The sequence below is a fragment of the Pipra filicauda genome, unplaced genomic scaffold (assembly GCF_003945595.2).
Source record: "Pipra filicauda isolate LSUMZ 115617 unplaced genomic scaffold, ASM394559v2 scaffold595_size249610_pilon, whole genome shotgun sequence".
In the NCBI taxonomy this organism is placed as follows: Eukaryota; Metazoa; Chordata; class Aves; order Passeriformes; family Pipridae; genus Pipra; species Pipra filicauda.
Genome location: NW_024104748.1, coordinates 152,321 through 219,351, shown reverse-complemented (window position 1 = coordinate 219,351; position 67,031 = coordinate 152,321). Strand labels below are relative to the sequence as shown.

Genomic DNA, 67,031 nt, shown 5'->3' with positions numbered 1-67,031 from the left:
CGACTCGCTGGAATTCAAACAAGGGCCTCGCTGTGCACAGGGTTTGACCTGCTCAGGTAAAACACGGTGTTTTCTCCCACCTTTGCTCCCCTCCCTGGTTGGTGCATCAGCCCCTCGTCCCAGACCACCCCGTGGAGCTCGGGCTCGTCACAGCCAAGGTCCAGCAGTGCCTGACCCTTGCCCACACGCAGACATGTGGAAGATGAAGCAACACACCTTTCCACCTCAGCTGTGCTCCCACCAAGATCACTGAGATGCCACTGTCATTTTGGGAGATGACACCAGGAGGCAAAGGTCAGCTCAGCATTTTAAGTTCCCCTCCACGACTCTGCAAAACCCCAGAGTCACCCCGGGCTGGTGAGAAGGGACCTCCCATGGCCAGTGAGACCAGGGTGTCCCTTGGGGTGGACTAGGTCAGGGTGGGCCCCTGGCTCAGAATTCTTGCACAAAAGCACTCTGCTAACGATGCTTGAATGTCTTCCCCCCAGGTAAATAGTATTAGGTGAAGAAAAATAAAATTTGGATTCACAATTTGGGTTGAGACAAGAGACCAGGCCGGCTGGAAGAGCACCTGGGTGCAAAACCACGTGGCAGCATCAGGCACCAAGCACCAGAATCCCTGTGGCTGTTCCTCTGTGACATCTCCAGGGCAAGCTCTCAGTCCTGCAGACAGCACAGCAGAGCAGGTCCCCACGGTGCCCAGGTCACCAGGGCTGAGCCACGGGGCCATGTCCCACCCCACACACTGACCTGCCTGCCCTCTGTGCCCGTCACAGCCCGTGGGGAGGCTCCTCTCTGCCCACACACCAAGCAAGCACACAGTGCTTCAGTACAGTGGGAACTGCCAGGGCAAGGAAACCAAAATTTTGTTATTTTATTCATTTTTAATAAGGACAGATCCTTAATCGGGCTTGCTGGGCTTTGGGGTTTCCTTTTTCTTTTTATATCCCTCTTTCTCTCTCAAGTGTTTCAGGGTGGCAACGCCTACAGCACATTTGTGCCTGGGGGTGTCAACCACCCTACAGATCCCTTGGAGCTTCATATGGGGATGTTCTGGCAGCAGGGGCTGGTCCTTTTCCCTTCTAGCCCCTCCCAGCCCCTCTCCTGGCAGATCTCCTGCCCTCTGAGCCCCCAGCACGCACCCGCGGCGTGCCCGGCGCCTGCCGTGCCCCTGCCCTGCACTGGCAGCTGCTCGTGGCCACAGCGCCAGCACAGAGCTCTCTGACAGCCAAGGGACACTGTCCTGTGTCCCTGAAACAGGAGCTGAGCCACCTGAAACCTCTCCAGAGCTGGGAATGCTCTCTGCTCCTCTCCTCCTGCACGTCCACCCCCAGCCAGGGCAGAGCTGTCGGTGCTCCCGTTCCCCAGGAGCATCACCGAGATTATCCCAGTGAGAAACGAGCCATGCCAGGAGGGGACTTAAATTTGGGCTGCTGCAGGGAGAGACACCCAGATGACACAGCACAGCATCACCTGCACCCTCCAGAGCAATTCCAAAGCAGCTTTTCCCGGGCTGGTGGCTTTGGATGAGCTCGGAGGTGCAAAGCCGGCGAGCGGAGCTGGGCTGTGGAGCATCATCTCCCCGAGCCCTCACACATCTCAGCCTCCCCTGTCCAGCAACATTTGGGTCAAGCCTCAGGTGCTTACCCTGCTTTGGAAATTCAGGCAGAGCCCTTCCTCCAGATGACGTTAAACTCGTGCAGTTCTCCCAGCCACAAAGCCTGGTTTAAGTTGCGATTAAACCCGACAACCTCCTTGTGCAGACTCTCCTAAATAAGATTGGGAACAGCTAAAATTAGTCTAATTTAGTTTAGTCATTAATCCTTTTATCCACACTTAATCCAATTTAAATGTCCACAGGACGAGCTTGCACAGAGTTCAGTTGCTGAAATTTAAAACGAAATTGAATTAAATATTGTTTAATTAGATCAGCACAATCTGAGTGCTGCTCTAAGAGGTGTTTGCCACAGATGATTATCAGCTGCTTGGTTAATGCTCCAAGTTATCCTGAGCTCTGTGCTCTCCTGACAGCTCAAGCTCTCAGTACTTCAGGATTGCATGGACATCTCCATCGGTATTTGATGAATTTAAAAATACCCTTCCCAGCCCTCAGGTTGGAAAAGAGGCTTTCAAACACAAGGTTCGGGAGGCAAATAAAACCCTGCCTGGAAAAAAAAAGAAAAAAAGCAAACAAAAAACCTTTTTTAGGTGAAATGTCACGATTCCAACACTTCCCACTGACCTTTGTTTCTGGGACTGGGACAGCCCAGACACCGGAGTTGAGCAGGGCTGGGGCAGCTCCCACCTCTCATCTCTTGGAGCTGGGAGGAGACAGCACATCTTACCCCCAAAAAAGCCAGCGGGAAGAACAGTAACCTTGAACTTTCCCTGTCTAATTTCTGTGTCCTCCAGCTATCTTCTCTGCAATGGCCATTTTTCTAAGCTTTGCAGAAGAGAAAAAAAACCACAGCCCGAATGCAGGAATCAGCTGCAACCTTGGCTGCCAAGTTGGCAGGGGAGATAAGGACCTTTTATTTAAAGAAAAAAAAAAAACCCAGACGCTGAGGAGGGAAAGACGAGTCTTTAGCAACTTTTACAGCCAGTCTTGCAATGCAATTTCCTAAGCACATTCAAAACTTGTAAAAAAAAAAAAAAACAAAAAAAAAAAACAACAAAAAACCCCCCAAAAAAACTCCAAGTTTTCACCGGCAGCGTTTCCTCAGAGCTCTCTGCTCGCTGTGGGGGCGGGGGAAGCCTCCAGCCTCCCTGGGACGTGCGGGATGTGAGGAGCCAGGGCTGACTCACTGCTCCACACATACCCACGGCACAGCTCAGCAAAGAGGGAAAGGAAAGGGGAAAACCACCAAATTGAAGGAGCACGTCCCTTTTCGAGGTGGGTCAGCACTGCCCACACTCCCACGGGCAGGGAACCGAGGGTTGTGTGGAGCACCAAAGCCTGGGGAAGTGGAGGGGAGGGAAGGCAGCTTGATCCTCACCCAGTTTGGAATTGTGACCCCAACACAGGCGCCAGACTTCAGGCGGGTTTTCATTGTAGAATCAGAGAACAGTTTGGGCTGGAAGGAACCCTAAAGATCACCTAGTCCAACCCTCAGGAGCCACTTTAGTTGTTTTAGGGCAGAACTGGGGCGATATCACCCTGTCAGGTAGCTTTTCAGAAAGGAAGGTGTTCAAATCCTCCAGCAAAAGGCATCTGATTAATAACATATATTCCAGCAATTCCCATGTTCCTCAGAGCTCTATTCTGCCACTTTCTCAAACTCAAGAGACAAACCAGTGCTCAGCCTCAGCTGTGGCACCAGTGATGCTGTAGGGGCAGGAAGGGGAAACACAGCACCAGCCACCCACGTCACGAGTTATTCCCGTCACAGAGAGGTTTCCTCGGCGTGGGCTGAGATAAAAGCCAGCTCAGAGTTATCAAACCCACGTTCCCTGTGCCACAGGCCCTCTTTTCCACTCCCTGGTTTGAGGACAAGGCCCCCTTTGGCTCCAGCTTGCTTTGGGGGCTGCCTGCCCACCCTTTGAGGGTTTACAAACACCCCCCAGGAGGTGCAGCCTCCTTTAGAGCATCCTTTGAAGGCTCCCTCCGAGCTTTCCCTCTTTCCACATACACCAACTCCTCCCTAAAATTCCTGCTATCACATCAGCTCATATTTTAATTTCTATATACTGTCCTGGAAGAGCAATTCTCATCATCTCAGCCAGAAATCTGTCCAGTGTCCACCATCTGCTCTGGGAAATCAGAAGCTGTAAATCCCAACAAATTCCTGTGGCTTTAGCAACTCCCTAAGGTCAGCAGCTGCTGAGATGTGTATGGAATAGATATGATCCCTCCAGCCAGAGCAGCACCTGAGCACGGATGGAGCCTGCAGAGGGAGCAGATGATGATGGTGGTGATGCAACACTCCTGGCAGCAACCCAGGGAAGCAGTGTGACAGCACGGCCTCCTGCTTCTCCCCAGAATGGAAACAGCCCCGGCCTTCAGCTGAATCACAAGGAGTGACACAACAGAGTGCGCCAGAGCTCCAGCAGCAAGTGTAAGAAAAGTGAAAAACAGGGTTTTAACAGGCTGATGTAACTTTTACCAACTCAGAAAATTCCAATTGTTGCTATTTCTAAGAAATAAGGTGCTGGCACACACTGCAGCCATCACCTGCTGAGGGCTGTCTCTACCAGGAACCACCTCTAGAAACCTTTAAGAAACACCTTCACACCTTGGCCTGGGTAACACCTTTGCCCTCCTTCACTATGGCATTTTTTAACCCATTTCACCCCAAGAAAAAAGAGCAAGGCAGAGATATCCATTGTGCTGAATTGACTGTGCACAGACCCAAGCCCCAGATCCAAACTCTGCCATATTTTAGGAGCTCAGGACACAGATCCTCTCTCACTCACTCCCAAGCACCAGCTCAATAAAGTTTCTATTATCATATTAAATATTTCTTGCAGAAGCAGCTATGGAGTTGCACAGCAAGTGAGACAACAGAAACAGATACCTCATGCTGGAATTGGACTTTGGGATAATTATTTCTTGAGGGGAGGGAGGAGGAACATCAACAAGTTTTGTGAAAGAAAAAAAGGAGGAACAGAAGGAGGAATAGAGGGAGAAATAGAGGGAGATAGAGAGGGAGATACAGAGGGAGATACAGAGGGAGAAGGTAAAAAGAAGGAAAAATAGAAGAACAAGAGAAAAAGAAAAAATAGAAGAAGGTAAAAAGAAAAAATAGAAGGAGAAGGTAAAAGAAGAAAAATAGAAGAAGGTAGAAAGAAAAAATAGGAGAAGGTAAAAAGAAGAAAAATAGAAGAAGGTAAAAAGAAGGAAAAACAGAAGGACAAGGTAAAAAGAAGAAAAAATAGAAGGCAAAAAGAAAAAAACAGGAGAAGGTAAAAAGAAAAAATATAAGGAGAAGGTAAAAAGAAAAAATAGAAGGAGAAGGTAAAAGAAGAAAAATAGAAAAAGGTAGAAAGAAGAAATAGGAAAGAGAAGGTAAAAAGAAGGAAAAATAGAAGATAGAAAGAAAAAATAAAAGGAGAAGGTAAAAAGAAAAAATTGAAGAAGAAGGTAAAAAGAAGAAAATACAGAAAGCAAAAAGAAAAAATAGGAGATGGTAAAAGTAAGAAAAAATAGAAGAAAAAAAAAAAAAAAATAAACAAATAAACCAGCAAAATAAGAACTAGGAGAAGGGAAAAAAAAAAAAAAAAAGAGTTTTTTCCCCCGTCTGGCCGGATTAAGGGCAGGAGCTGCCAAGCGGCAGGGGGGGGTTGGCCCGCACTCGGGGCACGGTGCCCGCCCCGCCCGGCCCCGCCCGCCCCACGGGCCATATAAGGCGGCGGCGGCGGGTGCGGGCAGCAGCTGCCGAGCGGAGCGGGCCCCGCAGCCCAGAACAACCCAGAACAGCCCGGCCCCGCAGCCAAAAACCAGCGCAGCGCTCCCCACCCTCATCCTGCCCCCGCACAGCAGCACCGCCGCCTCTGGGTAAGGGGGAGCGATGGGATGCCACGGGCAGTGGGATGCCACGGGGAGTGGGATGCCACGGGCAGTGGGATGCCACGGGCAGTGGGATGCCACCGGGAGTGGGATGCGGGGTTGCCTTGATCCACCTGGCTCTCCCATCTCAGGGTCTGCCCTGCCGGGCGGTTCCCCCAGCACCACGGGCACACCGGGGATGCGTTTTCCTGCAGCGAACCCTCAGCAAAAATCCCAAGTTCCCCGCTGAAAGCAGCGCTGGGGGGTCTGCGGGGAGCTCGGGCTCTGACAGCGCAGCAGCTGGATTTAACTAACGTCCTCCTCTCTTCTCTTGTAGGACCGACATCTAAACCCGCTGCAAAAAAAAAACAAACGCAAAAATGGAAACCATGCACGAGCTGATCCCCTTCGCCAAGGAAATGCTGAGCCAGAAGCCCAACAGGAAGATGGTCAAGCTGTACATGCTGGGCAGCGTGCTGGCCTTCTTCGGGGTGGTCATCGGGCTGGTGGAGACGGTGTGCAGCCCTTTCAGCTCCGAGGGCAGGCTAGAGGAGGAGGAGGAGGAAGAGAAGAAGAAGAAGAAACCTGCCGCGACGCGAGGGCAAAGGCTCCCCCAGAAACAGGAGGATTTGCTCCTGGACAAGGGCAAGACGCCGGGGGCGGTGCAGAGAGCCCTGGTGACCAGGCTGCACGCGTCGTAGGGACCCGCCGAGCTGCCTGCTGAGCAACCGAGCACGGAGACTCTGCTGCCCCGGCCTCCCTGGTGGTGGTTCCAGCACGAAGAGAGAGAGAGAGAGAGAGAGAGAGAAGGCTTGGCTGAAGGAGACTTGAGAGAAGAGAAGGGTTTTATTTGCTGCTGTGCAGCAGTGGGGGAAAAAATACCTTTTGTTGGTATAAACCTGTGCCAAGATGCACAGCATGGTTTCTTATTTTTATTACAGATGCATTTTACACCATTTTGCAAGATCAATAAATATTTTATATGGTACCCAGTGCTCTCTTGCTGCGTTTATTTTATCTTTTGCTGGTTTTACTCACTTCTGGCTCCTTTCAGGTGGCAGCTGGGGGGATCCAGAGAGTAATGAAGGGGCTGCACCCTCTCAGTAAAGTCCCCCCCGTGAGGCTGCTCTGGGGCCAAGGGGGTCAGTGTGTCTGTACTCCTGGCAGCTGCTCCCTTCCAAAACGAGCCAGCTGGGGAGGAGGTGGCATTTGTGTCACATGGGTGACAAACATGCCCTAAGCTGGAGGTGGGGTTGTATTTCAGGGGGTTATTTGGGTTCAGTGGCACCGATTCACGTCTCTGTCATGGCCATGGGTTTACAGAACTGTTTAAAAATCAATCAATAAACCCCCTGTCCTTGCCTTGGCACTCCTCCAGCTGGCTACAGCTGCTGCACAGCAAAAAAAAACTTTAAAAATATCTTCTACCCTTGCTGGGCACCTTCACAAACCCACCACAGACACCTAATCGTGCAGAGTAATACCAGATTCCAGTATTACAGGGGTGTCAGAGGTGGAAAAATTGAAGCATGGAGGTGGCACAGCCAGTCTGGAGGGTGTGGAAATAGAGTTCCAAGCTTCAGGCTGTACCCAGGGCACTGCCAGAATCATTAGAGGACTTTCACCTATTTAAAAATCGTTCTGGGCTCAGCCAGAATCTGTTGCACTCAGAACTATGTCATGTTAGTCAAATGAAGCCCCCAGACAGGCACAGCTGAATGATCCCGACCACACTTGGGAGGGGAAGGCTGGGAAACAGCCACGGCTGGGGCAGAAAATCCCTCTTTGTCTGCTCAGAGACACACCAGCAGGGCAGAGGCAGGAGCAAGGCTACACACCTTGCACAGGAACTGGGAAATGTGTCAGGAATATGCCATTCTCTGGCAGAAAGCCAAACAACTGATCCAAGCAGCAGATCCCAGAAGAGTTAAAAACCGCTGCCGGACTCCGGTGCTGAACGTGCGGCTCCTCCCAGAGCTGCACCAGTTAAGATCAGCATCTGAAAATTCCAGAGCACAGCTGAAGCACAACTTCATAGCACATAACCCACAGTTCGTTTTGGTGACCACTATTTGTGTTTAAAAAAAAAAACCCAAACAATAAAACAGCAGCACGTTGCAGACGAGGAGTCCTACCCGGTCTCTGCACAAAAACTCTGCACAAGCTTTCAGTCAAGTTTAAAGTACCTTTTCCTCAGTTAAAATTAAAGTTTTGGGTAAAAACTTACTCAAAACTTTACTGAGTAAAAACTCAGGCCTTTGAGAGGTGCTTTATTTAGTTCATAGCCAAGCCTTTGGATTCTGGCAAGGTCAAACAATCCAATCTCTCATTGACAGCAGTGGAAGTTTCATAGGAAAACGTGAGAACTGAGGCCTGAAGAGAGCCATCAGCTGAGGAGGGTCCATCGTCCTCCCCTACCTGCCAATTCCAGCTTTATATTTGCAACTCAGCTTCAGGGATAGGGAAGGCTGTCCTGGAATTCCCTGTGGCACGTTTGGTGCATGGACAGAGCAGGGACCTGGATGTCTGTGGCTGTATCAGGCATGAAAGTGTTCCCAGCTCTGATCAGCCAGAGCTGAACACTTAAACGGATTAAACCAAGATGACAATCACATCTCTGTCCAAGGAAACTGTTAATCCCACATCACTTCCCAGGATTAGTGCTACTCTACAAGTCACAGGTGTCTCATCCTGCCCTGTGGGGAAGGGGAGTTTTGGAAATGAGGAGATGGAGCTGGTCTCAAGCAGCCCAGCCTGTGAGCCCAGAGGTGACCGGGGGGAGCTCCAGGTGAGCTGGGTTTGGACCTGGGTTTGTCTTCACACCTCGTCACATTGTGCCATGCCCTGCTGCCCACACCTCCTGTCCACAGTGATCCAGTCACGGGGTTCAGGGGCTTAAAGCAAAGAGATTTGTGAACCAGTCAAAATAGCTCCTCCTAAGGCAGTTAATGGGATTAGACAGATAAAGCACCTCCTGCGCCGGCAGCTCGGGACCCACCTCGGGAACATCGTGGCCTGCCACGACAACCTCCTGCCTCCTGACGTCCTGCAAGCTCAGAGGTCCTTCCTGGACACACATCACCCTGAAAGGCCAGCCTGGGAGGTCAGCCCTGCGTGTTACCACTTCCCCAGGGGAATGCACTGACACTGGACAGGGCTGGCTCTCTGCAGAGCACTGAATTAGACAATCATTAATAGCTGACTTTACCACAATGGCCATAAAAAGGGTTATTTAAACCACACAATAAATTTCTGTGTGCACAGAAGCTTTGTAACCCCTTTAACATCACTTTAACGATGACTTGCCAGATGCAGCAGATTAAAAGGCTTCAGCCAACTTCCCCACCCTTAAACCACGGCACAATCCTCCAACCCAGCCTATTTTCCCAGCCCCACCAAGCCTGTATTCCCATTCCAGGTAAACTGCAGCAAAGCCTGGCCAACACAAGTACCACAGATACAGCAAACAGCATCCACACACTCCTGCCATGGAGCAAACAACCATTGCCATAAATTGCAAAGACAAATTTTAATTATAAGTCCTGGGATATACCAGACAGCAACCAGATGGAATAAGACACACAGACAGTACTTGTGAGGACACCTCAGGCAAGCTACTGGGTAGCAGCAGACAGAGCATCTAAGGCTAAGCTAAACTCAGGTCCTGAGGGATAAACTCCTGAGGACAGCCACACATTGCCCGAGGGCTGAGTTGCATTGCTGAGTTTGCACGGGGCCGATTTCTGTTGTTCTCTTTGAGACTTGTTTGTATCTAATCTATAATAACCTGTAAACGTGACATTTTCCTGGTACGTGAAGTTCAAAGGAAAATTGCAGCTGGCACGAGACCTGGGGAGTGTCTGCCTGTACCCATCCTGCAGCATCTCTTCAAAGATCCTATTTCAGCTTGGAGCTGTTGTCCAGACCTTCATCACATGGAGCTGAAGGCCACCCAGGCCCAGCAGCCCTCACTCACACATCAACCACTTCAAAGGCATGAGCTGAATGTCTTCAGAGAGTCCTCATTCCCTATTTGTAGTTGGGATGCTGGATATTTCAGGAGCTGCCAGGCTAAATTTAGGGGTGCAGATAAGCATATCAACCTCAGGCACCCAACACCAAGGGCACTGGGAACATGGACAGCGGCCAAGATTTAAGGCAGCCACAGCTCCAACAATCAAAGAGCAAGGCAGCAATTCCTGATTTGGTCACACAGGGAAAAAACATTAATTTAGCACTTCTAAATGACTTAAACATCACAGTGTGTAGAAATATGATGTCAAACCAAACCAAACCCATCCTACAATCAACTCCAGTCTCCCTTGGGATCTGAGAGTGCATTTTTCTGGAGTGATGCAGCTGTGACAGTGATGGGGTTTGCAGGATGTGCCCAGGAGCCACAATAATGTGACATGAAGCTGTGCCAAAACCCACAGGCATCTGTCATGGCCCAACAGCATCATGCTGACATGCAGTCTAGTGCAAGAATAACTTTATAACATGATAGCCCTGTCTGGAAAGAACATATTTAGAGCTGTGTTCATGGGAAAGGATGCTGGGAGAGCTGGGTATGAAAAGTAAAGTCTAAATATCCATGAGATAAAGAAAAGCAAGAGGAGAAAGAAAAAAAAATAAAAAGGAAAACCTTCTGCATTTAACCAACACTTGACCATCGGTTGAAAAAAGCCAAATATCACTCAAAAGAGGGGAAAAAAAAGAAACAGTATCCAAATTCCTGCCCAGTGTGTTTGAGTCTTTGAGCTGCCTGCACAAACCCGCCTGAGCCTCAGCCTTGCTCTGGAACGTGCTCCCTCCAGGGACTCCCCAAGCTCCCCTCTCCCAGTCTGTTGTCAGAACAAGTTTCCTTTCACAGGTTTCGTTTCCTCCGAGGAGCTCCCGGCAGCACTAAAGGAAGAACCTCCCCTGTGCAGAGAGGGCAGCACCGTGCTGAGCATCACCCCTCGGAAAACACAGCTCCGAACAAACAGGGACACAGAAGGGACTCGCAGCAGGGGAATACATCCAGGATAATCCGGGTGAAGCTGTTTCAGAAACCACAGAGCTCCCTCTCACCGGGTCAGGGCCAGGCACAGCCCTGGGCTCCCCTCTCCGAGGTCTGGACCAGCTGAGACGAGAAAACCCTTGTCCGTCCTCGCCTTTCCCTGCCCTCCTCTGCCTTCCCTCACTCCCCGCCCCCAGGAAAAAGGCAAAAACAAGTTCTTAAGTTGCACACGGGAAAACAAGGCCAGAAAAAGCTGCGAGTGGGAGTGAGGAGCAGCAGCAGCACCCTGGAAGGGACGGGTGGCCAAGAGCAAACCCACGCGGGCAGCGAAGCGCGGCCGGATCCGGCAGCTCCTGCCACAGCCCCCGACCCTCCTGGGGACCACCCCGGCTTCATTTCCACACACTGAGCTGCACGTGAACTGCTTATAAAAGAAAATTTGCATAAGTTTCGGCCAAAATATTCAGTATTTCAAGCCTTTATTATTGGCTACTTGGTAAAAACCCAACCCGACCCCACGAATTCTCGTTACCACCAGCGAGGCGAGCGCAGTGTCGGCTCCAGAATCCCCCCCTGCCTCCATCCCCACATCTCCTCGTGCTGCTGCAGAGCAAAGAGCACGATACCTTCCTGTCACGCTTGCACATGGTGCACAAAGGTTGCTGGTTATTGCTTTACTGCAGTATCCTAATGCTGGTAATAAACTAAACTATCTAAAAAGAGCCCCTCTCCCTGCCAGCAGCACAGACAAGATCAGCTGAGATATGGTTAATTACTTCAGTGTTGGGGTTTTTTTTTCCCCAAGCCAAGGCATGAAATGGTTGCCCCATAATTGTGACTCAAGTTCAAAGCAAAGGGAGACAGGAAGAGGCAGTGAGTTCACTGGTGTTATCTGACCAAGCGTGGGCTGAGTGCTTCTTATCACAGGGAAAGTTGAGACAGAAGTAGAAAGGCAGAAAAGAAAAAAAGTAATCTGTAAAGCAGTAGTAAGGCCAGAGAGCTCCACTGACCTACCAGGTACACCACTGAATTAAAGCATCTTTATTTGAAGATGCAATTGAGGGGTAAAATTTCATTTAATAATTCCTTCTGGCTGGTTACGTTAGATTGGTCTGAAAGGGAAAACCACGGACTTGTTCCCAGGAAATCAGCCCCCGGAGCAGCCCTTGTCCTGTAGATCACAGATATCACGGAATTATTTAGGTTGGAAGAGACCTGTACCATCAAGTCCAACCTTTAAGTGATTTCCACCAAGAAATCAGGTGAGGCTCTTGCCCCAGCAAACACATCCTTCCCCTGGCAGAGAAGGCCGAGGCTCCAGCAGGGCAATTCCAGGAGCACAGGGAGCTCCCACAGCGTGTCCTCATCCTACAGCAGGTGCTGGGACTCTCCAGTAAAGATCCCAGCAGAAGACCAAAGCTGGAACATGGTTTATCCCTATTGCACATGATCCATGGCGTTGAATTTGCTGCTACTGAGGCTCAGGGAGTTAAGGGGGTGCTTAGTGGGTTTTTCTCGAGGTTATATTCATCTAAAGTCAGAACAGAGCTTGTACAAAACTCAAAGCAGGAACCACAGCAGAGAGGCCCCTTATTTGTGCAGAAAACACACTCAGTGTTTCACTGCAAACCTCTCTGTGCCCACGGAACCCCTTGGAGCCAGGCTGGCTGCACCCTGGTGATGGGTTCTGCTCAGCCCCTGCTCCCTCATCTGCTCCCAGAGGGAACAAAAAACGAGATGGAAACCCAAACCCTGCCCCAGCAAAGCATTTCTGGAGCTGTTTTGGAGCGTGATGTGCTGCTGGGCCCCCGCTGCCCAGCTTTGGGCACAGAGCAGTGACACCCTGGGGAGCACAGGGACATTCTCTGTGTGTCCCCCCATGGCACAGCAGCCCCCCAGGGCCAGACCCGGGTCACATCCATGCACAGTGCCTGTAGGAATAAAGGAGGATGTTTAACCACCTGCACTGGGCTCCCTCTGATGTTCTCCAAGTGAAACTTGATGCTGCTCAGCAAAGACACACCTCTTCCAGGGTGTTGTGCAAAATTCTGCATTTTAACGTAGGACAGGAAATATGAAAAGAGCCGGGCAGAACCCAAACAGCCCCGCTGGCCAGGCCAAGCAGCGGGGAGCAAATCAAAGCCTTGGCTCCTCTCATCCAGCCACCCGTGATTTTCCAGGGCTTTGGAAGTCGCAGCTCCTCCACTGACAGGTTTTTAAGGATTCTCATCGCTGCTTCCCTCTGGAGCAGCTCTGCAGAGAGCTTTTTCTTTTTTTTTTTTTTGGTTCCTTCCTCCTCTCTCATGCTGTATCTCCTCACTCCACAGTGGCATGGGTCGGTTGCAAAAGATTCTCATTCCCTTGCTGGGATTGGTTTTGGCCTTCTGGTTTTATTCTGCGAGGGAGAATTTCAAACCGGGTGAGTATCCAAAGTGACTCTGCCTTTAAAGCAAAAATATGAAAAGCCACATTTGAATGCTTTGCGTGGAAACCATTCAGAGCTTGGACCAAGCCAAGCCCGAGCCTTTGTGTAGTGGCTGGTAGCAGAAAGTCGTTTTAATGAAGATTTGAAATCCAACTGAGCGAGGAATATGCAGAAATACTTCCCGGGGGGAGCAGGTGAGGCAGGGGGCTGAGGGGGAGAGGGCTCTGAACGCTCCATTTTCCAGCATGTAACAACAGTTTATAAACATGACTTTTAAATAATGGATTTTAAGTTCAGAGAATGCACTTAATGGGTGATTTTTACTACAGAATAGTTGGGGTGTTGGTAAGTTTTGCCCTGACTCGTGGAAAAAGCTGCTGAAAGAGTCAAGCGCTGTCCCTGTGTCGCTGCATTCCATGAGGAGCTACAGCAACTCCATGGCTTTTTCCATGAGATGGGAGGCATGTCCTGGTGCTGGATGCTTTGCACTCACAGGCTCATTTACCTTCCAATTAAGTGCTTATTCTGTAGGGTGTTACGGGATTTTTTGGAGTTTTAGGGTTGTTTTTTCTTCTAACAGCATTTGGATAAATTAAATGCCTGTGCCTCGGTCCCCAGAGATGCTGAAGGGGAAGCGGGTGATTGTGACTGGAGCCAGCACTGGAATTGGGGAGCAGATTGCCTATCACCTGGCACGGATGGGATCCCACATCCTCATCACGGCACGGACAGAGGCCAAGCTCCAGAAAGTAAATGGCAAACCGGGCATTCCCACATGCACCTTCACAGCAGGGCACACACGGGAAGGCCAATCTCACACCACAGGTACACCCCCCACGCAGGAATATCCCCACAGGTAATTTCCACAGCGCAGATCCCAGCTGGGAACAGTGGCACTTGCAGGTAGACACCCCTGTGCTGCCCGGGGCTCCTGCGTGCACAGAAACCCCCCTCTCCTGCAGACACACACACCCTGCAGAACATGTTATAGGATTTGAACTTATGTACACACATCCCCACGGACACAGGCTGCCTCAGCACACACACACACACCCTCATTCCACTGCAGTGATAGCCAAGCCCCTGCTCTCCCCACACACACACACGTGCGATTCCAGACCGCACGGAGAAAGAGCCAGACCGCCTGGGGTGCAGGAACAACTTCCCAGGCTCCCTTTGAAGCTTAGAAGGCTCCAAACACGCTCCCAAACCGCTGTTTTAAGGTGGGAGCACATCCCAGAAGGGAGCACAGGCCCCCCCCTTTTGGTCCCACCCCGGGGAGGGGTGTGCTCCTGACGGGCTGTGTCGGTGGCAGGTGGTGCGGCGGTGCCTGGAGCTGGGAGCGGCCTCGGCGCGCTACGTCGGCGGCACCATGGAGGACATGGCCTTCGCCCAGCACGTGGTGAGCGAGGCACAGGCCTCGCTGGGTATGTCTACAGATTGCTCTCCACGAGTGATAGCAGAACAGGGCATCTCATCCTGGCCAGGCTTATTGCAAAAAAAAAAAAAAAAGTGGGAGAGGCGGCACGAGACGGGAGAAGTTTCCCCCTGGTTCTGCCCCCCTGCCTGGCTTCACCACTGCCCCTCAAACTGAACTGCGCTCTCGTTTTCAGCCCCGTGCCCTCACGACATCCTGTTGCAGTGCCACGGTCCTGGATTTCATCACCCAGGGGCTGGAGTGGCCGGCGGCCCCTCGGCAGTGCCGGTATCGCGGTCACGGGTCACGGCTGTGGAAATGCACAGTCCCTTCTCCCTCCCAGGGCCCACACGCAGCTGGGGGTGATCTCCCTTGTGCCATGGCATTTGTGTTTTGAACCAAAAAGCAATATATCACAACAGAGTTTTTACTGGCAGCCACCATCTGCAGTATATCCCTACCCCAGAGATAACGCCACAGCTCTGACCCAAAAACCTGATTTCTTCTGATTACACTTCCCAGGAAAGGCTGTTTTGCTGGTTGTAGCCCTCTCCCTCCCCCCCAGCACTAACACCCTTTCCTCTGCTTGCAGGAGGCCTGGACATGCTCATTCTTAACCACGTTGGTGCCTCGTACTTTGGTTTTTTCGATGGGGACGTTGAGCACGTACGAAAGCTCCTGGAAATCAACTTCCTCAGCTACGTGGCCATGACCACGGCAGCCCTGCCCATGCTGAAGGAGAGTGAGGGCAGCATTGTCGTGGTTTCATCCATGGCAGGTGAGTGGGGAGCGAGGTGGGTGACATGAGATTCACCCAAAAGACAGCGTGGGCTGATTTTCATAAGTAACACACAGGCATCCTAAAAGAGCCACAACTGCTTAACACTCACAAAAAACCAAGCCAACCAAACAAACAAAAAAACCAAACACCAAAACCTACCCCAGCACCCAAATCCAGATTCTTTTGGGATTTTCTTGATGGAATTTGTTTTCTGCTCAATCCAATCACCTCAGTTTGCTTTTTGACCAGCCCTGCAACTAAACCCCAGAGCTGGTGTGCTGGGCAGTGCTCTGGTCATCAGTTTAGCTCAGGATCCAGGGTCAGGAGTTTAAACTTTGCTCCACCTCTCCCCACTGAGGGTTTTGTGGTTACTTTGGGTTGCTCATACCCTCAGCAGAGGCATGAGCCATGGTGTTGGCCATAAGACCTTAAAAGAGCTAGAAGCCAACAGGAATATTTGTAATGCTGCTGTTCAGGTGCCAGGATGACAGTTCACTAACAGTGAACTCCCCTTGGGGAAAATACTCTCTCTGACGAAGGGCAAAACAGAGGTTCAGGCAGAGCAGCTTCTTGTGCTGTAACAGAACTTCACTCTGTGTCCAGGTAAAGTCGGGTTTCCCTTTACTGTTCCCTACTCTGCGACCAAGTTCGCCCTGGATGGATTTTTCAGCTCCCTGAGGCAGGAATTCAGCATTCAGAACATTAATGTTTCCATCACACTCTGCATCCTTGGCTTCATTGACACTGGTAAGAGTTGTGCTGTTGGGTGCACTTGTCAGGAGCTGAGCAACACCATCCTGCCCCTCAACCCCCTCTGCCACCAACTCCTCCTCTCCCCTCTGCTGCTGCTCCTCCTCCAGCACCTCTGGGGTATCTCTGTGGGATTCCACCTCTCTGCCACCAAAACCAGTCTCAAAACTAATTTATTTTCCCCGTGTCATGTGAAACCAACCACTGCTTACAGGCTGGCACAGCCAAACATCCATTTAATACAAATACCAGCCACCTCCCTCTCATCAATCCCACCTATTGATACAGGAGCAAAGGAGGGGAACGCAGTGCATGTGTTTTGCATTTTCTGGGTGGAATTTGTTTTGATACAACCCACTCACCGCAGTTTGCTTTTTGAGCAGCCCTGCCATTATACCCCAACTCTGCTGTCAGGCTCATCTGAGACATAGAGCTCACATACTCCCAGCACGTTCTGTAGGGCAGCAGATCTGAGTCTTATCAATTTATTTATGCTTTGACATGGACACTGTCCAATTTTAGGAAACATTTTGTAAGCCCCACTCTCTGTTTCACATGAACAAAGTGGCCTTCCTCAGCTGCCCCCACGTGCTCCTTATCCCCTGCGTACCCTCTTCAGCCCCTCCACGTACTCCTTGACCCCCTGCTCCCCTTTCAGCCCCTCAGGTATCCCACTCGCCCTTCTATGTGTCCCTTGGACATTTTCTCATCCCTCTGTCTGCCCCTCAGCCCCGTGTGTTCCCCCACTTGCTCCTGTGTCCTCCTCAACTGTCCTGTGTGTCCCTCAAGGTCCTAACTTGCCCCTCAGCCCCTGCATGTTCTCCTCTTTGGACCCCTTGACCCCTGGCTCTCCCCTTAGCCCCTCTGTGTGTCCCCTGGGGTCCCCACTCACCCCTCTAAGTGCCCCTCAAGTCCTCTCCATGTGTACCCTTCATCCCCTCTCTGTGTTCCCCCACTCTCCCCTCATCCCCCCGTGTGCCCCACAGGTCCCTACACACCCCTCTCTGTGCCCCTCGAGCCTCTCCCCACCCACCTCTCTCAACCCTTCCCTGTGCTCCCCCACTCTCCCCTCATCCCCTCTCTGAGCCCCTCGGGTTCCACACTCACCCACTCGCCCCTCCTCCTCCTCGGGGTCCCCACCCACCCCTAAGCCTCCGTGTGCCCCCTGGGGGTCCCCACTCGCCCATCTCTGTGCCCCTCGAGCCCCCACTCGCCCCTCTCTGTACCCCTCATCCCCTCTGCGTGCTCCCCCACTCCCCCCTCATCCCCCCGTGTCTCCCCCGGGTCCCCCCTCTCCCGTCATCGCCCCGGGTCCCCCTTTGTCTCTGAGCCCCTCGTGGTCCTCACTCTCACGTCATCCCCTCGGGTTCCATACTCACCCACTCCCTCCTCCTCCTCCCATGTCCCCCTTCGGGGTCCCCACCCACCCCTAAGGCTCCGTGTGCCCCCTGGGGGTCCCCACTCGCCCCTCTCTGTACCCCTCATCCCCTCTGCGTGCTCCCCCACTCTCCCCTCATCCCCTCCGCGTCCCCCCTCTCCCGTCATCGCCCCGGGTCCCCCGTTGTGCCCCCCGTCCCCGCAGACCGCGCCGTGCGCGCTGCCGCGGAGGTGCTGCGGGAGGTGCCGGCGCCGCGGGACGAGTGCGCGCTGGAGATCCTCAAAGGGGCCGCGCTGCGCCGCCGGGAGCTCTACTACCGCTACAGCTCCACCCGCCTGCCCCTGCTGCTCCGGGACTGCGCCGCAGAGCTCCTCGACTACCTGGTGAGGAGCCGCTACCGCCTGCCCGCCGCCCCCGGCACCCCCCGGCCGCCCCTCTGAGCCGCGGGGCACCGGGGAGGGCTGGCCCGGGTACCCCCGCCCTGTGCCGGGCAGCCCGGGCGGGCATCGCCGCCGCTCGGTTCGCGATGCGCTGGCGGCACCCGGAGGGGCGAGGGAGGTCTCGCAGCCCTGCCTGTCCCCGCCCCCCTGGCTCGCGGAAAAAAAACTAATTATTGAAGCTAATTGTTAAATAAAATGTACTAACAGGACGGCTTTGTGCGTTGTCGCTTTTCTCTGCTAAAAAGCTGGCGCGGCTCTCTACCGGCTTGGCTCTCACAGAGAGGCTGAAATTGGGGCAATAATCCTTCATTATTTCATTTTTGGGAATATTTCAGCCAAATTCATAGAATTATAAAATCACAGAATGGTTTGGGTTGGAAGGGACCTTAAAGATGAGGTAGTTTCACCCCCCTGCCACAGGCAGGGACACCTTCCACCAGCCCAGGTTGCTCCAAGCCCTGTCCAACCTGGCCTTGGACACTTCCAGGGATGGGGCAGCCACAGCTTCTCTGGACAACCTGTGCCAGGGCCTCCCCACCCTCACAGGGAAGGATTTCTTCCTAATACCCAATCCAAATCTACCCTTTTTCAGCTTAAAGCCATTCTCTAAGAGTGTAATCTTTTAGGTGTAAGGGCCACCCAACAAACTGTCAGTATTGCACCAACGGTGATATCATGGAGGATAAGCCAGAAACATAACTGGTTGGAAAAGGCAAATTTGCCAGCCCTGCTCTCTCTAGATATTTCTGTGAACCTGTACCACAGTGATACCACTGATAAATAAATCCTTGTGGCAGCCAATGAAGAAGGGAAGTGCTGCTTCTGTTTTAGAAGTGGAGTGGAGGGAGAAGGATGTCCATCCATCCCCCCTCTGTTCTGGGGGGACACAGGTGTCCCAGCCCCAAAAGCAACCAGCAAAAAACACACCCACCACTCCATGGAGTGAGAAACTGTTCAGTGCCCTCCCTTGAACGCTCTCAAAAAGCTCACCTGAAACTCCTGGCAGGCCAAGGGTGCAAAGGGACAGCCTAAAGTCCAAAGCCACACTCTTCATTAGGTTAATGTTTGCTAAATCACTGGCAGAGCAACGAAAAGATCCAACAGATACCAGCAAACTTACGCAAGACAAGAACAAGCTCAAACCTTCCCAGCCCCATCTGCAGCCACCTCCACCTCCAGTGGCCAGAGCTGTGGGTTTTGTCTCACTCCTGCCTGTATTTTTGCAGAGGGATGGGTTTGCTCCTGAAGATTTTCATCCCCTTGCTGGGAGCAGCACTGGCCTTTTATTTTTATTCAGCACCTCCGAGTTTCAAAGAAGGTAAGTCACGGGGAAAAAACAACCGCAGGGAGACTGTGCCAGCGTGGCAGAGCGTGCCATGCAGAGGGGCACAGGCCACTTGAAGGGCCTTTTGGAGCACAGCCAGGGAAGCCAGAGTGTGGGAGGGCTGAGGGCTGGGAGGGGAGGGCAGGCAGCCCCCTGTGCAAGGGGTCAGAGCACAGGAATCACAGAATCAGCTGGGTTGGAAGGGACCTCTGAGATCAAGTCCAACCCTTGATCCACTACTGCTGTGGATACTAGACCATGGCACTAAGTTCCACATCCAGTTTTATCTTAAAAACCTCCAGGGATGGAGAATCCACCCCTTCCCTGGGCAGCCCATTCCAATGGCTGAGCACCCTCTCTGGAAAGAAATTCTTCCGTATATCCAACCTAAACCTCCCCTGGCACAGCTCAAGACCCAGCCCTCTTGTCTTGCTGAGAGTTGCCTGGGAAAAGAGACCAACCCTCCCCGGCTCCCCCCTCCTGTCAGGGAGTTGCAGAGAGTGAGGAGGTCTCCCCTGAGCCTCCTCTTCTCCAGGCTGAACAGCCCCAGCTCCCTCAGCCTCTCCTCATAGGATTTGTGCTCCAGTCCCTTCCCCAGCCTTGTTGCTCTTCTCTGGACCTGCTCCAGCCCCTCCATGTCCTTCCTGAACTGAGGGGAAGAACTGCTGGGGTTACACCGGCTCTGCTGGGACACGCAGCGTGTGATCTCTGTAAATGACTGACTTGGGAAATGTGCACTTTCCCGCTTTAATCCTTTTATTAGCCGGCTCTCCCTGCTCCCAGGCCAGGCTGGGTGCAGAGCTCGAGCCTCGCACGTGCTCCCCACCGAGCCGGGATTAAGGATCAGGCTCCAGCGGGGGTCTGGAGAGGGGTGCCCGCAGCTCCCGCACCCGAAGGTGAGGGGCGGCAGGGCCAGAGAGGAGCCACAGTGCCCACGTGCGGATGGAGAGACAACAGGGGCTGTGCCCGCTCTGAGCTCCGCGCCCTCCTCTCCAGAGATGCTCCGGGGGAAGCGGGTGATCGTGACGGGAGCCAGCAGCGGCATCGGGGAGCAGATGGCCTATCACCTGGCACGCATGGAGACACACCTCCTGCTCACGGCACGGACTGAGGCCAAGCTGCAGAAAGTAAATGGCGAGCGGAGCCGGGCTGGATGAGGATACCCACATGGGAACACCACAGACACCTTCCAGACCCACTCCAGTGTATCCCCAGCACGAGCCTGTTCTAACACACACACCACCCACTACAAAAATTGCATTTTGAATGCTGGCAGCACAGCATTTCCTTCTCTGCAGCCTCCAGCTGTGAATTCTGACCTCCACCACCACAGACAAGGCCTGCTCAAGTCCTCGTCTGACCAACCCTTGCCCTTTCTCCAATTCTGAACTGGTTTTGTATCCTGTATAAAACAGAATCAAAACACTAACATTAAGCAATCATATCCCTATTTATAAACACTAAATATTTGGCTCAGATGTGCTGTCATTCAACTCTGCAGACAGAATCAGTTTTCCAAGCAACATGTCTCGTCCCATAAAGGGAGCAGGGTTTCCAGCAGGACAGGGAGATGCCCTGTGACAGCAACAGCCTGGGATGGGGGGGCTCTGTGAAGGTGAGTCCGTGCCAACACCATTCCCACCGTCCCCACAGGTGGTGGAGCAATGCCTGGAGCTGGGAGCTGCCTCTGCCCGCTACATCAGTGGCTCCATGGAGGACCCCTCGTTCCCCGAGGTGGTGGTGAGGGAGGCTGAGAACACCTGGGGTAGGTGCTGTGGAGCTGCCCCTCCTCGCTGCCCAGCACATCCCCTGCCACACTTTGGGGGTCATTTCAACCCCCTGGAAGCTGCTTTGTTCAGCCTGTTGCTAACAGCAAACGTGCTCTGCTTGCAGGTGGCCTGGATATGCTCATCCTAAACCACATCGGTCACTCCACCTTCAACTACTTCGATGGGAACGTTGGGCACATACGAAAGCTCCTGGAGACCAACTTCCTGAGCTACGTGGCCATGACCACGTCAGCCCTGCCCATGCTGAAGGAGAGCGAGGGCAGCATCGTGGTGGTCTCATCCCTGGCAGGTCAGCACACGAGGGGCCTCTCCCTGCCCGCATCCCTTCCTCTGCCTGCAAGGGATCCCTGCTGTGACAGAACAAGGGCCATAAGGCAGAGAGCCACCCACTGGGAGTCAGGGTCAGCAACACCTGGATCCTGGATGCCCAATTCAAGTCCTCTGGGAGATTTATAGCTTATATTTTGTCCTTCTAGTCACCCACTAATCACCTTCATGCATAGCACTGCAGTTGTTTTACGTGCATGGCCACATATTAAACATGATTTGCTATCTGTGGGTGTCTCTTCCTGAATGCAGGAACAGTATCACCCCCAACAGAAGGTGCTTTGTGCCATATGTTACATTTTAAACATTCCTGCACTTGTTTATTTCCCTCAAGCATTCATAACAGTTTACTCCATCATCTAAATCACAATACTGCAGCTCCTTGAAGGGCAGGAGGAAGGGAGAGCAGGTGCCTGCCCAGCACACGAACCCCAACGTTGTGTCTCTGCTCCAGGTAAAGTCGGCTCCCCGTTTGCTGCTTCCTATTCCGCAACCAAGTTCGCCTTGGATGGATTTTTCAGCTCCTTGCGACACGAATTCATCATGGACAAGGTCAATGTTTCCATCACACTCTGCATCCTGGGCTACATCAACACAGGTAAGCTCAGCACCACTGGGGCCTCGGGACTCGATCCATTCCCAGGCAGAGCCAAGCTGGGCCCGCCCTCTGGCTCCAGCAGTGCTCTGCCACCACTGCTGGACCCTCTGCCTGCAGTGTCTGTCCAGTGGTGGAAACAGGACCCCAACTCTTTAAAAAGAGTGGCCTGGGACTTTTAACTCTGCTACCCTTGCGGGGGAGGTGGGGATTCCACCCCGTGGTCACTCAAGAGCTGGAAAGGAACGGGAAGGGCGTAGCTGTAATTGTTATTGTAACTGTTCCAAGCCTCCTTAAGCAGGTCTGATCCCCAGAGTTTGTCAGTTTGAGAATTCTCCAGACACCCTGGCTGGTGCCTGTGGCAGCCCCTCCATCTGACACCACTCCTTCCCTCCCTGTGCTCCCCCCTTTCCAGAGAGCGCTGTGCGAGCGATCTCGCACGTTATCCGGGACAAACCGGCTCCAAAGGAGGAGTGTGCCCTGGAGATCGTCAAGGCTGGATTCCTGCGCCAGCGGGAGCTGCACTACCCGCCCTGGGTGGTGGGCACTGCCGTCCTCCTCCGGGACATCGCCCCCGAATTCCTCGACTCCTCCATCAGGAGCAGCTACCGCGTGGAAAACCTCAAAAGAACATAGTCGCCGGGACAACAAGTGTGCCAGGACCCCTTGGGCCAGGCAGCAGGGGTTTGGGTGTTAACCCAGCTGCTTCCACACCTCCTGGGCAGCCCATGCTGACACAGCCTGGCAACTCAAGACAGGACGCTCTAGAAGCGTGTAACATGGCAGGAGAACACCCTTTTTAGAAATGAACTCTTGCAACTGGCTTTTTGCACCCAAGAGGCACTTCAGAGAAGTCCTGCAGCAGGATCTGCTGCCAGTGTCCTGCTCAACCTCCAGAAACTGTTCCTCCATGGAAAGCCACCAAGGCAGAGGTACCAAGTACCACAGGACACAAGCTAGAACAGGGATTTGGGCCAAGCAGCACAAATCACCCAAGGCCACAAGAACCAGGAAACATTTTATATCCCTTCTAGGTTGGCCTCTGTAAAAATAAATCCTACATTACTACGAGATCTCTATGTTTCCTTGTGTTCTTTTTCCACGTGCACAAGCACAGAGCCCTTATCAGGACACAGAACCCTTACCAGGGCACAGAGCCCTTATCAGCAGCCAGCTGGCTAAACCCACCTCCTCTCGATTTGCATTAACAAAGCTTTCGCTTCTCTAAAGACCTTAATGAATTTCTGCCATTCCTGAACTCTCCTCAGCTGCCAAAACACGTTTTTCCCCCCCTCTCCCTCCTTTCCAATCTGCAAAAAGCCCTTAAAATAATAGCATTACTGTGCTTCCCTAAGTCTGGATTTCTCTACCCCAAAGCAGCTTTGGGGAAACCCAGTCACCGAGTGCCACGAGCAGTTCCATGAGCCAGCACTCGACCTCTGCATGGTGGAGACCAGTAGATGGCCCAAAAGATAATTGTTAGGTCTGCTTAGAGAGAAGCTGGAGAGAGTTTGGGCTCCCAAGATAACCCAAGTGCCCGTGAGCCAGGGCCCTGTGTCCCACACACGGGGCTGTGAGCAGAGACAGGAACCGGGGCTCGGCTGCAGCTGCAACGTTTCCTGTTTTACAGAGCGAGGAAAAAAAGAGAGTGAGAGCAGAAAACGAGGTGGTTGGCACGAAGATGGCAGTGGGAGCGTGTTCATGCCTGATAACACCCTGCTCCTGCACAGCAGTCCAGGGGTAGGACAGGACCCCTGGGGCCAGGTAAGTGCTGGAGCACCCACAGCACCGGGGCCGGCGAGGACTGGGGGGGAGCAGAGACTAAAAGCAGCAACGTGCACCTTCTTTCCTCTTTTTTCACCCCACTTTCAGCCTACACAAAACTTGCACCGGGAAGCTGTAACATGAACCAGCAAGAAGCACTGTTGGTTTGGGTTTTTTTTTTTTTCTTGTTTCCCTTGAAGCAAGAAGTGTAACAGCTTGGAAAGCACAGATAAAGGACATGTTTAATTAGAGAGGGTGATTTGGGGTAACAGAAGGAGGAAATAGAGTGTTAGCCTGTCAAGAAGGCCTCAACAGTTTGCTCAGCTCGGGGTGAGTAATGGACTGTGTATTTCTTTAAGCTTTACCTTGCTTTAAAGTGCATTTTTGGTTAACTGGGGCTATTCCAGCCCTAGGACAGCGCAGGTGGGAGAGGGGTTGAGCTGTTCCTGACGGGAGCAGATGGATGAGCGCAGACTGGGCGGGACATTTAATGGGCCCTTGTCTAAAACTCAGCAAAATCAGTTGAAAAACGCTCAGCATTCAGAGCAGTGCCCTGGCTGGGGCTTGTGGGCACCTGACCACCCAAAAAACACTGTGCTCCTTGCAAAGGGTGCCCCTACAGTGAAAGATGGCACCAGGAACGAGCTTTGAGCACTCCACAGTGAACACAAGGCCAATAAAAAGAATTACAGAGCAGATTTTAATGCAGACTCAAAAGCATGGAAGTATTTCACGTGTAAATGAGACTTACTTGTTCCCATTTTTTTTTTTCCCATTAGACTCAATAACTTCCTAATTGCCTGAGACAGAATGAGACCAATGAAGTTTTGGTGGTTTTTGTTTCACACTGAAGAACATTTAACCTGAATTTTCAGAGACTAAAATTCCTCTTTTTTTTTTTTTTCCCCCCTCCTTCCTACATTAACATGATTTACTGGGTACAAGGAAATCTCACACCAGGCATGGCCACAGCAGCTCCCTGGCTGAGCCCCCCCAGGCTGGGACCCTCTGAGCAACATTTATGGGATGTAAATAGGGATGATGAGCTCTGCCACTGCTGATGGGGCCAGGGGACAGGAGAGGGGGAGGAATGAAAAGCAGTTTGGGTAGTTCTTGCTCAGCTTTCCCTTTAACTGATGCAGAGGCAAAGGCTCAAATACACTTGATACCACTGAAATCCAGTAAGGAATAACACAGTGGTGACTTGCAACTGTGCAGAGAAGTCATGAGGAGGGAGGAGGTTCCATCCCTGCACCCTGTGCACACCTGTAGACAGTGCAACAGTGCTGGAATGGAGGATCTCCTCCTTTGGCCACGCCACTGCCTGGTTTGGGCCCCAAATTCCCAAGACATGGGGCAGAATTCATGCCTGAGGCAAACTAAGAGCCTGTGCCCCCAGTCCTTGAGCACAACTTAACAATTGATCAATCCCAAGGAATAATAATCGGTCTCTACACTTGTATGTGCAATGAAAGAAAGCCAGAGCTTGGCTAATCCCAGGTCAGGACCCACCCAACAGAGCAAGATCAGCAGGGTGTGTTTTAGACTTCATGGACAATGGATTTACAGGATCAACAAGGTTGGAAAAGCCCTCTGAGATCACTGAGTCCAACCCCTGACCTAACACCACCTTGCCTACCAGACCATGGCACTGATGCCACATCCAGCCTCTTCCTAAACCCCTCCAGGGACAGTGACTCCACCGCCTCCCTGGGCAGCCCCTTCCAGTGTCTGATCCCTCTCTCTGAAAAGAATTTCTTCCTAATGTCCAACCCAAACCACCCCTGGCAGAGCTTAGGACTGTGCCCTCTTGTCCTGCTGCCGGTTGCCTGGGAGGAGAGGCCGACCCTCACCTGGCTACACCCTCCTGTCGGGATCCCTGCAGGTCGTTCTCCAGCAACATTTACACCCCCTGCCTGAGGACTCCAGGACCGAACACCTCACACTCACTAAACCTTAGAAACGATTGGTTCTGACTCAAACGGTGTCTTTTCCCTCAGTTCCACCAGGACAGAGGAGCTCGGGGAGGTTACAGCCCAGGATGATCAGCCAGCCCGAGGGGGGGTCCCGGCCGCGGCGCCGGCGCTCGGGCGAGAGCTACGAGGAGAAGTGCGAGCGGCGGCAGGAGGGCAGGGAGAACCTGCGCAGGAGGAACAACGCGACCACCTGCCGGCACCTCCCGAGGGCAGCGGGGCAGCCACCCCACAGCCCGCGCCAGAGGGAGTTCCTGAGGAGGAGAAACCTGGCGGGCGAGGCGGGAAGGGCATCCCCGAGGCGGGAGCCGGAGGCGCAAACCCCACTGTCCTCACCGACCGTCCTGCTCCAGGTAACCCCTGCCCCCGGGGCACAGCTCAGCACCCACCACAACACCGGGATCCACGTCACAGTGCAGCCAAAACGTGGGATTTGCACAGACAAAACCACGTGTTCTCACACCCTGCAGAGTCAGGTGCAGGCACACACATTGTCACCCCCCCGAGTGCTCCTCTCCTGTTTTCCGAACCCTGAGCCAGGCATTTTCTGCCATTCCTCCAAGCACAACCCCACATCCCAGCTGCCAGGCTACAGGTTTGCACTTACACAGGTTATTTTAGCCTTGCTAAGCGAGCTCTGAGCACCTGGGTTCCCTCCAGCCACCTTTGCTGTTAGCAGGAAGGGTGGAGGGATCAGGAGACTCCCTGGCACCCATTGCCAGCCCTGTGCTGCACAGCTGACAGGAACCCAGAGGGCTTTCTGTCTTGAATAACATCTGTGGCAAGCTGCAAAACACCCCAGTCAGAACCAAAGAGATTTCCTCCTAAACTTCTATCTCTGTGTAAAATGAACCATTCCCTGAGTTCATCCTTGGGGCTTCACAAACTTGTGTGAGCACAGACAATCAAACATGAGGTGACTTACCCGGGCACACCCTCAAACTCCCTTTGCAGCACAAGACTGAGCAGAGCAATTACCAACCTCCTGCTGCCGTTTGGTTCACCAGGGTTAGTCACAGGAATCTGGAACAGGCATTTACACGCTCACAGGGCCTTCTCTATTTACTCCTGCAGAGATATCAAAGCTCCAGCCCCGGGGGAAGCCAGTGCAGAACTGGCACCTCTGCTCCAAGGCAGCCAAATGGCAGCAGAGACCTAAACCAGGACCTATCTCCCTGCCACTCAGAGTCCTCATCTTTCCCAAAAAGATGTCAAGACACTTAAAGGGGATTCCTTGACCTGTTCTGGTGTTGCCATTCCTCCCACCCCAGCAGCCAGCTGGTTTTTCCTCCACTTACCCAAAAAAGCTCTGGAGCTGCTGCAGCCAAAGCAGCAGATCCTTGTGGACTTGCCATGGTTTCTTCAGGCTCTTCACCCAGTCACCACAGCTACCAAGCCTGACCAGGCCTTAACCCTTTCCCCTCAGCCTATTTTGGAGAGACACTGACTCAAGCTGCCCTCTCATTCCAGGACTTGTGGAGCAGCCCCAAATCACCCCCTGCACAGCCCCTGCTCCACCTCCATGTCCCCCCTGGCATTCCAGCAGAAACCATTCCTGGGCAAAGTGACTCTGTGAACACCCAAGGTAGGTGAGGGATGCTCTGGTTTCCCAGCACAGCAGCATCCACAGCATCCCTTTCTCACCTCCCTGTCTCCATCACCAAACTCTTTGGGATGAGCTGGTGGCTCCCCTCCAACCTCAGCTCCCCAGCCAGCTTTGACCATCCCAGTCTGAGTTTCCCCTGAACACTGCAGGAATTAGGAATACTTTTTCCTGTGGAGGGATAAACCAGCCCACAGCTTAACCCCCAGTGCTGCCAAGCAGCTGCTCTGCCCTACAGCTTCCCTGTCACTGTCCCAGCATTATCCAGAGCTCTGGGGGCTTTTTTTTCCCCCCTTCCTACATTAACATGATTTACTGGATATAAGGAAGTCTCACAGCAGTCACAGCCACAGCAGCTCCCTGGCTGAGCCCCCCCAGGCTGGGACCCTCTGAGCAACATTTATGGGATGTAAATAGGGATGATGAGCTCTGCCAGTGCTGGTGGGGCCAGGGGACAGGAGAAGGGGATCTCTGCAGGATTACTCAGCTTCCACTTCTCTGTCCATCAGAACAGGACATTTCTTTGCCTCTTACCCCTATTAGTTGTCACTGGACACTATTTAAACTGCTGCCCATCCTAGGAGCCATCTGGGAGTGGAGATGGACACCCTAAAAGACAAAGTTCAGGGGGATCATTCACATCCTTTCACTTTGCCTTCACAGGAACACAAACCCTGGCAAATCCAAGAGAAGGAGTGAAAGACTCGAGTCAGCAGACAGAGTAAGTTGGTCCTGCCCTCCCTCCCTGGGCTGGCAATTCAGATCCCACAGAGCAGCAGCTTCCCAAGCCCAAAATGTTCCCCCTCAAAACGGCCCAAGCTTTTGCTGCACAAAGACTCCTCTTGGGCGGGGGTGGCAGAGGGTGTCCAGCAGCACAGATGGCTGCAGACCCCCCATCACACACCTCACTAACACACTTTGGTTTTTATTGCAGCTGTGGAACAGCAGTTTTTAATAAGGTAAGCAAAACACTGGGGATGACCAGCCTGGAACTCCTACAAATTAAATCAGTTTTTCAAGTGGCTTTCAGCTGAAGGAGGGCAGATTTAGAGTGAATATGAGGAAGAAATTTTCTACTCTAAGGGTAGTGAGGCCCTGGCACAGGTTGCCCAGAGAAGCTGTGGCTGCCCCATCCCTGGAAGTGTCCAAGGCCAGGTTGGAAGGGGCTTGGAGCAACCTGGGAGAGTGGAAGGGGTGGAATTACATCATCTTTGAGGTCCTTTCCAACCTAAATCATTCCATGAATTTCTGACTGGGACACTGAGTGGTGCTAAATTACTGTATTTTCCAAAGTTATGACACTCCTGCTATAGAAAAGGCACTGATTTCTGCTCTTCTCACTCAGCACCTGCCCTGATGTCACACATTGTACAGCAAAAACACCCCAACTACAACACAGTCAGTTGCTGTAAAAATATTTTCATTTCCCTGCAAAAAACCCACCCAAACAAACCCCAGCAGGCTCTCCCTGACCATGCAAATATAGGCTGTTAATTCACTTCTATTTCATAACATTCAGATTTTGTAGCCAGTTCGTTAAATGTTTATAAACTGATATAATCCTGTTTTTAAACATTTGCCCTTTCCCCTGCAGGAAATGATGCAGCTGTCCAACTACCTGAAGGTAGGTACCAAAATATTCTGAGCACACTCTGGGAAAGCTGGTTTCCATCAGGAATAATGCTTTAAAAATATTAATAAGTAATAATTTGATATGTAAATATTTAAAATAATTATTAAATAATAATAATAAGGGTGTTACATGCCCAATTTTAATTCCTTTCCCCACAGGAGGCTCTACACCGGGAGCTGCTGCTCAAGCAGAAGATGGTGATTTTGCAGGAGCTTTTTTCCACACTGCTGGAAGCCTCAGAGAAATCCTGGCAGGTACCAGAACACCTCAAAAGATTGTTATAAAAAATGTGCTTTGCTTTCCTCATCAACAGAAAGTCTAAAAATCCTTCCTTCTTTAAGGTTTTCTGGAGGTTTTTATACCTGTCTTTCCCACTTTTTCTTAAATATAAGCCAACAGCTGGGTGTAAATGAGGAAAAAATTGGAATAAACCCAAACAATAATCTTCCACCAAGTTTTCTCTTCTAGTCAAAACAAGTTTCCAGCATTTTGAACCTCATTTTAAATTTATTTTTTTTTTTGCAAAAATAAAGATTTTAGGGGCACCCAAGTCCTGGCAAACCCTGGACTGAAAATCCTCTGGGCATCACTGAACCCAGGCCCTTTTTTTTTTTGCTATCAAGACATTAAATTAAGGTGATTCATCTTGTGTAATACATTAAGCTTTTCTCTAGGATTATTAAATCAATTTATAGTTCATTGTGCCATTAAAAAAAAAAAAAGAAGGGCTTTGAAAGTTGTGTCGGGGCAGAAAAACGAGCGATTATTGGGCGAGAGGGCACAGAAACCTTGTGTCAGACACATCCTGTGGTTTGAAACTTCCTCCTCCATTTGCTTCTTCAAATCTAATATGAGCAGGAAAAAACACCCTCTGCCACAGTCTGCAGGAAGCAGCCATGAAACCTCAGATCAGAAACAGGTGGGTGCTCTTTGCTGCTCCTCTGTCTCTGCTGCCTCTTGCATCCAACCTTTCAGCAGCCTAAAAATTAACTGGGGGCTGGAGCCAGTGGTGCTGCTGGGAGGGGAATTCCTGGAGCCACAGGAGGTGCTGGCAAAGGGAGGGAGGGACAGGACAAGCTGGTGGTTGGCTGCCTTTTCCCAGGCCCAGGTGAGATGCCAAATGCTTGTTGCAGCAGCTTTTTAATCTTTCCCGGTATTTTGAGTTTCAAGAACCTGCTGTTGAACACACATGGATGATATTGGAGCTCCAGAAACCACTCTGTGCCCATTCCAGAGGTGTTCCTGGGTGCTTCTGGCTGGATGGAGCAGGTGAACACTCTGCAGGAGGACGGGGGTGCCAAAGTGAAGGGATGAAGCACTTGGTGCCTCCTTCCCCCTCCCACCATTTCACTTCTAGCTCAGAGAGCTCTTCCCACCCCAGCTCTGCCTTAAATCCCCCATCTGCTGCAAAACTCAACGCTGCCAGATGAGGGATGCTGAGACAGTCTTGGTTATGATTATCAAGAGTAATTAATTTTAAGCTATTCTCCTCTTAAAGAAAATTGCTGCTTTAGTGTATTTTTCTTTTCTTCCTGGCATTTGAAGCTGAGCCTGATTTTTGGAAATACCTCAAACTGCTCTGCAGAGTTTAAGCCCTTTGCCATTTCCAGCACATCACTGCTGCTATATGGACTTATTTTTCTAGCACAAGCATCATGCTTGGGCAAACTGGAAGCTTTCCAGAAAACAGCATTTATTATTATAACCCTACCCCAGCTCTCTAAAATGACTAAGGGAGGCAGTATCAGAGAATTCCCCAATCACAGGACAACCAAAACACTGCAGCTGTCAGCCAAAAGCAGTTTAAAAGACTTACATGGCACTTAAATGACAGCAGTGGAGAAATGCAGGAGAGTTTGAGATTTGGAGCTGCTTGTTCAGGTCACATCAGACTCTGAAAAACAGGGCTGTGGAAGTGTAAAAAAATATGGTATTTGCCACAGGGGGTGTATTTTGAGCACATTAGCCCTAATCCTCACCCCTGCCTGGCTTATAGGACGTGACTTGGGGCTCTCTTGATGATGGTGGCTGTAGGGTTTGGGGGTTTTTTTTGCTGCTGTATTTATTTGTGTGTGTGTTTTTTGTTTGGTTGGACTTGAGGAGTTGTTTTGGGTTTTTTTTTTCCTCTGAAACAGCCCCTTTCACTTAGTTAATCTTCAACGTAAGGGCTTGACACACGTTTGCTCACATCCCTAAATGGAATAAGCTCTCCCCAGAAAAGTGAATTTACATCTTTAAGGTCCCTTCCAACCCAAACCATTCTTTGATTCCATGATTTCTGCTCCAAAGTGTAGTTGCCTTGTCCACAGCACAGTCACATCTGTGCACAACAGCTGGAACAGCACCACCCTCCAACATGAACCTCTGCAGGCAGAGTAAGATAAACCACTGAGGAAAACTAGGCATAAAATTTCACATCTGAAACTGCTTTTCAAAATTCCACTTACTTCCCGAGCCTTTAGCTCTTTGCACCAACAACTGAACTGGGGAGATTTAGTCTTTGGGGCTCTAAACGTGCTTCTGTGCAAATTTAAACAGTGCTAAGGCACAGGGGAATCTGCTTTTGCTTAGGTCTAACAGCTATTCCTGTAACATCAAGGAGTTTCTTTTCAGAGGTGTGACTTCAAACAGCAGTGAGCAGAGAGGATACTGGTGTTCTCAGCACTGGTGGTGGAAAAAACCAGCTTGTGTGAACTCTCTGCTGGAAATTTTATCTGAATTTGCAACACTCTGGTTTCAGAAAGCCCAAGCAGCCTGACTAACACCGAGAAGAGATGATGATAACAAGCAAAATGAATCATCACTGCTGCCCTCTGTCCCCCTGCCCAACTGAAGATGTTGCAACACAGACCCGACCTATTTTCTAAGGAAACCAGCGAGTCAGGGCTGTCACACCAGAGGGAGCTTTAGGCAGGGAGGGACCACGAGCCAGGGAACAGGGTTGTGCTCAGAGACCCTTCCAGATTCAAACCCTCTACCTCTTAACTTATAATTTCACTGCCAGCACCTGCACTCAGCAGCCAGTGAAGCTGCCTCAGCACAGTTTTTCAGTCCATAAAACTTTTGCTTCCCCCATATCCCGTTTATCCGAAGTTCACAAAGGTTTACCTGAATTCAGCACTGAAGAGACTTTGATCCAATTTAGCCACAATATTACAGATGAAGGGAGAAAATTAATCAGAACACAAACTAACAAAACATTGGGGGCATATTGGGTGGTTCCTGATTTCACACATCAGTTCAATTGTTTTTTCCCCAGGGTCAGCTGAACGAAGACAAACTGAAGTGCAAACTAAGGGCCCTTGAAAATCAGCTGCAGGCTTGCACCCAGGTAATGTCTGAGCCCCTGAGAAACACAGGGGGGCAAAAAAAAAGGCATGAAAAAACACCAAACCACATCATTGGGTCGGGTCTCAGTTTCCAGATCAATCCAGACTAGATACATATCCAAAAAGGATTTTTCCTCTTTGCTCCACAGCAAATTAGCAGCAGCATTTACACACTCTGGATTTGCTAATATTCAGGTTTAACAAGGTTAGGAATCTGTCAGGGAAGACCCTTCAAGCACTTCATTTCTCCCTTTAAAGAGTTACTCAAAGGAGTGTGTGAAGAAGATCCTGATAGAGATGGAGGACCAGAAGCAGACCTATGAGCAGAAGGCAAAAGAGGCCCTTCAGAAGATGCTGGAGGACAAGCTCCAAACAGAGCAGCAGCTGCAAAACTCTCAGGTGAGGAACATGTTTTACACCTGGCTTGGCTTCAGTTCAGTCCAACCGTGACAAACAAAACACACCTCAGGGGAAAGGCAACAAAGATACAAAAATATGATTTTTTTAGCCACTGAGTAAAGCCCAAAGCAGCTTAATGCAACCTGTGCTCATGGTGTGAGCTGCACACCAAGTTATTAAAAGCAGCTTGCAGCTGGGAAACCTGCTGCTCTTTGTCAGCTTAAACTGTAATCCCTTCTCCTCCAGCCTCCCTGTGTCCCATTCCCTGCTCTGCACACTCAGGGAGCAACAAGCCACACGCAGGGACATCCCGGGCACGAGGGCCCCAGAGATGCTTTTTCTGGAGTTGCTCTTTTATATGAAAATAGATGATTATTTTTTTTCCCCTCAAGAGGCAGCAGTTTGCTTTAACCCACAGGATAACTGGTATCTGCAGAAAAACAAGTCAATCTTAGCCCAAGTTACTACCAGGCTTCTCAAGCCTGCTGGGAGCTTGGGAATTAGTGTTCCACAGGGAACACTCTGCCCATGTTTGCTCTGTTCATCAGAGGGCATCAGCCCCACGCGGGTTATCGTGTGTGTGTATGTACATATATTAAAAAATAAAAAAATATACGTATTAAAAATAATATACGTATTAAATAAATATATATTAAATAAATATATATTAAATAAATATATATTAAATAAATATATATTAAATAAATATATATTAAAATATTAGATATTAAATATATATATATTAAATATATATATATTAAATATATATATATAAATATATATAAATCTAAATATATATTATTATATATATATTTATATATACATATATATTTAAGTATATATACACACATCAAGTATATATACACACACACACACATCCCTGGTGCTGCAGGAGGCAGCAGTGCCCCAGCCCAGCCCAGCTGATGGTCTCCAGGCCAGCCTGCCATGGTCCCAGCAGGCTGTGGGTCCCAACCCACCCGGGGGTCCTTGCTCTCTCCCCCAGAGGAGCCTGGCAGCGACGAGAGAGGACCTTGCCTTCTGGAGAGAGCATGACACTGCCCTCAAAGCCGAACTCACCAAGGTGACCACGGCCCACAGCGAGCTCAAAAACAGCTTCCACACTTTACAGGGTGAGCTGCAGGTAGGTTGGTTCCCCGCAGGAATGGTAATTCCCTGCAGGAATGTTGGTTCCCTGCAGGAACAGCCTCCACACAGGAGGTCACCCAGGGAAGCTGTGGCTGCCCCATCCCTGGAGTGTTCAAGGCCAGGTTGGACAGGGGTTGGAGCAACCTGGGCTAGTGGAAGGTGGCAGGGAGGTGGAACAAGATGAGCTTTAAGGTCTCTCCATCCCAACCCACGCCGTGGTTCTCCCCTGGCCCCAGAGAGCAGAGGCACAGAACGAGGAGCTGCACCAGGCGCTGCAGAGCCTGCGGAGAGAACACGCCGTGCTCCACCTGAGAGCCACTGCCCTGAGCCAGGACATCGACCTCAAGGCCCAGCACATCACTGCCATCGAAGGTATTGTGTGCAGGGAAAGAGTGCCAGAGGATATAAGGGAAGTACTCTTGAAATTCTGGTCCTTGAAGCCACACACACACACAAAAGACCCACTGGCTTTCAATGCGCTGCACGCCTCAGCTTCTGCTTTCTAAAGGGCCCCCAAAAGCCATTTCCAACTAGATTAAAGGACTTCAGAGAAGTCAAGTGACTTTCCTAGAAGAAAGGATGGCCTGGGAGACCTGAACAAAAAAAAAAAAATAAATCAAAGCCGAGTTCTCAGCTTTGATGAGGGCTTTGCATCCTTCCAGACCCATCAAACACAGCAATGCAATGCCTGTTACTGTCTGAGGTGCTGCTTGTGGTGGGAATTACCAGCCTATAAATATGAGCTAATAGTGTCCTAGACCACTGCTTTGGATAGAGACAAGCAAACTTCATGTGGTTATTTTAAAACATGACTAAGGAATAGCAAATGGGTGGCAGTTCTAATTTCATAACAAGTCTCACACAAACAGCTTTAAAATAAACCATAAATTAGTAGAACGTAAGGCACGCTGGAAAAAGCTGCCAAAACCAAAAGGGCAATGAACAGCTAAAAATCACATCCCTTCAGAGAAGAAAGTTTGGTGTAGGCAACAATATCTGCTCCACTTTACACCTGTGGTGAAGGGGAAAGTTGCCATCCTTGCACAAAGATACAGAGATCTACACCAACCTTGATTTCCTTCTGTCGTTATTTCAGACAAACTGCAAAAAGAGCAAAAGCAGAAGGCAATGCTGGAGGCAACAGTCAGCCATTTGCACAGTGAGTACCACAGAGATGCACAAGGTAAGAGGCCTCTGTAGGTGCTGTGGACAATAATGTGCCTTTCTGGGTTCACAGACTTGATCCAGAACAACCAACAGAAGAGCCAGGAGGTGGCAGTGCAAAGGAAAGGTCAGCAAACTTTGTAACCCCCACTTAGCACTCCCTGGACACAAGAATGTTAGTCCTGACTCTAGGAGAAGTCTACACTGGTTTAGAATAAAGGATTATTTTTTAGAGCTGCACAAAACGAGTTATTACATTTTGCTAGTTAACATTAAAACCGAAATGTATTTATGACAGCAAACACTTTAAAAATAAATGGATTTCATTACAAATTCTACTTCAGTGGCTATGCCATTTTTTTTCCCCAAACAAAACACATTCCAGTTTATAATTGCAATTACAGCTGTACTTGGAAAAAAAAAAAGGAATAAAATGCATTTTAAATCTCCCTCCCCTCCATTTCTGGCAACTACTGAGAAAGATTGCTCTAAATATGATTAACATGTAGCTACAGCAGAGACAGGCCTGTGATAACGAACTGAGCTCCTGTGCCTTCTGCTGTGTGTGTAACATGTAAATATTATCCTTAAACTCCTGAGTAAACAAGATCTAAAGCAAACCCAGAGCCTGGACCTGTTTCTCATCAGCAGCCTGACTGTTTTCTAGACCAGGTTTTTACCACCCAGACCCCACCTCTCATTCCTGCCAAGGAAAACCAAAACACTCTGTTAGAGCACCCTGAGGAGGAGGAGGGAGAAGAAAGTCTGAAGGATGAGATGCAGAAAAAGACATCCCAGCTCACAGCAAAGGAGAATGAGGTGAGGAAGTCACTGAATTGTTGCTGGTTTAAGAGCTCCAGCAGCAGCACAACACACCAAAGGTCCTGGAGGTAATTCAAATTTGGTGTCCCCTGTAAGGATTCTCTCTGCTGAATTTTTGCCCTGATATCAGCCTTGCCTAAATCTCCAGTAAAGCACCTCCATGGAAGGACAAGGTACCAGCAGCCCTTGGCTGTAGCAGTAGAGCCCTCTCCACACAAACCCATTTCTGTTGGCACAGATAAGAGTCTCAAGAACCTCACAGGGAAAAGCCACATTAAGAACCAAAACCCTGAGCACAAAGGAGAGATAGAAGGGAAAAAAAGGCTAGCAATAATAACAGTAATATGAATAACAGGCAGAGTCTCAAGGGCTGCAAAAAAAAATCCAAGCCTTTCCAGCCTTTTACACATTCCTTTCCATCAAATTATCCTTCTGCCAACTAACAGCCCCACAAGCAGTGTTCAGACAGCGAGGATTTATTAAAAAGGGACTTATAAAAAATGATGTATAACTTACTGTAGCAGAGCTGAGAGCCACACAGGAGAAGAGCTTGTCACATTAATCCAAAATAGAGAGAAGACCAGCACCAACAGGTCTTACCCAGCACCCCCTGGGGAAGGGTTTATAAAGCACAATCACAGCAAGAGGGAACAGCTGGGGAGGGGGCCCCTCTTTGGCTCCTGAAGCCTCTGGGCACAGGCAGCTCCTTCCACAGCTGCTGCCAATGATCTGCTCATCAGAATAGCAGCAGGGTCTTGTGCCCTTCATGAAAGGGCCCTCCCTGGGTTTTGGGGTTGTGCAGCACAACCAAGCTACCTGTCCCATGTGTCCCATGTCTCAGAGGGTTTAAGGGACTCTGGGATTCCTGTCAGGGTCAGTGAAATGGAGAATGAATTTCAGAATGAGAGGCAAACCCTGACGGGAGTTTGCACTGCACGTCTTCTTCCCGGTCATAAAAATCGCTATCCCTCCTTTCTCCGGTGGGATGTGAAGGTTGGCAGCAAAGCCAAGCAGGCCATGAGGTGGTGACAGACTGGGCACTGCCTCCACCACCACATTCCCAGTAACCCCGAGATCTGCTCTGTTCCCTGCAGGTACATGTGGACACACAGGCACACGTGGACACCGGGGCAGCAGGAGCGAGACCCCCCGGTCCGGGCGGTGCCCGCGCGCGGGTGAAGCTCTGCAGCCTCTGCGGGGGCCCTGCCAGGCTGCCTGGGTACAAAAGGGAGGGGACCCCCCCCGGTAACCCCCCCTTGCTGTGCTTGCAGTGCTGGGAGCTGCGCTCGGAGCTGGAGGCCCTGAGCGAGGAGTACCGCTCGTGCCTGAGCAGGCTGCGCCAGTGCCGCGATGAGCTCAACCGCTCCCACAGCCAGCGGGCCAAGGTGGGAGTCCCCAGCCCCAAACCCCAGTGCTGCACATCGGCCTGGGAAAGCCCCCCAGTGTGGAAAGATCAGTGACATGTCTGCTAGGGATGAGATGAGAAGTTTCTTCCCCAGCAAAGGGACCCGAGGGAATGGCCTGGAGTTGTGTCAGGGGAGGGGTAGGTTGGGTATTAGAAAAAGGTTCTTCCCCCAGAGGGTGGTTGGGCACTGAACAGGCTCCCCAGGGAAGTGGTCACAGCTCCAAGCCTGACAGAGCTCAAGCAGCATTTGGATGATACTCTCAGGCTCATGGTGTGACTCTTGGGGATGGTCCTGTGCAGGGCCAGGAGTTGGACTTGACGATCCCTGTGGTCCCTTCTAACTCTGTGAAATTCCCACTAACAATTGCTTCTCCCCCCAGAGGCAGCGCGGTCACTGGATCCCCCTCCTGGTGGCACTCACAGCAGTGGCCATTGCCACCTTCCTGGCAAGTTACAGGCCATGAAGGATCTCCCTGATGACTGACTTCACTGCAGGAACTGACTGTGCTTCCCCAAAAGTCCGTGACCTCGCCGCAGTGCACCCTCTGCTGTTTTGTACCTGCGCGTTTGTTCACATCCTGAGCTGGTCTCACTCCAGACAAACTCCCAATAAATGCTGGAATACCACCCCTTCCCTCAGCTGCTTTGGTTACTCTGTTCCAGTGGAAGGTTGCACTGCCCTGTCCCCCGTGGCACTGAAGGACAAAGCCAGTCTGGTCATCACTGACAGGTCTCACACAGGGAGGGAGGGACAGGGTATCCCACACCCTTGGGATCCAGCCTCCCTGGGTTTTTTGCCCCCCAAATTCCCTTCCTTTATTTACTGCCTCCCTCTATGGGACGTTTTTGACCTGCACCATCTCTACTTGTACCTGACAAAGAAACCTGCCTCAGGGAGGCTCTTTAGCACAGTCCCCTTGTTTTCCCCTCGTACCTGTTCTGAGCAATTTTTCCACCTCCCATCTACCAGGCCCTGTTCTATCCTGCTTTTCTAGCCTGTCTTGTGGCCAAGCATTCCCTCAGCCACACCTGCTTCCCTTTCACTGCCAGCACCACATTAATCTGAGAGAGGCAGAGGTTTTAAGCCCCTTTTGAGCTGCACTGTGCAGGTTTTACAGAACTTGCCCCTCATTCATGCAGAGGCTCAGCTACGACCCAGTGCAAGACACCACCTCGTATGAGCAGTAAATACAACACGGAGCCTCCAACAAACTTCACAAATTCAAAGTACCGTGGTGTTCAAAGTTTTTATTCACCCTCAGCTGCTCACAGCAAATAAATACACCCTTACAGGGCACAATCTGCAGGCAGGACTGAGGCTGCAGAGCAGCTGTGAGCACACACATCCACACGCTTGTCTTCTTTAAAGTACATGTATTTGTTGTGCCACTGGCCCGTGAGGTCAGGAGGTCAGGAGATTGTCACAATTCAGCCTTTGGTGCTCAGGGGCCAAGAGATGCAGTGGGTCACACACAGGGGAACTGGATCTTTTGCCTCGGTCCTCGATGTAAGAAAGGCCAAAAAGTCCAAGTTTGCTCATGTTTTACAAGGCAACTGCTGGAAGAGACACGACCTCGCTGGAAATGCAGAGATCCACAAAGTCACTCTGTGCACTGAATGCCTCCTTCAGCTCGTCACACCAGGCATCCAGCACCTCTCCCAGCTCCGTGTGGAGGCTCTCCGGGATGCTGAAGGAGTAAATCTGGACCCTGAGACCGTCCTTTATCCTGGGGCAGGAGGCCTGGACCGTGAACACCCTCAGCGGTGTCAGTGCCAGGCAGTTCTCCTCCCTGGAGAAGGTGTACACCGCGGGGTACCCCAGCAGCACCCCCACCACGGGGCACAGGTTCCAGTCCTCGGGCACAACCTCGCTGCAGGACACCGGCCCGGCGCCGGCGGCCTCGGCATCCCGCAGGTGGTCCAGCAGGGAGGCGAGGTGGCCCTTGATGGCCTCGGCCTCCGGCTCCCCGCAGAGCGCGGGGCATCCCCTCCCGGCGGAGACATCCACGAAGGGCGCGGGGCGGGCGCGGAGCATCCCCTCCAACCTGCCGCGGGCCAGCCGCGGGTGCAGGAGCAGCGCCGAGCCCCCCATGCCCAGCACGTGGAGGCGGCTCGGGGCCAGCCCCGCAGCCCGCAGCCCGAGCAGGTACCGCCGCAGCTCGGCGGGTCCCGCGGCCCCGCAGTCCCAGAGCAGCGCCGGCTTCAGCCCCGCCGACACCGCCAGCACCTCCCCGGCAGCGTGCAGGGCACGGGCCGCCGGCAGCCGCCGCCTTGTCCTGCTCCCTGTGCCCTGAGCATCCCGAAACCCCAGAGCATCCCGAGACCCCAGAGCATCCCGAGTCCCCTGAGCATCCCGAGACCCCAGAGCATCCCGAGCCGCCGCCACCAGCAGCGCAGGGGACAAGGCGCTGCCCCCGAGGGCCATGGACCTGCAGACACCGCAGGGCCCGCGGTTCCGGGGCGGGTCTAACCAAGCACGGCCCCGATCCCGGGGCGGGTCTAACCAAGCACGGCCCCGGGCGGAGCGACCTTCCCGGGCGGAGCCGTGGATAAGGAAAAGGCTGTTTGGGAGCAGAAATAGGGAGAAACCTCAGCGCTCGGGGAGGGAAGGGATGGGGGCACGGCCAGAGGCATCGCCCAGCGCGCAGAGCTGTGATGTGACATTACAGCTTCACAGAGTCGCAGAGTGGGTTGGGTTGGAAGGGATTTTAAGTATCATCCCCTCCTCACATCTCCCACTAGACCAAGTTGCTCCAAGCCCTGTCCAACCTGGCCTTGGACACTTCTAGAGATGGGGCAGCCACAGCTTCTCTGGGCAACCTGTGCCACGGTCCTCAGAAAGAAGAATTTCTTCCCAATATCCAACCCAAATCTTCCCTCTTTTAGTTTAAAACCATTCCCCCTTGGCCTAACGCTCCATACTCTTGTAAAAAAATCCCTCTGCAGTTCTGTTGAAGCCCCTTTGTGTACTGAAAGGTGCTCTAAGTTCTTCCCAGAGTCTTCTCTTCTCCAGGTGGCTTCTCTGAGTTTGCAGAGCTGTTTTTTTTTTTTAAAGACAAATTCCTGTGTCACCTGCTCCAGGTGACCCTGCCCTGGCAGGGGGGTTGGACTGGATGAGCTCCAGAGGTCCCTTCCAACCCCAGAAACTCTGTGATATATGGATTTACAGTGCCTGTGTATACACACCCCTATAAAAAAAGCACAGTAGAAGAAGCATCAGCATCCCAGCTGGCTGCTACAGCCCAGTTAAAGAGAAAAAACTAGACAAGGTGATATTCTCCAGGCAGCTTTAATAGAGCAGATTATTTTCTTTTTCCCCCTCTAATGATCAAGTGCTTATATACAATGTATCAATAGCAGATTAAAAAAAATATTACAGAATCGAAAATCTGATTTATACACAGGGGTTGCTTAAGCAAACAACTGAAAAGGGTGAAGGAGTCAGAAGCATTCCTGTAATCCCCTCTGCTTTGAGGGCTTCCAAAACAAAAGCACCTACGAAATTATGGAATCAAGATGACCAGATTTACAGATTTTGTTTATTCAGGTGTAGGCAAGGCACTGGTTAAGAAACACTTTTCTATATGTACAACAGAAAGAAAACCCCCGGGGGAGGAGGCAAAGCCGGGGGTCTGTCACTGCGCCGGGAGCGGCTGTGCCATGTGCAGGGGGGGGGCCTGCATGGGCCACCCCTCCTGGTGGTTCTGCAGCAGCCTGTAGAGCTGCTTCAGGTGGGCCACGATGTTGTCCTTGATGTCGGGGGTGGAGATCTGCAGCCTCACGCTGCCGCTGTCGAAGGAGCGCGTGAAGTCACCCGAGAACATCTCGTAGATCATCCGGGCCACAACTGGGATGACCTGTTTGAGAGGAAGGCATTTGTTTTAGGCCAGTGGCACACAGAATATCCCCGTTATTTTGCAGGAATCCCCCGTTCTGGATGCTGGGGGTGGTTTCCACAATGATCTAAAGAGCACTCACAGACTGATTCTATCCGACCCGTGTAATGTTTGTATTTGCTCTCCCCAAACTCACCAGCCCTACTGGGGTTTTCCCAGTGTCAGAAGCCACAAGTCTCTGCTATCCTTGGGCACTGATCCAGAGACAACACACCAAACCCAACAAGGCTGGCACAGAATCACAGAATCAACTAGGCTGGAAGAGATCCTCAAGTCCAACCTGTGACCAAACACCACCCTGTACGTGTCACCTCAGAGCCTCAGCTCCTACCTGCACCACAATCAGCTTCCTCTCCCTGGGCTTTCCATCGGGCCACTCTTCTCCAAAACAGAAGTAGATCTCATAGGGTGGCTGTTTCTCAATTTGTCCTTTCTGATGGGCAATCAGCTCTAGGAAGAAAAGCAGAATGATGCAGGGTTGTCCTCTGTCAGTTAGAAACACCCCACCCCACCTCACTGTATCATCCCAGGTCCTGCCTACACACTGTCCTTTGCCACCTCTTACACATACTCAATCACTTATTTTTTCTGGTACCCAAAGAGCTTTTTTTCTAAAAGCAAGGCCCTCCAATGTCTTTCAGAGCATTAAATGAGCATTAAATGAGCATTATGCCACACATCTGCTCCATGGAAGTCAGGGAGATGGTGGTCCCAACCCACACTCCACACACAAGCAAAACAAACAGTGCACCCAGACCAACCCTTTCCAGCAGTGCCCAGACCAGCACCCAAAGCTGTTTCCCAGAAGCAGAAGTTACCTACCGCTCAGGAATGTTTCCAGACAGAAGAGTTTGACTTTCTTCTGCCTCTCAATCAGGTTTGGTGTGGTGGAGGAAGGCGCACAGGGCCCAGACCAGTAGACCTTGCACTGGCAGAGCCGCACGGCGTAGATGGCGTGGCCGCTGACCTCCAGGATCAGCCCCCTGTCCATAACGTCCAGCAGCCGACTCGTGAAGATCTTCTGCTTCTCGTTGGTGATCTGCTCCGTTCCTGGAAACTTCACTTGCTCCAAACTGATGGGCCCAAAGAGCTCCTCCTGGTCTGGCATGGGGCCCAGCTCTCCGTAGAACAGTCTGCACCCCTGCGGGTTGCTCACGGTCGTCGTGGGCCCGGTCTCCTTCCCTCGGTACTCAAACTTGATTTCCAGGTCTGTCACTGAGAGAGAAACTGTCACTGTGGCTTTTCCTGCATGTTCAGCATCAGCAGCAGAGATACCCCATGGAACCATGGAATCACAGAAATCCTCAAATGGTTTGGGTTGGAAGGGACCTTAAAGCCCATCTTGTTCCACCCCTGCCATGGGCAGGGACACCTTCCACTAGCCCAGGTTGCTCCAAGCCCTGTCCAACCTGGCCTTGGACACTTCCAGGGATGGGACAGCCACAGCTTCTCTGGGCAACCTGTGCCAGGGCCTCACCACCCTCACAGGGGAGAATTTCTTCCCAATATCCAATCTAAACCTACTCTGTGAGTTTGAAGCCATTCCCCTTGTCCTGCCACTCCATGTCCTTATGAAAAGTCCCTCTCTTTCTCGCAGGCTTCCTTCAGGTACTGGAAGGCCAAAATTAGGTCACCCCAAAGCCTTCTCTTCTCCAGGCTGAACAACCCCAATTCTCTCAGCCTTTCCTCACAGCAGAGCTGCTCCACCATCCCTCTCATCAACTTGGTGTCTCCTCTGGGCTCGCTGCAGCAGCTCCATGTCCTTGCTGTGCTGTTGTTCCCCAGAGTTGGAGGCAGCTCTGCAGGTGAGGTCTCACCTGAGGGGGCAGAGGGACTGAATCCCCTCCTCCCCTGCTGCCCAGGACAGGGTTGGCTTTCTGGACTGCAGCAACCCACTCTACAGTCACAGGAACATTCAAACTCTACACAGTTGTTGCAAACAAGCAAACAGCCACAGGACAAAAAGTGAAAACACTGGGGTTTTTTTAAAGTGCAAGGGCAGAAGCACTATTACAAACCCACACACATACTTGGCAGAGAGCTGATCCAGAGCTCAGGGCTGCTGAAGAAGTCGTGCTGCAGTGCAGTTGGAGGCATTTCCATATCCAGAGGTTCATTCTTTGGCCACACAGCTTCAGGGCTGCAGTTCTCTGCACTGCCTGGAGCCATTGGAGATTCTAAAAAAAAAAAAAAAAAAAGGCAACAGTTCTTCAATAAACCAAGATCTTACTTCAAGCATGCACCAATTTACAAATAAATAGACCCAACAGTACATTAGTCTGTGCCACCAACCATTGATATTAAGAAATGGAAATGTCTCCTGAATAGGGACATGCTGAGATTGATTCAATTCCTCCTCCTCTTCATCATCAAGATCATTATCCTTTTCATCCCACGGAGCTGAGCCAGTGGAACCTGAAAACAAGCACATTCTTGTGCGTGAAACACTGTGATGCATTTCTTGAAAAAAAACCAATAAAATCTTCACATTGGTTGTGCACAGTATTGGATAATTATTTGTGTATTTTTCAAATATAAGTGAAAGGATAAATGTGATCTGTACAACACGATATTTTCAGTTTAATAAATAGTTCTAGAGAGCTAACGATAAAGTATTGATAAGGTAAGACACAGATAAAGTAAGATACAGTATTGCCAATATGAGACTGTTGAGCAGAGAGCACACAACTGTGTGCAGCTTTATTCATCTTAGTACTGGTATTAAAATATGGTTCAAGGTCCTCTTAGTTTAAGCCCAGGCTTACACATGGCAGCTGCTCTCTGCTGCACACCAAGGCAGCTCGAGAGTTAATGCACAGAGGGAAAGGGATTGTTGGACAAATGCCTGCTCAGGAAGCAGCTCTGTGGCAGCAGGGCCCTCACCTGGATTAATGATTGATCCCTGGGACTGCGGGATGTCGCACACCTCATAAATTTTAATGGGGTTCATGGGCACCTCCTTGGTGCCATCGTACATCAAATTGAATTCCCGGCTTTTGTTGAGTGCACATCGGAGCTGGGCTTTCCACTTGGCAGGGTCTGGCTCATCCACTCCTTCCTGGTACTTCCCTGTTTCCACGGCCCATGCCTGGGGACAAAGTACACCGAGCTCAGGCCACAGCCATCTGCACAGAGCAGCTTTTATCAGGAACCAAGGCTTCCAAACAAATTCACTGCAAAACCCTTCTCCTGCAGAAGCCTTAACCAGAGCTCCTCTGATAACCACAACAGAAATTCCCCCCCTTTAATAGCTCTTCCCCGTTAAAAGAAGGAGAAAGAAAAAAAAAAAAAAGGATGGAAATCCAAATTTCAGAAAATCATTAGCAATTCTGAACATGCAAAGTACAAACTGTAGAGGGTCATGCACAGAGTTTTTCTAGGTCTCTCAGGTTCAATAGCAGAAGTCATTTGGAGCCATACCAAGGAGGAAGGGACTTGGTTAAAATGGAGTGAAAGGGCAGCCACAGATGTCCAGTGGCTCTCTCACCTCAAAAATCAGACTATCAGCCCAAGATGCCTCCAAGATAGAGGCCATAAATTCCTCCAAGGAGTGCAGGGAGTTATAATCAATCCCTTGGGATAAGAATATTAGTGGCAGCAGCGATGAGTGCTTGTGATGAGCTTGTGGTGGGACCTCTTCAGGTTTATGTAACAGCATTTACTGGTCTGGTGCCAAGAGCAAGGCAGCTCCCACATCCTAAACCCAGCAGATGAAACAAGGAGCAGCAATCTTCCAGAGCCCAGGCCTCAGACACCATCTGGCCTTTGGTGGTTGGAAAGGGTTAAAGAACTCAACACCGACTCAGGCAGTGCCAACCTTGGCATCCAGGTGCACAAAGTGGCTTTTCTGAGGTCAGATAAATAGGACAAAATGTGCCTGGAAGCAGCTCCTGAGATGCCTGTCCAGCTCCTGGGCCAACAATCCACCTCTCTGTCCCTGTGCCCCGAGCTCTGCCCTGCCTCACCTTGAAGATGGTGTTCTCCTCCTCGTGCTGGGGGCTGTGCCTGGTCGCGTGTTTCCAGGGGATCTGGAACCGCTTCGCTTCCCGGTTCAGCCAGATGAGGCCGGGATACATCCCACTGTCCACCTGGGCCACCAGCCACGGCTTCAGGCGAACCCTGCGCGGGTGCAACGCCATGGTCTGCAAGAGACAGGGGTCGACAACCACTCACCCACCGCTCCAGGTCAGTCAGGACCCCAATGCTCTAAAAATACCTGAACTCGTCCAGCGAAAAACCGCTGGGTTACCGCTGTTATTTTTCGTGTTACTGCACATTGAAACCACTCATTGGGACTCAGCTGGGCGACTCCTCTGCCAGCAGGAGTTACTCACACATCACTGAGCGGGGACCAGGACTGTTACAAGGACAACAACTCGCTGTTAAACCTTCCAGAGCGCGTTATTTGCCTTCGCCGAGCGCGCGGAGGGCGAGCCCCGAGCGAACCCGAGCTGGAGATAAAGCCACGAACAAGCCACAGCAAGAACAGGCAGCAGAGTTTCCAAAGCCTCAGCAAAGGGGCCGAGCCGATCTCGTGCTCCTTTTCAGTCCTGTCAGACCTGCCATCGAGGAGGAGGAAAAACTCACACGTGCTTTAGCCCAGCTGGGGTGGAAGGGGCTGTTTTATCCCAGAGACAGACCTGCCTCCCAAAGTCATTTTACGGCTTTTTCACGAATGCCCTGAAAGCAGCATAATCGTTGGCAAACACCACTGACCTGTAATAACCAGGATGTTTATCCAGAAGGACATGAACTGCAAGTCTGCCCTGCACTCCTGCTAAAAAATCGAGTGCTGTTTACTTAATGTTTTCGTTTAAGTAGCCCCGTGTTGCCGACACAGTTGCAGCCAACCAACAATATTTTCCTTGTGTAGAACAAAGCCAAACAAACAAAATTAACGCCCGTCCCTCTGCAAGGCCAGGAAACATTCAGTGTCTTTGAATTTTAGCAGGGGACTGCTACACATGCTTAGAAGCTGCATCCCCCATATTCCTTTGTAAGTCTTGAAACAGAGGTGAGAAATTACAAATATTCCCATTAATAAAGCAGTTACAGGTTAAGTAAAACCTTTGCCATAAGCCCTGAATACTGCTGCAGGAGTTGCAAAATATGTCTAGTAGCAAAGATGGAGAAGATTAAAAAAATCCTATCCAAGAACTAGTCTAGGAACAGGTTTTATTTGTTCAAATACCTGTAGATCCCATTCAGATGCAAGTGCTCACACAAAATTAATCCAAACACAATTTAGTCTATCTGTTAAACAAAGAAAATAGTCAGCTTCAACTGCAAATCATCTTTAAATAATAGTTTGAAAATGTGTGGGCACATTAGCAGAGTGTTTCCCAGGAGTTGCAAAGGATCAGGAAGCAATCATCAAAATTATTCTGTGCTCCTGAAACTCTGCTGTGTTAGTTCTCCATGTCAGAAATGCCCTCAGAATTAAACTTTGCAGCGTGTTTGCAAAGACACAAAGTCCAGGTTAATCCTGGACTTGGAATCAAAAGCAAAAGCACGTATGGACTTCTCTTGGAAAGGAAAAAAAAAAAAAAAAGTGGCATTTTAACAAAAAATCCTTCCCAAGGCTCGTTTCCACCGCCTCTTTTACACTTCACTTTACAAGCAGTCCCTTCTAACAACAAACACTGCATTTGCAAGGCCGGCAGTGAATTCAAAGCCACAAAAAGAGAAATTAGTGCCCCTCTCACAGCAGACGAGTCGGGTGCCGTGGGCTGGGCTCGATCGGCCCGGCCCCAGACAGCGCCTGTCAATGCCCGGCATTACAATGCTTTATGACCTTTTATCACCGATGACTTGTTGACACAATAACCGAGAGCAAATCAACTTGAATCCCATTGCTGGGCTCAGACGGTGAGTCAGCCTCTTACAAACTTCAACTTCGATCCGGGGGGGCTGGGGGGGTCCAGTAATGCCGGAGACTCCGGGAATGTCTTCTCACTACTCCTGGGATTTGCCAAGGGAGGTTTGGCCCTCACTCCCGACCCAGGGATCCTCCAGTTCGCTTCATTCCCACTCGATCTGGATGGTGTGTGGGGATAATTAGCACATCCCTGTGCTGCTAATGCACGGTCAGCGATGTAATTATTCCCTGTACCCTAATTATTATTTAATAAGTCTGACACTTCTTGGGAGAGGAGACGGTCACCCCGACGAGAACAACTTGAGCAAACTCGGGAAGGGAGCAAACATCCTGCAGCCACTTCCCCAGGACAGCAGAGCAGTGACCAAGGTCAGGGACAGCCCCGGTCGGCTGTGGTGACTCTCGGGGCCCTGGAGTGGTGCCAGAGAGCCCAAAAACACACGGTGCACCAGGAAAACGCGGCCTGAAGCCCGGCTCGGCTTTGCTGCACAGATGCTTTCACTCTCCGCCTGCACTCCCAAATATATTCCGTGTTCCTGCTCCACCTTGTCCATTAAGCCTCTGAAGAAGGAAGGGTCTTCTCTGGGTTCGACACCACAGACCCCGTTCCTTGCTTGTTACCTTTGATTACATCACCCTGTGTCTCATGGATCTGTATCCATTTTTACAAAGACAAACGTTCCCACGGAGAAACTGAATTTCCATCTGACACTTAATCGCCTCCCCACACCGGGAACCCAGAGCTCCCACATTTCAGAGATCTCTACATCTCTCTTCTCCCCTCCACAACACATCTGAACACGGTGAATTCTCCCAATTCCCAGTCACGGTGAACTCTCCCAATTCCCAGTCACGGTGAACTCTCCCAATTCCCAGTCACGGTGAACTCTCCCAATTCCCAGTCACGGTGAACTCTCCCAGTTCCCAGTCACGGTGAACTCTCCCAGTTCCCAGTCACGGTGAACTCTCCCAGTTCCCAGTCACGGTGAACTCTCCCAATTCCCAGTCACGATTAACTCTCCCAATTCCCAGACCCTGCAGCCCAACCTGGAAACCCCAGCCCTCTACCGCGGGCCCGGCAGCCCATTAAGTTGGAAGGGGCACGAGTTGTTCCAGTGTTGGTTTTTGGGGTGATAACAGCAGCGACCGAAGCGGGTGGGGGGCAAACACCACCCTCGCCCTAACTTTAGGCCTCGCTTTACCCCGACTTGAAAGGCGTAGCCCGGGGCTAGGACAGCCCAACCCGCGGCACAGATGGGGAAGGGAGCCATAAATTGCCATTTTCAGCGGGCTCTGCCCTCCCGGCTGCCCGCGGAGCCGCACGAACCCCCCTGGCACCACCACCACCACCACCACCACCACCACCACCACCCCCCGCCCATCCCGCCGGGATCGGGGCGCTCCCGCCGAGCCGCCGCCCTTCCATCCCCTGAGCCCCGCGCGTCCTGCCGGCTTCTCCCCCCTCCCCAGGTCCCCGCTCCGCCCGGGAGCTGCGCGAAGGGCGGATCCCGCGGCCGCTCCCGTCCCGTCGCATCCCATCGCCGCGCCGCTCACCCGCTCCGTCCGTCCGTCCCTCCGTCCGTCTGTCGGTGCCGCCGGCGGGTCGGGGAGCGGCTCCGCGCCCGCGGGGGCTCTAGGGCCGCCCCGCGGAGCCCGCGCGTGGGCTCGGGGATCGCCGCGGCCGCGCACACTCAGCGCCCGCCCCGCCCCGCCCTCACCTGCCCAGGTGAGCCCGGCGCAGCCGCAGCGCCCGCCCCGCCCACGGGCACCGCGGGGGGAGAGAAGGGGGGGCAAGCAAAGGACCCCCCCCTCCCAAAAAAACCTGGAAGGAGCATCCCAACCCCCCCTCCTTCTAGAGAGACTCCTTTCCCTTCGAAACGGGATGTTTAGGGGAAAAAAAATTCATTTTAGGCTGGTTTCTCCTCCCCGTTTTAAATGGAATATTTGGGAAAATTAGTTTCCTTTCAAACGGGATCCCCCCCCCCCTTCAAATGGAATATCTAGGAAGTAAAATTTCTTTTTAAAACTTCCCCCCCCCTTTTTAAATGGAATATGTAGGAAGTAAAATTTCCTTCTAAAACTCCCCCCCCCCCCCCCCCCTTAAATGGAATATCTAGGAAGTAAAATTTCCCTTTAAAACTCCCCCCCTCATTCTAAATGGAATATGTAGGAAGTAAAATTTCCTTTTAAAACTCTCCCCCCCCCCCCTTTTTAAATGGAATATGTAGGAAGGAAATTTTCCCTTTAAAACTTCCCCCCACCCTCCTTTTAAATGGAATATCTAGGAAGTAAAATTTTCTTTTTAAAACTTCCCTCCCTCTCCATTTTAAATGGAATATCTAGGAAGTAAAATTTCCTTTTAAATGGGATATATGTATATTTTTCCCCTTTTAAATTGAATATCTAGGAAATCAAATTTCTTTTTTAGATGGGAAATATTTCTTTCCTTTTAAAATGAATATTTAGGATATAAAATTTCCCTTTAAATGAGGTATATTTTTGCCTTGTAAGTTGGATATTTAGGAATGAAAATTACCTTGTAAATGGGATTTTTTTTTTCCTTTTAAATGGAATATTTGGGAAAGAAAATTTCCTTTTTTGGAAAGAAAACAAAACATTCCTGTTTGGGTTTTTTGGTTGGTTTTTTTTGCCATTCAAAGCATATTCTGCCGAGTTACAGAATCACAGAATCATTAAAGGTGGAAAAGCCCTCTAAGATCATCCAGTCCAACCATTAACCAGCACTAAACCACGTCCCACAGCGCCACATCCACGTGTTTCTGGAACTCTTCCAGGGACTGTGACTCCACCACTCCTCTGGCTCTCCCATTCCAGAGCTTGACCATCCTCTCAGTGAAGGAATTTTCCCTGTTATCCAACCTAAACCCCTTCCCAGCACAACCTGGGGCCATTTCCTCTCGTCCTAAATGAATCCATAAAAATCCATATACGGGATGAAGTAAAAACTAAAGTCACCTCTGAGGAACACAAAGCTACGGGAATGCAGTTTTTTCTCTGGAAAGCATAAGAAATATTCCTCTTTCCCACCTCCATCCCCGGTCTGGGATCACACCTACCCCTGGGAAGGGGCTCAGCAGCATCTCTCCCCTGGTCCCTGCTCAGTCTCCCACCCTCCAACCTCACATCTTATTTATTTTCCTCGTAGGTGGAGAGCTGTGACTCAGTGGTGAATCTTGGTTTCAAGGATCACACAATACTTTACCAGCCAGTTTCAATGAACCAGAAAAAAAAAAAAATTAAAAAAAAATAAAATAAGAATTTCCCTTCTCCTTCCCATCTGTGATGACTGTGGAGAGTGCAGAGTCCTGCCTTTGGAAAGGCTGACTGACATCCACAGCTCAGGGCTTGGAGCTGTGCAGGATTTTGGAAATCTTCACACACACAGAAGGCAATTCAACGTTTTTCTTGGAAAGTTTGCCTTGCAGGATGCCAAGTGCAAGGTAAATATCTCAGGCTTCATTCACTCAGCACGGAGTGCCACTCAGGGATAACATTAGCAGGAGTTTGTCAGCACATAATACAATCTTCCTGCCAATAAACAGGAGACAAAAGGTGACACTCCAAGGTCAGCGTGTTGGGTGACAGTGAAAACGGGGGGGTGAGATGGGTTTGGTTGGTTGTACTTTAATATGTAAACCAAGGGACAGCTGCTCCTGCAGTGCAATGTAATAATACATATATTACATCCCCCCTGGTGCTGTTCCTGCTGTATAAAAGTGTGCAACGGGATGGACAATCTTGGGAGCAACTGGGAAGAGACACAGGGAGGTGTTGGGCTGAACTCCCAGCCCAACTATAAAAGGATCTTTGATCTCTCCTCAGATGGCTCAGCACAAAAGCTGCCGTTCATCCTCCCCACATTCCTGCTGTCCACGCCTCCCTCCCGCCTGGAGACAACGGGGACATTTAAGGATGCTTCAGGTTCGCTTTGTTTGTGGTTGGATGCTCGGGGAGCTTTGGGGATGACACGAGCAGTGATGCTGCTCCCTGTCCTGCGCTCCCTGGCTGGCTCTGACGGAGCAGTGGGAGCTGCCCTGGGCACAGTTTTGCTCTTTCTGGGCCCACTGGAAGGAGAGTTGAGATGCTCAACCCACAGGAGGGGTCTCGGGGCAGGCCAGGGCTGGGGGATTTAAAATAAGGGAGCAACGTGGCAAAACAACCAGGGGAGGGCTCCTCGGGTCTCATTCTGCCTCCAGTTTGACTGAAGTTGGTCCCCTCATCCCTGCCAGCACCCTGCTGCCTCTGTCCCAGCCTCCACTGCCTTCCCAAGCAGCAGCAGATGCCAAACAAATGAGTCTTCCCAGCTCTCTGCAGGGTTTGGTGGTTTTTTTTTTTTCCCTCTTGAGTTTCTCCCAGCTCTGCTGGAGCGTGTGGCAGCATGTTTGGGACTGAGCTGACAGGAAATAAGCTGTCTTTTTTCCATGCTCTTGGCTGGGAAACTCCACAGCTTTGGAGCTGTATAGGTAATAATTCTGGGATAACTCATTAGGCAGGACATGTAATCAGATGTTGCCTGTTGGTAACTAATCATCCAAAGTGTTCATTCTGACAGAACATACACAGCATTGATGCTGCTCCTTCAGGCAGCCAAAAAGGACCAACCTCTTCATGGTAGCGTTTTCTAGAAAGAATTATTTTTATTTTTACTTCTCTCTGCCTATATTTACCTCTGCCTGCACCGTTTTTTTCGAATCAAATTAAGAAATCCTTTGGCTGATAAACTGTCCCTGATAAAGTGACCCTGTGCTGGCTGAGAGACTCCCCCAGTGCAGTCTGCAGAGCACACACCACCACGAGAGGATGTGCAGAGGAATTTTCATACCAGGAGCTATAGGATTTACTTTATTTCACTGCCAAATTAGCATCACTGCTTTTATCAACACGATTGTGTGTCATGATACCTGCAAGAGCAGCAGCCAGGCTTTGTAACCCGGGCCTCTTGCAGCCCTTTGTTCCTGGCTGGAGAAGATTGCAGCCATCAAAACAAAAGAGGAACCATTTTCTCTCCTGGGAACAGATCACCGAGTTCCCATTAAGGCAAAACAAAATTATGCAATGAGTCAAGGCAACAGTGCTGGGCATGTGGAGTCTTGTTGTGTGCTCTGAGCACTCACATTCCAGCAGGCAGCCTCCCCGAGCAGGAGAGCAGCACGAAATGGTGGGAGGCTCCAAAGGGCACATCCAAAACTCCCCAGGTGTGCAGGAAAAGAGAGGTGAGTCCTCCCCACCCCTGTCCTGGCAGCACCTCTGTGGCCTGGGAGCTGTTTGTGACCCTGAGAGAACTCGTGTCCTCACCAGATACTGCACAAGATGACTCGAAAAATTACATAAAATAATTTGTAAACACCACTGTGGCTGCCACAGGCTTCTTTCCAGTGGGTTTAGTTGAGAGGAAAACACTGGGGGATGGATTTGCTGTTATTTTTCCTGATGAGCCAGAACCTCAAGCTGCTCTGCTGTGGAAAAGAGATCTCAGAGTCAGGGGCTGAAGTTTGGCTGAAGCATTTACAGAAGGAAGGACTGAGTTCATTGAATGTGTTGAATTCCTTTAGGCACGAGGATAGAAAACACAATTCCTCTACATTATTGATAAAAATATTTTAATTAAAATAGAATAGTCTTTCTGGCAACTTCTCTGGCCCTTCCCATCCATGGGATGCTTCTGCTCAACTGTCTATATCCTCTTTTTGCTTTTCTCTTGAGTGAAACCATGCATTGCTTGGGTTCACTTAAATGTAAAAATGTAGAAGCATAAAGTTATACTATACATGTAAAAGTGTAAAGTTACACTGTACTCCTGCAAATCTCTGGATTTTGCAGGAATATCCCTGATGGAATATACATGGAATATCACTGATGGCTTACTCAGAGGTGTGAGTGGACTCAGAGCAAACCCTGTTCCTCCAGTGCAGCATGAATTGCTCTACTGTTCTGCAATATCAAATTTTAGCCTGATTCTTAGCCAGTATTCTTCCTTGTAAGAGACTCTTATTACAAAACCAAGCCAAAAAAAAAAATAAAAATGGAAGATCCAAAAAAAGTGAGCAGCCTAAATCCTTCAGGGCCTCAGCATTAGAATAAGGGAGTCCATTGTTTCCTATTAATGCTGCTCCAATCCTCTTAATAAAGATAACAGGCTGGCTTGGGCACATTTATAGCTACAGGTCATTCTTTCCAGCTGACACAGATAATGGTTGGACTCAGAACAATTGGTCTGATGTGGGTAAAAGCTGGTGGGCTCCTGGAAGAGAAGGAAGGAGGGCTGGGTGGTGTAAAGAGAGAGGAGGGTCTGAGCTGTGGCTGTTGCTGAGCAGGCAGAGGTCAGGGGGTATCTGTAATAAAAGCAATAAGCAAAGTTCAGTGGGGAAGGGGGAACTGGAGTGTTTCCATGGATAAAGGCACTAAAGAGGGAAAAGGGGATAAAGGGGAACTCTCTTAAAAATAAGGAAATAAACTGTTCCTGTTATTTTTAACTTAAGGTTCTAAGACTGAAATGTGAAAATAAGAGGAAAATGTGTGTTTGTACCTATTTACTGGTTCTCTCACCCATTTTGTATAGAGCACAGCCTATAGCAGGTATTCAATTAAATTAATGCATTAGCAGGGGGGGTTTCATGGGAGTGCTTGGTTTTTTTCAAGATTTTCTCCCTGCAGTTGTTGTTTGTTCTTATGCCTCATCTCACCAAAGCAGTTGAGTCACCCCCCCCAAGCCAGCATTGAAAAAACCCAATGTTATTTCCCTTAAAATCCTTTTTTTCCCCCCTTTGAAAATCTCCTGTGTGTAAAAAGGGACCCTCAGCTCTCAAATTCTTTGCCACGAAGGCATTAATGCATAGAAAGCCTCTGACCCTCTGGAGTTTGTTTCTAAATAGGGCACAGCTCAGAACATCTGAAGGTCTCTGGGGCTCATAGGAGGGAATCTCCTAATGATCTTAGTTACTTTTATACCTGCCTGAGACCAGAGTGCTCCAGTGCAGAGAGGCAACCCCGAGATCACCCAGTGAGCACCAGGAACTGGAGCAGTGAGAACTCGGGAGAGAAGGGGGCAAGAAGAAGATAAAACACCAAGAAAAGAAGGTGAAATAACCACACGCAGAATTAACATCGAATAAAGGCACAAGGCAGCCAGAAGAAAAAGAGCAAGGAAACAGCAGCTAAAGGATATTACAAGCAAAGGAATTTGGGAAGGTTTTCCTTCTTTTCCTTCTGGTTTTTGGTTTTTTTTTAGCCTGCAAAATGGGACAGCAGTTTACCAACGCTGAAGGGGAGCAAGGAGAGATCGACGTGGCAGAACTGCAGGAGTGGTACAAGAAGTTCGTGGTGGAATGTCCCAGTGGGACCCTCTTCATGCACGAGTTCAAGAGGTTCTTCGGGGTCCAGAACAACCAGGAGGCAGCAGAGTACGTGGAAAACATGTTCAGAGCTTTTGACAAGAACGGGGTAAGTGGTGAGGGGTTTTTACAGTTGTTTGTGTCATGATTTGTGTGTCTTTTCCCGGGATTTGCAGGTGTTTCAGTGCAGTGCTCACCCCTCCTGGCACTGAGGCATGAGGAGGAGCACAGGCTGCACTGGCCTGGGAGGGACTTATCTTCTCCTAAATCTCTACCCAAATTAAGATCAGAGTGTCCCCTTAAAGGACTAAGGCTGGATTAAAAGGTTGAATTTTAGCAGTGTCACATTTTGAGACAGTGTTGTTGAAAGGTCCTCAAACAGCCAAGGTTGCTACATGGAAAAATTATTTATCTGCTGTGATAAAGGGGGAATTACAGTGGAGGAAATTCCTGCTCAGGCTTGCTATATGTTGGAGGAAGTGTGTTTCTATATGTATATATATAGAGCATGAACAGGTGGTATATAACAAAATATTGATTTTAGCTTGGCTTTCCAAAAGCAAAGGAATGCTGAACAATTCTGACATTCTGGTTTTGATTCCCTTTGCTGTATTTGTCATCAGGCACCTGGAAAAAAGTGGGCTTTCTGGTTTAGTCACAGTTTAGACATACCCAGGCTCTGCTGCCAAAGGCAGCCTAACACTGGCCTGGGATATTTTAAGTACTTAAAATTATGTCACACAGTTGCTTTTCTCATCTAGACATGGGTAAGCAATGCTTGCCAAGTGGTTCAATTCTTTTTTTCTGAATCTTTTGATCCTATACCAGCTGTGGGGTTGTTTGTTGCTGTGTATTAATACAGGAGAAGGGGAGACAAAGTCAGTCATCTCTGACAAACTGATTTCCCTCATGCTCCCTTTGAAACCGGTGGCAAAATCACAGTGAGGTGGCAACAAAAGTCAGTTTGTGAGAAAGGATAAAAAAAACCCCTATGGAATATGTGGGCAGGTCAGACTTGTCTCAGAATCTGAAGCTGGAAAAACCCACATTCCTGGGAAAAAAAGAAAAAAGAAAGAAAGAAAAGTTCAGGTCCCAAATTTTGTTATGAAAGTCGTGCAGAGCAAACAATGTCCACAACAGATGAAGTCCCATGCCTAGTTTATAGGAGCTTTCCTAACAACACAAACCCCCCTGTCTTTAAGGGATGCTGATATATAAAGAGCACTAAATTTAGGCAGGGAGTTTGTTTGAATATCCTGAGGGTATCTAATCAGTTGATCAGGACCTAACGACCCAAAGGATTATTGGTAATACAATAAGAAGATGGAAACAACTTCTCAATTGTCTTTTCCTGCTCTCTGGGCAGCACAAGCAGTTGTTGCTCCCAGGGGCTGTGGAGCATTTTGGTGCCTGTGGGGAGAGGGGCTCACCCAGCCCAAAATCTCCCAGGGGTTTGCTGAGGGTGGGGAGGGCTGGGAGGTGCCAAAGGGGCCCTGGGGAGGGTGTGGATCTTTATGAGGACCATATTCTAGAGTGCCCTGAATCCCTTCAGGGTGAGGTTTTTAGGAGGATGAATATCCTGGTGTAAATCCTTTATTGGGGGTGTTCTTGCTGCCTTCTTCAGATTGGTGACAAGTCCATTGTTGAATCCTTCCTCAGCTCAATCAAGATGAAACCAGACAGAAGGATGGGGGAAAGGGGTAATGGTTGGGTGTTCAGCAGTGAGGCAGCTGAGGTCATTGAGAATCTCTTCCCCAAAAAGCAAATGTCTCCTGCACTGATCCCCATCCTCAAGGCCAGGTTGGACAGTTTGGAGCAACTTGGGATAGTGGAAGGTGTCCCTGCCCATGGCAGGGGGTGGAATGAAAATGAGCTTTAACATCCCTTCCAACCCAAATCATTCTGTGATTCCCTGATCAGGTCATTTTGTGGGGCATTTAAATCTCTAATTTCTGCAGTTTGACAGGTGTCCCCCCCTTATTGCACTGCTTTGCAGGAGAATTGCTTTGCTCCTCCACTGTCACACTCCTCAGAGGGGCTTGGCTGTGCCTACTGGTGCTGCTGAGCTGGCACAAACCTCCTTTGAAGTGCCAAATAAACAGCTGTCCCATTGGAATACCCTTTTGGGCAATTTCAATCCAGGTTTTCTAGGGCTTTCAAAGCAGTTTTCTATCAACTCGTACCCAGTTAAGTGTCATCCAGCTGCTGCTTTTCTGTTTCCCCAGGATAACACCATTGATTTTCTGGAATATGTAGCTGCCTTGAATCTTGTTTTGCGAGGAAAACTGGAACACAAGCTGAGGTGGACGTTCAAAGTGTATGACAAGGATGGGAATGGCTGCATAGATAAACCTGAGCTGCTGGAAATCGTTGATGTAAGTAGGCATTGCTTCATCTCTTCTTTAAGCAATCACTGTTCTTTGGCAATGTAATGATGTGTGTGGGGCTTGTGATAATCAGGTTTCAAGGATGGTGGTGGAGGGAAAATGCCTGACCTTTGGTGAAAGGGTTCTGTGCTCAGTGGTTTGGAGCCTGGTGGGGTGTCTGGGGGGTCTGTTATACCCCCTTTGGGCTGCCTGGCCCTTGTTGCTCTGTCCAGGGATCCTGTATCTCTGCCCTGCCTTTCCTTTCAACCCCTTCACACCAAGATTCATGGCATTGGAAGAGGGTTTCACTCCATGCCCCTTATAGGAGCTGTTTTCTGCCTGAGTAGCTGGTGAGAACACACTGAGAGGCACAAACTAGTACAGAAATCCATTTTTAATGGTTCCTTTCTGGGTTCCTGCAGTTCTGCACTTAGATTTGATCAGTGACTGTGTGAAGGTCTGACAAGAGGCACTTGGGTGATTCTGTGATTTGATTAGCAAGGTGGGAGCTGGTCTCTTCTCCCAGGTAGCAAATGCTAGAGCAGGAAGAACTCACCTCAAGCTGCACCAGGGGAGGCTTATTAGATTGGTTATTAGAGAAAACTTATTCACTGAAAGGGTTCTCTAGTGGTGAAGTCACCGTCCCTGGAGGGATTTAAAAGCCATGTAGATGTGGCACTTGGGGACATGGTTTAGTGGTGAACATGGCTGTGCTGGGCTAACAGTTGGACTGAGTGATCTTGAAGGTCTTTTCCAACCTGAACCATCCTCTGGGGCTCAGCAGACAGTCAGACACAGGGGGCCTGTGCTCTTACTTGATGTGAATACCTTGGTGCTTGTGCTGGAGCACCTCAGGTGCTGCTCCCCTTGCACAGCAGGGCCTGGGAGGCTCAGTCAGTGGTTACCACACGTTCTAGGATCTCAGGGGAAAGGCAATATCAAGAACACACCAGGAATTGAACGTGTGGAAAGCAGATTTTGGCTGGGAAGCGTGAGCAGGTCGTTACCTGCAGCCCCAGGTGTGGGGGAATCGGGTCAGCCTGTCTGGGGCATATCCCATTTTAGTCTTGAGGTCAGCTAAGAACTGCAAGAACTGTGTAAGGCCACTGCTAATCCCCTCTCTGGGGTGACTTCAGACAAAACCCTTCAGCCTAAGGAGTAAAGGTGACAGTGAACAGGTGGCTGTCAAGGGAGGAGTAGATAAAATCTGACCCTTTCCCGTGGCAAAGTGGAACAGAAGCTGTGGGTCAAAACACGTGCTAATACAGGCTTGATCTTGCAGCTTGGGCACAAGTTCCCTGGGAGAGAGAGGGCTGGGTAAGTCCAGCTGTGCCTGGCTTTGGATGTTAGCAAAAAAATCCCAGTAGAGTCAGATGACTCTCCCATCTGTGAAACTCTCACTTTGTTCTTTGCAAAGGAACCCCGAGGTGTGACCAATACATGTGAGGAAAACAGGAGGGCAGCAGTTTCAAAGAGCAGATGAGGTAAATCTGCAGCCTGTGTGGGTGTAAGGTCAGAGGTTTCATTCCAGATCTGAGGCTGCTGAGTGGCAGAGCCTTCCAGAGAGGTCAAACCCACAGCCTTTGAAAAAGACCTTCACAGTGTTGGGGTGATAATGGAGTTCACTGCTTTTCACTTTCCAGTTCTTCTCTTAATTTGTGAACATCTTTTCAGTCTATCTACAGGCTGAAGAGGGCGTGTTGGTCGGACACAGAGGACAGGACCCCACTGCTCACCCCAGAGGAGGTTGTAGACAGGATATTTGAGTTAGTGGATGAGAATGGGGATGGTAAGTGATCAGTGGCACAAATTGCATTCATGTCTAATGAGAGGTACCTGTGCTGGGCAGGCTGGCTCTGATTGTGGCTCTCCAGAAACCTCTTGGGACTATTGTGTTACTCAGACACCCCGGGTTTGGTTCTGCTCTGTTTGATAGAATCAAAAGTAACTTGGTGGAGGAGGGTGAAATAATTATTGTTATTTTAACGTAAAATACAGAGGAGTCACTGTTCTGTGTGGATTTTGATGCCACACAGATCTCATCCTCTGAGAGCCCCAAGAGCCAGAGGGCAGGCCCTGGTCCCAGCACAAATAACCTGAATAAAGACAATGGTTCCAAACTGGGGCTTGCAGGATCAGACTTGCAATCCTGGAGGAGCCTGGGGGAGCTACTGAGACATTCCATGTCTCTTGTTCTGATGGGGCAGGTGAATGCACTGGCCACAGCCTGTGGTTTGTCTTTCAGAGCCCTGGCCTGAACCAGGTGGGGGAATGAAGCAAGCTCTTGTCTGATTAGCATATTATCTGGAACACGGATGGTATTTGCTTCCTGCCTTCTTCTTCTTCTCTTCTCTCTCCCCTTTTGACTCTGCATCTTGTGTCCCCCTCATCTCATCCACAGGGCAGTTGTCTCTTGATGAGTTCATTGATGGAGCCAGGAAAGACAAGTGGGTGATGAAGATGTTGCAAATGGATGTGAACCCCGGGGGCTGGATCACTGAGCAGAGGAGAAAGAGTGCTGCACTTTGAGAAAATTCAGCTTTGGTACAGCTGAAAGTGGGATGCTGACTCCAAGTGTGACTCTTCCTCTAGGGTGGTAGGGACTTTCCCTTGTAATCCAATCTCAGCATCCAGATGAAAACTTGGATGGTTTAAGAAGCCGTATCTCGACCTAAAACCCATGTGCTGCTGGTACCCAGAGACTATTTTTGGCCCATGAATAAGTCTTTCTGTGTACACAGTACTGTGTTTGCCAGCTCTGGTTTTTGGTTACACCCCAAGGAACAAACTTTTTTTTGTGGCTTCCTGCAGCAGATCCTGAGCAGGGTTTTAGTCTGAGGACAGACAGGATGGGGAGGTAAGAAAGCCAGGCAGTGGTCCTGGTGTTTGCATCACTCAGAGATACAACACATCAAACCACCAGTGGCACCAACAGAGGGGCTCTGGCAGGTGTCAGACATCCAGGATGTCTGGGTGTGTATTTTGTAGCCTATAATGTCAAATTAGGGAAGACCAACAGGTTGCTGAGTCCAAAAATGAGAATTGGACTAGAGCAGTAGCCAAGGCACCACACAGAGCTGAGGGAAACGATGCATGGGCTGGAGAGGGGGAGCAGCAACTCCTTCCCCTCCCTCCTGTGCACCAGAGTCTGCTCCTTCTGCCTGTCCAGAGGGTCTCTGAGGGGCTGGATAAATGTTGTTCTAAACACTGAGCAGCACAGGAATTGCTCCTCTTCAGGGCCCCATTTAGAGGACAGAAGGGCACAAGTGGGACTGGGCTCCTTTTGAGCCCTTGGTTTTTAGGGAATCATCACTCTGGAACAGCTTCTGCTCTGTGAAGGGTGGGTGAGCTCCAGGAGCTCCAGGGCTTTCACTGCACTGGGGAAAGTTTTGTGTGGAAGCAGAGACAAAGGGGAGAGCAGAGTTTTGGTTGGCAGTGTCTCTGCAGTGAGAGGGTTTGTGCTGCTTTATTGGCAGGACCACCCAATCCTAAATCACAGGATGGTTTGGGTTGGAAGGGACCTTAAAACTCCTCCAGTTCCAACCCCTTGTCACGGACAGGGATGCCACTCTCTAGATCAGGTTTCTCCAAGCCTTGTCCAGCCTGGCCTTGAAAAGAATAGAAAAAGTGACAAAAATCCGAGTTATGAAGCAGTACAGTGGTTTTACACTGGACTTAATTTAGCCACAGATACAAAATTCACACACGTTGCAGGCTGAGCTCTGCTGTTCTAACCCATATTTCCACATGTATGTATGTGGAAAAAGAATTTGGGTTAAATCAATATTTTGGGTCAGATGACCCAAAATATTGGATTTACTGGCTCATTCACAAGAAAAAATTAATCAGGAAAAAATAACATGAGTTTGCCTGCTTCATTTTAATTTTCCCCTGGGGTCAGTGGACCAGGTCATACCAATGAAACCATTTACAACCCCTTTTTTGTGGCCTTTAATTAGGAGTGTACTATCTGTCATTAGTTGATTAGTTTGCTGGTTTGTGGTCTTGTCAGTTTAGCCAGTGTTTAAATTCAGGGACATGAGGAAGTGTTCAGGATAAGGCACAATCAGTGCTAGAGTTCAAATCATAGAGATTTCCACTTCAAAATAGCCTTTCTAAGAGTTCTCTGTAAATACACACTAGTCTGTGCTGTGCTTACTTATCAGAGCTGATTAGACTCCTGGTTTATGCTGCTCTTTCAGGCCCTTTCAAGTCAATAGTTTATCAGCCAAAGATCTGACAGAAAAATCTCACTTCTGACTCGAGAGCCTGCGTGAAAACATTCACTTCTGGGAAATGTGAATGAAAACATTCAACTCGTGGAGAAATGTTTTCATTAGAGGATCCAAATCTCTAATTCCTTGAATTTCAGCATCTCTGAAACTCTGCTTCTTGCCCAGTTTTGAAGTGGCTGTTTAGTTACTGTAGTTGCACGTTGCTGGTTGACTTCAATGCTTTAAATTCTCTAATTCTGCTCAGCCCCAGGCACTGAAGGGGCTGTTTGGTGGGCTCATGCCAGCACCCCTCTCCTGGGGTGCAGAGGGCACCCAGCACTGAGCACTTGTACAGCCCTTGGTAGGAATTTTCTAACACACGACTTGAATAAAGAAATATTTATTAAAACCCTTTGTTTTGTAGCATTTCTTTCTTTACTGAGCATGGAAGTGAAGACCTGTGTAAGCACCCAAGCCTCTGAGTGAAACTGTAGCCTGTGAGGCTGAAATATTGAATTTAGGGGAGGTGTTGGTGTGAGAGCTGGGTAAGACAGAGATAAGGCAGAGATGACGACGCTGCTGCAGAGGCAGAGCAGGGAATGAGTCTCCTCTGTTTAACTTTCATGGGATGACAGCAAAAAGGACAACAATATGAGTAAAAAAATGATATTTCTCAATGGAATTTGAAATGGGTGCTTAAAATAAAGTGAGCTGCCAGTGCTGCAGATGCCCCCACTGTGACCCTGCCAGGGCTGAAGCAGGAACCCTGAGGAATTTAGGGCTCAGGAGCTGGATGTTTCCACCTCCTCTGGCCTGGGCAGATCTGGGATAGACACAGTGGATATAGTTGTGTCAGTGCTGGCATAACCCAGTGGAAAATTGTCCCTCTTCCTGATTGTGTAATCTTTTGTCAAGGAATCACAGGCTGCTTTGGTCTTAGTCCTATTTTTAAATCCATAGGTATAAACACCCTGATCTCTTCCCAAACTCAACTCAACGTTTGCAGCAAGCTGTTGATGTCAGGCATTCTGCATAATCCGTTTTCCAGACTTACAGCCCGGCTAGAATTGGATTTGGCTGATCGGATTTCTTTCGGGGCTAAATTTGGCAACGGGATGGCTTGGAAAAGGCAAATGCCATGTGATTTTTCTGGGCTACCATCTGCTCCCAATGCTTGATGCCCCTGAAGTTGGGCAGGATTCAAGGTGGAACAGTCAGGTTAGAAAGCTGGAAGATGCCATTCCTGGAGAAACTGCTGAGCAGCAGAAATAAAAGGCTGAGAGGGAAAGAGGATCACTGCACCCAGCTCCGTGCTTAGGCTGGCTCTGGGTCCCTAAAATGATGTTCAGAGAGGGGAGGCTCATCCCTGGGCAGCTGGGGCTCAGTGACTGCCCAGAGGGAAGGTTCGTGTCCAGGTCATTCCCAAAGCACCTGTGTGCAGCTCTGCCAGTATGGGAAAATTCCTTAAAATTAATTTCTTTCTTTCTTTTCTTTTCTTTCTTTCTTTCTCTCTTTCTTTCTTTCTATTTCTTTCTTTTTCTCTTTCTTTCCTTCCTTCTTTCTTTCTTTTTTTTCCTTCCTTCCTCCCTTCCTTCCTCTTTCTTTCTCTCTCCTTCTTCCTTCCTTCCTTTTCTCTTCTCTCTTCTCTTCTCTTCTCTTCTCTTCTCTTCTCTTCTCTTCTCTTCTCTTCTCTTCTCTTCTCTTCTCTTCTCTTCTCTTCTCTTCTCTTCTCTTCTCTTCTCTTCTCTTCTCTTCTCTTCTCTTCTCTTCTCTTCTCTTCTCTTCTCTTCTCTTCTTTCTCTTCTCTTCTCTTCTCTTCTCTTCTCTTCTCTTCTCTTCTCTTCTCTTCTCTTCTCTTCTCTTCTCTTCTCTTCTCTTCTCTTCTCTTCTCTTCACTTTTCTCTTCTCCTTCTTCTCTTCTCTTCTCTTCTCTTCTCTTCCTTTCGCTTCTCGTCCTCTCTCTTCTCTTCTCTTCCCTTCCTCTCTTCTCTTTCCTCTTCTCTTCTCTTCCTTCACTCTTCTTTCCTTCTCGTCTCTTCTCTTCTCCTTTCCTCCTTTTCATCTTCTCTCTCTTACTCTTCTCTTTCTCTTCCTCCATCTTCTCTCTTCTCTTTCTCTTCTCTTCCCTCTTCATCTTTCTATTCCTCGTCTTCTCTTCTCTTCTCTTCATCTTCGCCTTATCTCCTCCTTCTTCTCTTCTCTTCTCTTCTCTTCTCTTCTCTTCTCTTCTCTTCTCTTCTCTTCTCTTCTCTTCTCTTCTCTTCTCTTCTCTTCTCTTCTCTTCGCTTCTCTTCTCTTCTCTTCTCTTCTCTTCTCTTCTCTTCTCTTCTCTTCTCTTCTCTTCTCTTCTCTTCTCTTCTCTTCTCTTCTCTTCTCTCCCTTCCTTCCCTTTCCCTACTATCCTCCCTTCTCCTTTCCTTTCTTTTCTTTCTGTTCTTCCTTTTCTTCAAAGGAAAAAGCTCCTCGGAACTATAGGAAGTATCTCAAACGCATCACCCTCAGATATCCTGTATTTAAGGCAGCCTGCTGGTGTTCTGGGATCCGGGCTGTGCTGCAGGAACACGGGATCAGCGATGTGCAATGGAAAAAGGACCTTTGGAAGTCTGAGAGCGAGTTTTGTGCCATTTCTTTGCCTTTTGGGTCTCCCGCCCCTCCTCTCGGGGATACACAGGGGGATATTTCTGCCGTTTCAGCTCATCATCGCCTTTCCCTCTGATTTTGGGATGGGCCGGGCCCATCCCGGCGGATTCCCGGGATTCCCGATGGAGCCGGCAGGGGGCGCTGCCGGACACGGGAGCGGGACCTCGGGGAGTGTCCAAAGGGCTCCCAAAAACCAGGGACGGGGAGGGTTCGCTCGGGCGGGCAGGGACAGGACGGGCGGGAACGGCTGCGAACCGACACGGGGGAGACTGAGAGGAGATATCAGGGAGGAATTCTTTGCTGTTCGCTGGCATGGGCTGCCCCGGGAGCTGCCCCATCCCTGGGAGTGTCCAAGGCCAGGTTGGACGGGGCTTGGAGCAACCTGGGCTGGTGGGAGGTGTTTTTCAAGCATTGCAAGGGGCTGCCCAGGGAGGAGGTGGTGTCCCCATCCCCGGAGGTGTCCAAGGAAAGCCTGGATGTGGCACTCAGAGCTCTGGGCTGGGGGACAAGGTGGGCATCGGGTACAGGGTGGAGCTGATGATCCCAGACATCTTTTCCAACCTTAATGATTCCATCATTCTGTGCCCACCTCATCACAGGGGAGTTGGACTAGGTGACCTTTAAACGTCCCTTCCAACCCAAACTGTTCTATAACTCTATAATTTTAGTGCAGCTACAAACCTGGCTCCAGGGGCTGGTCCCAGGTCACCCCAAAGCAGAGGCAGAACTGGGACCTGGGATCAGACCTGCAGCGTGGCCGTGCAGCCTCCCAGGCCCATCCCTCCCCAAAAATCCTCCCCCACACTCCCCAGGGAGGCTGTGCTGCCTCCCAGCACCAGGGACATTGTCACAGGGGTGAGCAATGTGCCTGTGGCACCTCAACAGCCACCACTATTTGGAAATAAATTAATTATGCATGAGCTGGGGCCAGGAGAGTCACAACATTAGTTTCTAATTATTTCTTATTTGCTTTCTTAGAGGCTGAAAAAACATCCTTTGGAACAGAGACACTGAGGTTTGAAAGGTGTCTTTGGCCTGCTGGCAGTCCTGACACAGCCTTTTTAGAATAACTTTGTCTTTATAAATAGAATTTGGGCTTGTCAGAGCTGCTTTTTGGGTGCAGAGGAGGGGCTGAAGGAAGCACAGGAGGGACTGGAGCTCAGCTCAGCTCCCTCCTTGCTCTGTAAAGCCAAAGTGCTGTAAGTTTTGTGCTGGTCATTTGTGGGGGAGTTAATTGTGCTGCAAGAAGGAGTGTTACACACTGAGTAAACAGCTCAGCCCACCTTTAATAAGCAGTTGCAGCTTCTCTCTCTTGCACTGGTGTGAGTGGACAGGTTGGCCCATCAGAGGGTTCCTTTCCATGGTGTGTTTTTGTGCCTGACAACAACCCCAGAGCCTGAACCTGCTGCTCTGTTTGGGTGGGAAATAGGGCAGGAGGGAGTTGTGGGGCTGCAACGAAGGCAGGAAAACAGGATGTGCCTGGAAATGTGGGTGGGTAAAGCAGAGCTCTGGAAGAAACAGTTGTAGGACTACCCAGGGGGTGGTAGTTTTACTAAAGGTTTTACTAAGGGTTTTACTGCCTGACTTGATGCAGATGAGGTACAGAAGAGCAGGCAGCATCCATGGGATGCAAGAACCTGGGAGCAGCTCCTTTTCTACATTGATCCTGAAGAAATCAGACCTCTCCCCACAGCTTGTACCTGTTCTTGTAAAAGAACTATTTTAATAAAGTCAAAACAAGGGGTTTTGCACTTGCATGAGCCAGTTAATCTGTCCCGCTGGAAACAGAAGGATTGATTGAAAGACAGAAGAAGCCCAACCTGGAATAATGTTGTAAAGCATCTTTATTAGTTCACTACAAGACTGGAAGTACAAAAGCTTCCAGGCAAAGCACTGCCCAGTGAACAAGACGCACAGGAATAATGCTCAGGAAGTTGCAAACACCCAGTGCTAAATAACAAGACTTTCAGCTGGGCAAGAAACCCTTCCTGGTGTCCTGTATTGCCTCACCATGCCTGAAACTTGCTCCCATCAGACGGGGAAGCTCCTCTCCAGGAGCAGCCAAGGCTCAGCCCCGGCTCAGGGATGGGGGTGGGCTGGGGCGAGGCCATCACTCCCACAGCCACCCTTGTGCGTGTGCGGGGTCCTGGGGGCAGCCCCTGCTCGTGGCACGAGGCTGCTGGGCCCCAGGGGTGCTCTGAGAAGGGGTTTTTTACTCCGGGGGGGACTGTGTGTGATGCCGTGTCAGAGGTGATGGGACCCAGGCTCGGGTACTCGCGGATGCTCGTGGCGCGGGCGCTGCGCTCGCCCGCCTCTAGCAGCTCACCCACCCCTCCAAAATGCACGCAGGCTTTGGGGTTAAAACCACCTTGATGCTCAAGTCTAACTCACAGGGCAGTTTGATTTTGCTGTCCAGGTGGTAAAACGTGCAGGAATATTCCTACAAATGTGCAAAGCTTCTCCTTCTCAGGTTACTGCTGTTGCAGTACTTACGTCTGGTTCTACTTGCCTGGAAGTACTTATTACTTCCAGATACTTCAAGGAGAAAAATGCCCTTAAAGTCCAGGTGGTTGTTTAAAAAAGGCACCATTTGATGTTTTTAATGCTTTCAAACAAAGAAAAGCCACTGCATTCACCCCTCCCCTTTTTCTAGCTCGTAAATGTTTTTACCTTACATTATCACTAATCATTGCTAATAATAAATCAAAGAACAGGTGACCAAAAATGGTGACTGCTTGCTCTGGAAATATAAACGGGAGGGGAAGGTTTAGTTTTGCTTTTCTAGGACCCCTCTCACTGGGGCCAAGTGCAGGGCAGCCCTGGGGTTTGTCCCCTGCCAAGGCTGCAGAGGCTGGTGTTGGCCACAGCCTAAATTTTGAGGCGCTGTCTGTGTGTTCTCAGGCTGCACAACCTCGTGCTGCTCCCCTGCCTGGGGAGGTGACATTGTCCCCCCACTCTGCTCGACAGCAACGTCCAGAGGGCCCTGCACAGCTCAGGGCTCGTGGCAATCCGGGGTGGGAGGTGTGTTTTCCATGTGTCCACATCCCCTCCTTGCAGCAGCTTTTCCTCTAGCGCCGGGCAGGGCCCCCCGGCTCCCCCAAACCATCTGCCGGGGGAGCGGCACCTTCAGAGCAGGTCCTGGTCCCTGCACTAACAGGGTAGCCTGTGGCCACACACTGGCACTGGGACAGTTCACCAGCTCCCACAACCACGACACGAGTTAATAATGCAAGGGGGGAAAAGTGGAGGCGCAGGGAGAGCGTCCCAGGGGGTTACTTGTCAGCCGCTGCCTCCTCCAGCTCGTGCGGGTTCTTCCCGTCGTTCTGGATCAACCGGACGATGTGTGTCAGGTCCAGGCTGCGGGTGAGGATGTCCAGCAGCATTTCATCCTTCTGCACGCCCTCCATGAACTCTTCCAGGGACAGCTCACCTGCGGGAGCACGTTCAGGAAGGGGCTGTCAGATCCTGCAGCCTCTCTGACGGTGTCTCAGCAGCCCCCCCCAGGAGTTGTACAGACTCAAAGTTTGGGGTCTTAAATATGTGAGTTGTGCACCCCAAACCCTGCCACAGATCCCCACCCTGCCAGTAGGACAAGGGGCAGTTTGCAGTGTCCCCTTGGGCCAGCTGCAGCCCACGGAGGGCACAGGGAGCTCAACCTTCACAGAGAGCCACCCTCTGCCAGCTCTCCCCATATCCTGGTGTTTTGGGACGCCCAGCACCTGGAATTGCTCTG

General features: G+C 50.4%; 8 protein-coding genes across 8 annotated transcripts in view; 5 read left to right on the top strand and 3 right to left on the bottom strand.

Moving 5' to 3' along the window:
* Positions 1-5,367: 5,367 nt before the first annotated feature.
* Positions 5,368-6,473, top strand: G0S2 (G0/G1 switch 2). The gene is made up of 2 exons (XM_027725793.2): positions 5,368-5,494; positions 5,823-6,473. The coding sequence occupies exon 2, from the start codon at positions 5,866-5,868 to the stop codon at positions 6,184-6,186; it is 321 nt and encodes a 106-aa protein (XP_027581594.1). The 5' UTR covers positions 5,368-5,494; positions 5,823-5,865; the 3' UTR covers positions 6,187-6,473.
* Positions 6,474-12,619: 6,146 nt separating this feature from the next.
* LOC113990389 (corticosteroid 11-beta-dehydrogenase isozyme 1-like) lies at positions 12,620-17,887 on the top strand. Its single transcript, XM_027725779.2, has 7 exons — positions 12,620-12,699; positions 12,815-12,906; positions 13,531-13,661; positions 14,228-14,339; positions 14,922-15,107; positions 15,714-15,857; positions 17,443-17,887. Exons 2-7 carry the CDS (start codon positions 12,819-12,821, stop codon positions 17,676-17,678), a joined length of 897 nt encoding a protein of 298 aa, XP_027581580.1. The 5' UTR covers positions 12,620-12,699; positions 12,815-12,818; the 3' UTR covers positions 17,679-17,887.
* A 993-nt stretch (positions 17,888-18,880) lies between these two features.
* On the top strand, positions 18,881-22,771 carry LOC113990398 (corticosteroid 11-beta-dehydrogenase isozyme 1-like). Its single transcript, XM_027725807.2, has 6 exons — positions 18,881-18,996; positions 19,999-20,129; positions 20,656-20,767; positions 20,896-21,081; positions 21,574-21,717; positions 22,130-22,771. The coding sequence occupies exons 1-6, from the start codon at positions 18,909-18,911 to the stop codon at positions 22,348-22,350; spliced, it is 882 nt and encodes a 293-aa protein (XP_027581608.1). The 5' UTR covers positions 18,881-18,908; the 3' UTR covers positions 22,351-22,771.
* Positions 22,772-23,404: 633 nt separating this feature from the next.
* TRAF3IP3 (TRAF3 interacting protein 3) lies at positions 23,405-37,505 on the top strand. Its single transcript, XM_027725803.2, has 16 exons — positions 23,405-23,478; positions 25,479-25,804; positions 26,922-27,036; positions 27,718-27,775; positions 27,989-28,013; positions 28,649-28,678; positions 28,846-28,941; positions 31,947-32,018; positions 32,275-32,415; positions 33,419-33,556; positions 33,798-33,933; positions 34,658-34,720; positions 34,799-34,852; positions 35,393-35,544; positions 36,642-36,932; positions 37,333-37,505. The coding sequence occupies exons 2-16, from the start codon at positions 25,520-25,522 to the stop codon at positions 37,414-37,416; spliced, it is 1,740 nt and encodes a 579-aa protein (XP_027581604.2). The 5' UTR covers positions 23,405-23,478; positions 25,479-25,519; the 3' UTR covers positions 37,417-37,505.
* A 680-nt stretch (positions 37,506-38,185) lies between these two features.
* On the bottom strand, positions 38,186-39,418 carry CUNH1orf74 (chromosome unknown C1orf74 homolog). The gene has a single exon (XM_027725778.2). The coding sequence runs from the start codon at positions 39,375-39,377 to the stop codon at positions 38,496-38,498; it is 882 nt and encodes a 293-aa protein (XP_027581579.1). The 5' UTR covers positions 39,378-39,418; the 3' UTR covers positions 38,186-38,495.
* Positions 39,419-40,225: 807 nt separating this feature from the next.
* On the bottom strand, positions 40,226-48,388 carry IRF6 (interferon regulatory factor 6). The gene is made up of 8 exons (XM_027725787.2): positions 48,281-48,388; positions 44,814-44,990; positions 43,732-43,936; positions 43,141-43,263; positions 42,879-43,025; positions 41,671-42,063; positions 41,180-41,298; positions 40,226-40,809 (listed from the first exon to the last, which is right to left on the bottom strand). Exons 2-8 carry the CDS (start codon positions 44,985-44,987, stop codon positions 40,588-40,590), a joined length of 1,383 nt encoding a protein of 460 aa, XP_027581588.1. The 5' UTR covers positions 44,988-44,990; positions 48,281-48,388; the 3' UTR covers positions 40,226-40,587.
* A 3,493-nt stretch (positions 48,389-51,881) lies between these two features.
* On the top strand, positions 51,882-61,036 carry GUCA1B (guanylate cyclase activator 1B). Its single transcript, XM_027725789.2, has 5 exons — positions 51,882-51,960; positions 53,976-54,187; positions 56,304-56,453; positions 58,119-58,233; positions 58,846-61,036. Exons 1-5 carry the CDS (start codon positions 51,903-51,905, stop codon positions 58,971-58,973), a joined length of 663 nt encoding a protein of 220 aa, XP_027581590.1. The 5' UTR covers positions 51,882-51,902; the 3' UTR covers positions 58,974-61,036.
* Positions 61,037-66,513: 5,477 nt separating this feature from the next.
* Positions 66,514-67,031, bottom strand: part of LOC113990391 (guanylyl cyclase-activating protein 1) — a 3,634-nt gene continuing 3,116 nt past the window's right edge. The window contains exon 4 of the mRNA XM_027725782.2: positions 66,514-66,728. Coding sequence (XP_027581583.1) covers positions 66,571-66,728 — 158 coding nt within the window. The 3' untranslated portion in view covers positions 66,514-66,570. The remainder of the gene's footprint in view (positions 66,729-67,031) is intronic.

Coding starts and splice junctions, on each gene's coding strand:
- G0S2 (XM_027725793.2), top strand. CDS start 5,866: ATGGAAACCATGCACGAGCTGATCCCCTTCGCCAAGGAAATGCTGAGC.
- LOC113990389 (XM_027725779.2), top strand. CDS start 12,819: ATGGGTCGGTTGCAAAAGATTCTCATTCCCTTGCTGGGATTGGTTTTG. Junction 15,108..15,713: donor CGTGGTTTCATCCATGGCAG/GTGAGTGGGGAG, acceptor CTCTGTGTCCAG/GTAAAGTCGGGTTTCCCTTT. Junction 15,858..17,442: donor CCTTGGCTTCATTGACACTG/GTAAGAGTTGTG, acceptor CCGTCCCCGCAG/ACCGCGCCGTGCGCGCTGCC.
- LOC113990398 (XM_027725807.2), top strand. CDS start 18,909: ATGGGTTTGCTCCTGAAGATTTTCATCCCCTTGCTGGGAGCAGCACTG. Junction 18,997..19,998: donor ACCTCCGAGTTTCAAAGAAG/GTAAGTCACGGG, acceptor CCTCCTCTCCAG/AGATGCTCCGGGGGAAGCGG. Junction 20,130..20,655: donor CTGAGGCCAAGCTGCAGAAA/GTAAATGGCGAG, acceptor CCGTCCCCACAG/GTGGTGGAGCAATGCCTGGA.
- TRAF3IP3 (XM_027725803.2), top strand. CDS start 25,520: ATGATCAGCCAGCCCGAGGGGGGGTCCCGGCCGCGGCGCCGGCGCTCG. Junction 35,545..36,641: donor TCACAGCAAAGGAGAATGAG/GTGAGGAAGTCA, acceptor TGTTCCCTGCAG/GTACATGTGGACACACAGGC. Junction 36,933..37,332: donor CCCACAGCCAGCGGGCCAAG/GTGGGAGTCCCC, acceptor TTCTCCCCCCAG/AGGCAGCGCGGTCACTGGAT.
- CUNH1orf74 (XM_027725778.2), bottom strand. CDS start 39,377: ATGGCCCTCGGGGGCAGCGCCTTGTCCCCTGCGCTGCTGGTGGCGGCG.
- IRF6 (XM_027725787.2), bottom strand. CDS start 44,987: ATGGCGTTGCACCCGCGCAGGGTTCGCCTGAAGCCGTGGCTGGTGGCC. Junction 41,299..41,670: donor TCTGGAAACATTCCTGAGCG/GTAGGTAACTTC, acceptor TTTTCTTCCTAG/AGCTGATTGCCCATCAGAAA. Junction 40,810..41,179: donor GGAAGCTGATTGTGGTGCAG/GTAGGAGCTGAG, acceptor CCTCTCAAACAG/GTCATCCCAGTTGTGGCCCG.
- GUCA1B (XM_027725789.2), top strand. CDS start 51,903: ATGGTGGGAGGCTCCAAAGGGCACATCCAAAACTCCCCAGGTGTGCAG. Junction 51,961..53,975: donor AGGTGTGCAGGAAAAGAGAG/GTGAGTCCTCCC, acceptor GTTTTTTTTTAG/CCTGCAAAATGGGACAGCAG. Junction 58,234..58,845: donor AGTGGATGAGAATGGGGATG/GTAAGTGATCAG, acceptor TCTCATCCACAG/GGCAGTTGTCTCTTGATGAG.